The sequence below is a fragment of the Rhinolophus sinicus genome, chromosome 17, assembly GCF_057876585.1.
Source record: "Rhinolophus sinicus isolate RSI-liver-muscle chromosome 17, RSI-T2T, whole genome shotgun sequence".
Classification (NCBI taxonomy): domain Eukaryota; kingdom Metazoa; phylum Chordata; class Mammalia; order Chiroptera; family Rhinolophidae; genus Rhinolophus; species Rhinolophus sinicus.
The window spans coordinates 131,608,758-131,680,846 of NC_142517.1; positions in this window are offsets into that span (position 1 = coordinate 131,608,758).

A 72,089-nucleotide genomic window follows, 5' to 3' on the forward strand; every position below is an offset into this window, starting at 1 on the left:
AAAAGAAAAACAAACAAACAAAAAAAACAACAACCCTAAAAGAATGGAAATCATACAGAGTATGTTCTCTGACCATAATAGAATCAAACTAGAATAAATCAGTAACAGGCAATGGGAAATCTCCAAACACTTAGAAATTAAACAATATTTTAAATAATCCATGGGTCAAAGAGAAAGTCCCAAAGGAAATAAAAGAACACGGAATGGAAGGAAAATGAAAATACAACATGCCAAAATATGTTGGACACAGTTACAGTGGTGCAAAGAGGGAAATTTGTAGCACTGACGCCTTATATTTGAAAAGAGAAAAGGACTTAAATCAATAATTTAAGTTCTTATCCTAAAAAAACTAGACTAAGAAGAAAAAGTAGAAGAAAGGAAGTAAATATAAGAGCAGGCATTAATGAAATCAAAAGGTGAAAACAGGAGAGAAAATCAATAGAACAAAGTTTTTCTTTAAAAGAAATCAATAAAATTGATTAACTCTGAGATGACTGACAAAGATAAAAATAGAAAACATACAAATCACCAATATTATGAATGAAAAAGAGAACATCACTGCAGATTCTACATCCATTAAAAGGATAATAATGGAGCACTATAAACAACTTCATTCTCATAAATTTGACAATTTAGAAGACATGAATCCCCCAAAAAACATGAACTATCAAAATTCAACCAAGATAAAATAGGCAATGTGAATAGTCCTATAACTATTTAAAATTTAATGTGAAAGCCCTTGAAAAAGAAATCTTCAGGTTTATATTGTTTCACTGGAGAATTCTATCAAACATTTAAAGAAGTAACATCAATTTTATACAATCTATTCCAGAAAATAGAAAAAGAAGGAGTACTTCACAGTTCATTTCATGAGGCCAGTATTACCCTGATTAACAAAACAAGACAAAGGCAAAAAAGAAAAAAGTAAACAGACCAATATCAATCATAAACTTAGACACAAAAATCCTCAACAAAATATTAGCAAATGGAATCCATCAATATATAAAAAGAATTATACACCGTGACCAAGTGGCGGGTTCAACATTCAAAATCAATCAATGGAATCTACAGTATTAACTGACTAAAGAAGAAAAATCAATTGATGTAATCATTGGTTGGCACAGAAAAGGCACTGTACAAAATCAAATACCCATTAATGATAAAAACTCAAAAAAAGTAGTAATAGAGGGAAATTTTGTCAACTATATAAAAAGTTATCTATTAAAATCTGCTAACGTCATACTTAATATTGAAAAATTGAAGGATTTCTCTCTAAGGTTGGGAACAAGGTAATATATATCCATTCTCACCACTCTTATTTAACATAGGACTGGAAACATAATTCATGCAAGGAAAATAGATAAATTGGACCTCATCAAAATTTAAAAACCTTTGTGCTATGAAACACCCAGTTCAGAAGATGAAAAGATAATCCACAAACTGGAAGGGAAATATTTGCAAATAACATAGTCAATAAAGGTCTAATCACTGCAGTTTTGCAAAATGTTACCATCAGGGGAAACTGGGTAAAGAGAACACAAGATTTCTCTGTATTATTTCTTACAACTGCATGTGAACCTATAACTGTCTCAGAATTAAAATTAAAAGAAAAACATCCAAGAAGCTTTAAAAAAATATTGGTGCTCGGATTCCCCAAACACGTTACCCCCTTCGAGATTCTGATACAGTTGATTTGGGGTAGGACCTATCCAACTCAATTTTTTTAAGGTTTCCCATGAAATTTTAATGTGTAGTGAGGTTGAGATCTTGTGGCCTCATTATGAATTGGTTCAGTCAACAAGATTGGAGATGCAGACTCCTCTAGCCACAAGTTTATGTCCTTTCTTCCTCCAGTTGTGTCACTTGACCTTGAGAAGCTTTCCAAATACAAGGACTGTATCTGTGAATAATTGGTACAGCACCTAACTCTGTCAGAGAGACTTAAAATTCTGCTACTGAGGATGACGGTGATGCTGCTGGAGGTGGTGTTGAGTAAGGTGGTAACTCATCGATCTAGTTGTACTTCTGTCACCCATTCAGGTAAACCTGAAGAATGAAATTGTACAGTTTTCACATTGGATCCACAGGGAATCTGACAACAGGAAAAAAGATAAATACGCATGCTGCCGTCTCCTCTTGCATAAATTATAGCTACTGGCTTATGCATTCTGAACATATGTTTGGTAACAGTTATGAGTTGAGCATATGTTGTTTTAGGAGATTATTTAAATCTTCCTCTAAATCCAAAGAAATCATTTCTGAATGTAAAAAGGCCGACGAAGCACTCTGAGCAACCAAAGGTGATGTCATGAATTTTAGCCCGAGTTTTCCCCAATTGCACTGAACTGTGTGCAGGTTTTCTGAATGTAATCTTGGCCATCTTTGTTGGTCCAGGGCTCTTATGAGAATTGATTTTGATGAAATGATTGGCTCTTACTTTTAGTAGTTAGTAATTTTTAAAATTAGCATACTATTTTCATTATAAATAAAAATTTATAGCTGTTATTTGCTGACTGGGCCCAGTACTCACACAGCAGTCATTTGTTGAGTACCTATCATGGGCCAGGCTCCTGGGGTGTTATGGAGTTCTAACAATTTGGGAACAAATACATCTTTATAAAAACTAATATTACCTCTAGGCATCATGCATATTTTGGGGGGCATGTTGGGTTGATTGGTTTTAGCTTCTTAAAAGTTATAGCTCTATAGTTTTCTTTTCCTTCTTTTCATTTAAACCCAAAAAAGTACTACATGCTCTTTCCATCATCAAAATCCCTAACAGTGCTAGCCATGCATGCATCAGGCACTTTCCTTTCCCCATCCCTCCCTCCTATCTCCAGATGGAATCTCCATCTGTGCACTTCCTTCCCACTATGAGTACTGGAAGAGGTCTTTCACCTCCTGTCTACAGCTCATTCTGTCAGGTGAACTTATTCCATCCTATTCTGTCTTCTCTGTGATTTTGCTTCATCAATTTTTGCCTCTCTCCTATAACTCCAACCTTTCCCTACCTTATGCAAGAAAACATGTTCAACTCTCTTTTTCTAAATGGAATGTTTGGGCCTCTTTAGTGCTCCCTTTAGATATTGACCTACTTCTCTATTTTCTTTTTCATCAGAATTTCTTAGAAGAGTTGTCCTAAACTAGTTCTTTGTACCTCTTCATCTCCCATTCACTTCTCAACCCACTGCAATCCAGCTTTTCTCTGAATCTGCTGCACCTGATTCCTGCCCTAACTGCTGCTTCTCCTTGTGGTGTGTTTCCCTGGAGGCCTTCACTGTGACGCTTTCTCTCAGCTTCTCAGTTGGGTTGGATGCCTCTCTGCTGGCTTCCCTGGCCATGCCTCTTCTAGGGAGCTTACTACTCTACTCTAGTCCTTCATGAAATTCTAAGACTCTTGAAGACATCTTTGTATATCTAACCCCTAGCCTATCATCTATAAGACAGACACTCAGTAAGTGTTTGTTTAATGAATAAATCAATAAGTGAATGAATGCTAACTTTCAAATCTATAGTTTTGTTCTTTTTCATATGTTCCTGAAACATACAGCCAACCATGAACAGAAGAGCTAGCTGGATGTTTTATCAGAATTTCAAACTCAGTGTATCCAATAGTAAAACTACTTATCGTGTTCTGAAAACTGACTTAAGTTCTGGATCTTTGTGAATAACAGCATTATGTGTCTTATTAGACACACACACACACACACACACACACACACACACACACACACAAACACAGTCTTATTAGACCCTTTTCCCCTACCCACTTACTTGAGTCAATCATTAAGACATACCAATATATCCCTCTAAATATATTTAAAAATTATACCCTTGCCTCTATTCTCACTGCTGCTGCTTTAGTTAAAAATACATCATCTCACACCTCAACAAGTTTAATAACCTCTTCACAGGACACTCAACAGCCATTATCATCTACTCCAATTCATTATCTGTACTTTGGGGCAATGCTCATCTTAGAACTCAAATCTGATTCATTTATTCTTTTTTTTTTTTTTTGGCTTGGGAAAATGGGTTATTCTAATAAAACTTTATTTTTTCAAACACAGCCACAGACGCAGGATCTCATGTTTAACACACATAGACTTATGAATTTTTAATATAAAACAAAGTTTACGACTACTTTTTGGGGGTGAACAAAACAAATTCTTTGCCCTCATGGAGTTTATACCCTACTGAGATGTGACCATGTTGCTTCTGTAATTACAGCCTTTCACCAGTTCCCAATTGTCTGTGTGGCAAAATAAAATTTAGAAATCTTATAATGATATCCAAGTTTGCCTCACCATGCAGATGAATAGCTCTCAGACTTTTGTGTGCATTTGACTCAACTGAGTTCTTATTTAAAATATGTCTTTGTGGACCTCTTCTTAAGAGATTCTGTTCCTGTAGGTCTGAGGTGGAACCCTCCCAACTGAAGCATCTGTAGACTCCTGAGTGATTTGACTATAGGCGTTTCATGGGCCACACTTTGAGAAACATTTATCTACTCTTTGCCTACCTATCAAGCCTGACCTCTTGCCCCTTCTGCCTAGTCATCTTATGTTTTAACAGTAAACTGTTTTATATCCTTAACTGCAATGTGATATTTCTTACCTCTGTGCACTCACTTATGTATTAGTCAGGCTAATTAACACCAGCTGCTGTAACAACAAAAAAACCAGTGACTTAATACGATGACATTTATTTCTCTTTTACTCCACGTCCATTGTAGATATTCCTGAATAGATGCCTTTTCTAGGTGGCTCCCTTTCAAGTGGTTATTCAGGCTCCTTCAAATGGATCTATGCTTCTTCTGTCCTGAGGTGCTGCCAATATGTGGCCTCCAAGGTGTCCATATAAAAGGAAAAAAATATGGGGAAGGAACGCACATTGAATAATTGAGCACTATACACTGGAAGGGACTTATATCATTTCTGCTCACATGCCATTTGTCAGATGTATCCACATGGTCCCACCTAGATGCAGAGGGACCTGGGAAATGTAGTCCTGGCTGGAAAGCTTTTCCCTAGCCGAGACTCCACTCATAAACTTTTGGTCATCAGAAAGATGTCCTGCTACCCTCTGCTCCTCCAGTCACTAAATATCCGTGTGCCCCCTTATTCCCACACAGCGCAAATTCAATGCCCTGCCCCACAAGGCCTGATCCAAAGTCCCATCCCCTCAAGAGGATCCAACTCACAGTCCATGATTTCTGAGTGATGTGCAGTTTCCCCACTCGGTTTGGACGTGGCTATTAAAACATCTTGGCTCAGCGACTTGTGAACTAAAAGGGCAAGTTGTCCTCCCTGCTCTGACCCCCACATCCAGTATGCTGTGGAGGAGCAGGGCCAGGGTAACCTCAGGACAGAATCTTATTTGGGAAAAAGACGTGTACGACACACAGCACAGCTCTGCTCCTTAGCAGTTATGGAACCACATGCATTTGAAGGCCTTCTGCCTTGATGGTGGGGGAATTTTCTTGCTTAGGCCCTGATACCACTCTCTGGGGACAGCTGTCTTGTCCATTGTTCTTCACCCTGTTTTTCTCCTTTCATTTGTGTGTCTTGCTTGGCCACCTCTGAAGGAGGTGTTTGGGGCATGCCTTCCTTGGGGACTGCATAGCTGTCACTCCCTTCTTCCTGCTCATGCAAACTAGAGTACCCAAAGGTTATCGCACCACTGGAATAGTCAAAGACTTTTGTTTGGCAATAACATTTCTTCAAAACTTGGTCACCTTCTGATCGCTTTGCTTCTAGTCCATTCCAGGTGTCTGTAAGCATGCTCAAGAATCACTAGCTATAACACTTGATACCGATTAATGTCATTGCTTCCTCTCCTCCATGCCCCTTTATATTTTAACCTAATGATGAATATCTGAAATGATGTGTGGGACACGTATAATCTTAATATGATCTTTTACACTGACCCACTTTAATCAATCAAAAGAGATTTTAAATATTTGTGATTCAGGACTGTCTTTATTTTTTAAATTCCCATTTCTTAGTGCTGGAGGTCTTGAAGCAGTCAGCTTTTCAACCATGCAAAGCCTTACATATTTGCTCTCTATGCGTGCAAGTCAGCCAATTCTTTACAAATCAACACATATTACTAACACTGTCTTTCAGCCTTTTCTTTTAGAGCTGTAGACTGAGTCTGCCTCCCTACTCACCATATAAAAAAGTCTGACAGGTGTTTTGCTCCTACATAACACAAACTGCCATCTTTCCAATCTCTGATATCAGTTTTCTTGCCACCTGAGAGCCAAGCCAATGTCACATTGCTCTATTTCACTCTTCAATAAATTCATAACTCCAATTGCTGCAGATCTAACCAGCCTGCAGGTACCAATGGCATCCCATTAATAATATTAACTCTAATGCCACTGGAACATATTCATACTTCTGCATAAAGGGTCTGCAGAGCCCTGAAAGGTCTTCCCCATATTTATGGGAACCATAATGGATTCCCAAACAGGTTGGCTTGCACTGGACAGCTTTTGCTCTTCGGCCAGTATCCACTGGGCACTGCATGTTGGTCCAGCTTCCATTATTTCCTGCCAGGCACCTGCTGGGCATCTCCACGTCCACTGGGCATCTGCTATCTCCTGCTGAGCATCTCAGTTTCTGCTGATGCTCTTCTGACTTGTCCTTTCATAATGAACTAAATTGCTTCGTGCCAAAGGAGTGCTATAATTGGCACTGATTGGTCCCCCATATGGGTGTCACTCTTCGGTGTCATTCATGGTGCCAGTGCACCATGTTTCAAAATTCCCTCAGGTGGTTTTGTTCCTACAGCCTGTTTTTGCAGCCCTCTGTTCATGGAGCTCAGACCACACCATCCAGCCTGTCCTTGGTTCAGATGCATCTCCTATGCATACTGGCATTTTCATCTCAGTCTCCAGGCACAGTCATAAAACTTACTCCTGGCTGGTCTTTTTTTCCTGGGTGGATCAACTTATTCAACTGATCCCTGAGGATCCCTGGGCTCATAACTTTAGGCATTTTAAAATCTAAGACTAGACTCTCCCATGACCTCTCCTACAAATACATTGTCATGTGAGTGGATACATGTTGTCTCTTCCCTAGGTGATCTTTCTTACTTTGTTTAGTCAGAGAACTTCTGTTCCGTCTTCAAAACCCTAGTTCAAGGATGATCTTCGTGGTGAGCCATCCCAACTCTCTCCACCAGAGAATCTCACTTCCTGATCTGTTCTCACGCAGCTTATAGCTTATTAGATTGATTGGTGCATACCAGCTTGCTTGTCTGTCTCCTCTATGTAATAGTGAAAGCCTTAAGTGTATTCTGTGTCTGCCATGTAGAAAATATTTGATCAATGTTAATTTGTTTAATTTCATTAAATTCCCTTTCCTAAAGCTCATCTCATCTTCACAGGTGGTGAAGCCTTTTTCAATCCAGTCTCCATCTGTCATAGACCTATGGATTAATTGGCTGCCTCACAAAGGGTTGGGAAGTGAGTGAGATTCTGAAAGCCACACAGTGTGGAAAGATGTGTCCCCAAACCCACCCCTTGCTACCTGAGTGGTTGACTGACTCCTCTTGATGTGTCAAGGTTTCATCTGCTCCTGCTGTTTCAAATGTTCTGAGATGATCAGGTTACAGAGCTGCATGTGGCAAGGAACAACATTTTGTCTTACAACGAGTTGTGACACAAGGCTCCTTGACCTAATTCATGAGAAAGCATGATACCATTTTGATCTGAAAAGTGCTGAGAAGTAATTGTCTTCTGAAATACATCTCAGACCATGTGGATACCAACTTAATTTTTCTCCTTCACTACTGTTATTTATGAGGCAGAGGCTAGGAGAGGAGAGATGTTTTTAGATGAAAGGTGAAATATTCTATTGTAGAAGTATGTTTTATGAGGAAGAGAAAGAGATATATAATTTCTGACTCTGGGTTTGCATAGGCTCCAGATATCTTTTAAGTTACCATCTCAACACATTATTTAAGGCTCTGTTCCCTGGGATCTTGAAGTCCTAGTTTACTTTTTAATATAAAGTCCTGTCATTCACCGGTAAACTCTCCCCTAACAATCACGAAGCCAAGGGCATTTTTTTTTTCCATGCCCCTTCAAGGTTAAAGGGCTCCATTTAACTCAGAATATGTTTAATGAATAAATATGTCTTACCATAAACTATGCTTTTAATGACATTTGGCTTATACTGTATTATTTTCCACTAATTCCTTCAATGACGGTGCCCTTTTGTCCTCTGGTTTGGACTTACGAATGAGTACCATGAGTAGAATGGGGCATTAAGAACAAGTATGAGGCCTTACAAGAGGGCAGCATTTTCAGGGAATTCTCCCCATGAACCTGGTTCTAACACTGAATGGTCATAAAGCACTGGCCCCAGACCCCAACATTGCACAGGTGAGGCGATGGCTGTAGAGATGGTGGCATCAGCAGGGTTTTCCAGGCATTTGAGAAGTGTTGTGCTGAAGAAGGTCTCTTTTTTGCTATCTCTTCCTAAAGTGAGGTGAGTCCTAAGCTGACCTTGAAAGTAGCTGAGGCTGTGGGCTGGCACATGCTGAGAAGACAAAGGCAGGGGATGGGCCAGAAAGGGTTTTAAACAGGCTGGTGAGCACAGATTGAAGAAAAGAAGCAGGACATGGAGGAAGAGGAAAGGGGCATTGGGGGCTTTAACTTACAAGGCCACATGTTCGTATGGAACCCTTCTGGGAGATAGCAGAAGTCAGACGTGGTGCCAGGATCCCAGGTGCGGCCCTGTCAGAGGTGCTGCCGGAGTCCATGCCCCAGGCTGCATAGGTGGCAGGCATGGCCTTAAAGTTTCCTCTTGCCTCCTATACTCAGACCCCAAACCAAAAGTTGACATTACCTGAACCTGGAAGAAGCTAGTGACCTCTGCAAGAGTGCCAACTGTGGGGGTAGTTGGGGCTCCCTGTCAAAGCTTTCTTCCCTCTAGACCAGAGTTTTTCAATTTGGCACGACTGACATTTTAGCCTAGAAAATTCTTTGATAGAAAGGGGGTTGCCCTGTGCTTTGTAGGGCGTTTCGCAGGACTCCCGGCTTCGACCTATTAGAGGCCACTAAGCAATGCTCTCCTCTTCAGTTGTAGGAACTGAAAATGTCTCCAGATATTTCCAAATGTCTCCTGAGGGGCAAAAGTGGCCCCATTTGAGAACCACTGCTCTAACTACAAGCCCTTGTTTCACTCAATACATTCTAGAATATGACTTTAGAATCTTGAATTTTTCTCCTACATCTCAATCTCTTGATCTCTCTGAACAACATACCTTAAACCTGAACCTCAGAGAATACAAGGCTAGTATTGCTTGCTGAACACACCAGTTGGGCTCCCACTTATAGCATTATATATATATATATATATATATATATATATATATATATATATATATATATATATAATTTTTTTTTTTCTGTCGATGGAAAACTCTTCGAAAAATTTGCATGGAGCAGGAAAGTGTGGGCAATTGAAAAGAGTTGATATAGTTGATATAGGGAGTTCCAACAGACCTGATTTTGAATTCTCTCTGTTGTGTGAATGAATCTAAACAAGTTACTTAATCTCTTTGGGCTTGTTTTCTTACTGGTAAATCATGATTCAAAAACAAATACTCTCATTGCATTTCAATGAGGCATTTTGAGCAGAGTTAATGTATGTACAGTGATTTACACATAGCAGGTTCTCAGTGAATAAACAACAATTACTGTGGTCACATCCCTGAGCAAGAATATTTGGGGCAGTGCTTAAGGCTGATAAGCGCACAGACAGCTTTCTGACATGAGCCAGAGACGAGGGAATTGTGGCCGTATCACTAGTCCAGTTTATTAGAAAACATATTATTGTAGACCTAACTTCTTATCGGCACTATGTGCAAAGGACAGGATACAAAGAAATGCAAGCCCAGGCCAGGCTCTCCAGGGGGATTTGAGAACTGAGTGTCCAGGCCAAGTGAACAGGGCAGGTTTCATGTACCTTTAGTCTCAGAGAAAGTGGGATTTGAGTTATGACCTTTGAATCCTTTGGTTAAGAATGGAAGAGTGGAGAAAGGCATTCTAGGAGTCCAGAAGGGAAATCTCAAATGTGCTTGGGGGGAAAGCAAGAGAGGCGAGTACCTGTTTGGCAGAGACTGAGGAAAAGCAATGAATTGAGGACGGGGCTGCGCTGCTGTGGGGCTGGCTCATGACAGACTATAATCCTGATCCACAGTGAGCAAGTCTGCCTGGGGGAGTGAGAGGCAGGGAGGGCCAGCTAAAGAATAAAAGCTCAGGTCCAGAGGAGACCCAGAAACTGAGGAGTGAAACAGGCATGGCAGCCGTGAAATGTCTGCATATACAATCACTGTTCAAAATACAGAGGTTTAAAAACTCACTTTTATCTGAGACTAAATATTAATAAGGTACTAGTAGTTTGCATTGCTAAAACATTATTGAATTTTTAAACTGCCTCCTCATTTCACCATAGCCAATATTTTCTTCTGTGATATTCATTTTCTTTTTAATCGCAGTGTAAGCGTATTGAGAATATACCATCTTTAGAACTTTTCCTTTTATAGCACAGGAAATGCAACCTCATTTCTTTCATGATATATTTTTTAAGAGCCATAATGAATCTCTTGAAATTTTTAACTGGCTATTTAATGGTAGACTTACCATGAGCTCTAAACTCTTCTAGACAATCAGTAATTGTTCTATAAAAATGCAGGAATATTCATTATTGCTGATACGAACTCTCTCATGCTCCCAGTTGCATGATTCAATTTATTTAAAGTGTTACTTGTCTTACACATGAGACTGGGAATAAATAGGACAAGAAAGTGCTAAATTAATGATCAGCCCATTTCAAGCCAGTCAGACTCTTCTATTTTCCTGAACGTGTTTTTAAGATTGGATAAGAGCCCCTGATGCTATGTGACTGCCAAAAGATGACAGGGGAAGAGATACTTAGGAAGCTCACAGGAAAGCTTGCCCTGCAGGGTCAGGAGAGGCTGTGTGTGTGTGTGTGTGTGTGTGTGTGTGTGTGTGTGTGTGTGTGTGAGGGAGAAAGAGAGGGAGAAGCAGAGGGAGAGGGAGAGGGAGACAGATATGGACCAGCAACTCGAGGCCAGATTTGGATCTGAAGGCAAACCAAGGAACAGTCACTGCTGCTGATAAAGGAAAAGGTCCCTTGTCAGGTCCAGTAAAGATCAAGGTAATATCTTGATCAACTGGAGTCAACCTCAGGGAGTCAGATTTTCTGGTACTCATGCAAGAAGTATTTTGAGTATTAATTATGTGCCAGGCACTGTTGGAGGGATGGAGGATATGGAGGTGAACAAAACAGACAGGGTTCTGTCCTCCTGAAGCTTATATTCAAATGGAGGATAGATTGTGTACACCTACAGATACACAACAGGATGATTCTGGAGGGTGGTAAGTGCTGTGAAGAAAATGAAATAGGATAAGGTGATAAAGAGTGGATGGGCCTCAGGTTCTCAGGGTGACGATTAGAGAACAATCCTCACATGGTTCCGGAAGGGAGCAGGGAAAAGTAATCCTTTTGAAACATCCAGAAGGTTCTGTTCTCCTTAACAACAGTCTTCCCTCAAGGAAAACTATTTTACCAGCGTCTAACCAAATTGGGTTTTATTACAACCTAACCAACAGGGTGGGTAAGGGGCATCCAGCACCAGCCTCCTCTAGCCTTCCTGTGTTACCTCAGGGAGAAAAAAGCTGAGAGCACGTCTGAAGGTCTCAGCCCAGGGGCACAGCCCCACTGAAAGACTGAGTCTGAATCACACAATTGCAGAATGCTTCCCCTCCCCCACAGCTGGCAGCCACACCCGCAGGGCTGCTGTATTATAAGGGGATTAGAAGGCAAAGAGCTGCAAGCCTCAGCCTCTGGGTGACAAGGCCTCTCCAGGGAAACACAAAGACAACCAAGGAGACAAATACAAGGACACCTGTGATCCCTACAGGAAACAGGAAACTGCCCCCACCCCTAGCCAGATGGACAGAAAACCTCACGCGAACGGCCTATTTACTGAAGTTCCTTTTACCCACTAATCATGTCTGGCTTTCACAAAAAATTACAAGGCATGTGTGATATTGTGATATGATAAGAAATATATATTATAATATTTGGTCTCTCTCTCTCTCTCCCCCCCCCCCTTTTCAGTTTCTGTCTCAGAACTCCTAAAACCCTTGGAATTTCAGGAGTGCGCTTTCAATGCTAATAGAACAGCTCGTGGCTGGAGACCCCTAGATAGCTTTGGGATGGGTGTTAATCACCAGAAAAACCAAGACAATAATTAGAGTTGTAACTATCAGCCTCACTCCCTAACCTCTGGGGAAGGGAGAGAGGCTGGAGATAGAATGAATCGCCAATGCCAGTGATTTAATTAATCATGTGTATGTACCTAATGCAGCCTTTATAAACATCTTAAAAACAGGGTCAGAGAGCTTCTGGTTGGTGAACAGAATGAGGTGTTGCCAGGGTGGCGTGCTTGGCGAGGGCAGGGGAGCTCCAGCCCTGTCACTCACATCTTGCCCTATGCATCTCCTGCCTTTGGTTATTCCTTTATAGTGAATCAGTAAATACAAGAGAAAAGCTTTCTTTAATTCTGTGAACGATTCTAGCAAATGTGAGCAGGGGGTTATGGGAACCCCTCATTTATAACTGATCTGTCAAAAGCTCAGGAAGCTTGGGACTTGCACTTAGCCTCTGGAGTCAGGGAGCAGTCTTGTGAGACTGAGCCCTTAGCCTGTGGGGTCTACACTAATGCTGGGTAGTTAGTGTCAGAATTGAATTAAATTATCAGGTACCCACTTGTTGTCTGGAGAGTTGGAAAATTGGTTGATGTGGGAAAAACCAAAACCAAAAATCCCTCACATTTGGTGTCAGAAGTGCTATGAGAGAAAAGGGCTCAAAGCATATTAAAAGGCAATGCGGCTCCAGTAGGTGGTAGCCCTGGAGGGTTTTCTCTAAGAATGTGACCTTGAGCCAGGGCCTGAAAGATGAGAGCCATTCACAAGCAGAGGAAGAGTGAACCAGATACCAACAAGCAAAGGCTAGTTGGGACCGAGCATGACTGAACAGGAAACAAAAAGGGCGGCTGGTGGGGAGACAGCAAAGTAGGAATTGGCATGAGATGACCTCAGAGAGGAGGGCAGGAGCATGCCATGGAGGATCTGGTAGGCTGTGGTTAGAAGTGGGGATTTTATTTGACTTTAATCTGGGTGTCATCAAATCTTCCTTTCCCGAGTGAATCAACATGGCTGCTCAGGAAAGACATGGTATAGGCACCCAAGGTGAGGTGGCCACTGTCCCAGCAGGACCAGACTCTGTCCTCTTTTCCTCTCCCATTCCACAACAGACCAGGCTCCTTTAGGACAATCACATCTCCCTGTGGAAAGGGCTGCCAAGTAAAACTCTGATCAGTTAGTCCCCATAGAGATAGCCACTGGCAGCAAACTCCACTGAACTACCCTCCCTGTCTGCCTGCTGTACGGTCAGCCTCCTACGTACCTGCCCATGGCCTGGTGACCAAGCTCTGGCCCGTTTTGCCCTGGACATAAGCTTGGTTCTCTGGCCAGGTCTTCCTCTTGCCAACTGATGGGAGCCCCAGCCTAGCTCCTTAATCCTCATTTTTGTTTTGACCCATTTTGACCCATTGATAATATAAGGAAGATCTGGATGTACAGTGGAGAGCCTGGTCCTGTTCTGGGCTTTCTCCTTTGCCCAAAACTGGCTTCTGTGGCCACCTGGGGCAGGGAGAAAGAAGCGTGTCTCCAGTCCTGCACCATCCAGACTGACCTTCAATCAGCCGCACGTCCCACCCCATCAGTGCCCAAGGCTGGCCTGACTCTTCCTGCCACCCCCAAATCCTGACTCTCCTGCAGCCAAGGAAAACCCCTGGAGCCTACCCTCATGTGTGGCTGTAACAGATGGCAGAGAGACAAATAGAAAAACAAATCAAATAATCGTCAGTCTGCTGTCATTTCTGGATTCTTTATTTTATGGATTGATTTCCATAGAATAGGTTTGCTCTTTAATACAGTGCATTTATATGAGTATCCCGGCTGACAGAGAGAATCATGGGCCCTATAAACCAAGAGAAGGCACATTTATGCTCATAAGTAAGCAGATATTTACCTATTTGTTCTGGTTTACATTTATTCTTTATGAGCTGTCTTTCCCTTTGTGGTAAGTTAAAGATCATTCTCAAATATTTATCAGGGTCTTCCCCATCCTTCATAGCTATTATTATTAATAATAACCAGGATCATAAGCATCCCCATTCATTGAGCTCCATCTACACGCCAGCATAGCAACGTGACACCTGTCACACCCACCCCACCCTGCTCTCTCTCTCTCTTTCTCTCTCTCTCTCTCTCTCTCTCCCTCCCTCTCCCTCCCTCCTTCTCTTCTCCTTCTCCTGCTCCCTCTCCCTGTATCCCTCTTTCTTCCCACCACCCCCTTACAGCAAGGCTGCGATGCAGAGACTTTCATTCCCATTTTTCAGATTAGGAAACTGATGCTCCTAGATGTTAGGCAATTTGCTTAAAGTTGCCCATCAAGAAAGTAGCAGAATTTAAACCTTGGCCTTTCAGAGTAAAAAACTCATGCTCTCTCATGTGTTCTCAGGCTAAAGACCATCCACAGAGGTCCATGCAGCTGTGGAAGTTGTCAGTGTTTTGTCATGTCAATGACTGCAAGGGGTCAAAAATATCTCTGCTGGCCACAGTGTAGAAAAATGAAATTTATTTTGCAGAAAATAAATTAACTATGTGCTAATATATCAACCACACTCCTGCTCCTTATACCACCTATCATGTATTTCATTTGCTATATTAGAGTCTCTGAATCTTTTGCTAGTCTGGGAACTTTTCAACTGCTCCATTCCCTGTTGAGTAAGGTGCTTGATGCAGGGTCAGCATTCTGTTGAACGAATGATTCATCTGCCATCTTATTCAGTGGCATTCCCTCCACTGCAGGTCTGCTCTGGATCTACCCCCGGCTTTGTCCCCACCCACCCCAGGACAAGCTCCCTCCTCATCTTTACAGTTAGAGACTTTTACAAGATCGCTATACTTTTAAGTCAGCTGGTATAACTTGATTTTAAAATAAATTATGTTAAATAGTATTGATTTATTTTTTAATGAGTAATCACATATACATCGTATAAGTTTCAAAAGCTTCCAAAGGGTATATGGTTACAAGTAAATCTAACTTCTGATGTTTCTCATGTATCCTCATGTTTCTCATTTGTCCTTGCAGAGGTAGTCTGTGTATAGGTATATAAGCAAACGTGTGTGTGAGATAAATTTAAACATACAGTTTAAATTACCCCTTCTGAGAATTGTATGTGCAGTATGCTATCCTATATGTTAAAAACGTTTCATTTAAACTGTTTTTAAAGCCAAGATACCTGATGCATTTGCTAAATGTATCATTTAGACTGTTTCTAATGACAAAGTACCAGATATAGTTATTGAAAATTACTTTGTATCATTTGATACCAGGGCATCATAAAAGTAACCATCAGATCTCTAGTTTGGCAGGCATGGATACAAAGTCTTCTGCAATAGAATTGCTGTCTGGCCTCCTGGTGAGCCCCAAGGACTGGGGCAGCTTCCAGTCGCGCCTTCAAAAGACTATTTCATGATGCTGCCCATACAAAGAAGTTTCACTGGCCTCAGGCAGCTCCTGATTCGTGGTTAATAATTCTGGTTTTCCTAATACCCTGTTATTGGAAGAGCTACTGAACCAATTTGCAAGACACAGACAAGCAATGGCAGAATGGTCAACTGCTTTAGCGAGTAGCAGGTTTGTTGAAAGCTTTAACTTTCTTGAATGAAAAAAATACAAAGAAAAATATGAAGAGAGAAGTTTCATTTTCAAAGTCCAATTGGAAGCTTTTACATTTTTTTTGGTTTCTTTTTTAAAAATAAACTCATGTTTCTCATGTTTTATCCTGGCTTAAGGTGATGTGCTAAAGTATGAAAATGTTTCTAACGTAGTTTGTTCTTATAGGATGGTGGGTGTAAAACATTTTGTTATTGTAACCCTGGGGACCAGATTCATTAAGAGAATCAAATAAAAGGAAACTCAGCCTAGAGAAAGAAGGGAAAAAGTTCATTTTTTTAAATTTTCTTTTTGTCAGGCTTGCTGATGTCATAAGGGATTTCTCCAGCCTTCTCAAACTGTCCTTGTGAGTCTGCTTTTGGCGAAAGGGAAATATCAAGCTCAGCCTCTGACCTAGGCTCTGACAGGCTGTGCCTCCGCATAGCCTGCATGGAAGAGCCCAAGGGTCTCTCCGTGGAGTGATGAAGGGCTGCACCTTGTATATATTGTAGCTGAACTACCTGAGTTCCCCACCCCCACCTTGTGTACTGTAGTAAAAAATGGTGGAACCATTTTTATTTGTAGTCTCCCATTCTATTACAGGAGAACTAATGTTTCAGTATTATCAAAAAGAAAAGCACTTTAATTCATTAGCCCTTTGATCTGCATTGTAGCCGTGGGCAATTGCCAAGTACCGCGCTGTCTGCATGGCTGTTTCAATTCCGCGATTCTTCCCTCAGAGGCAGATGGAGATTTCCACTGAAGCCATCTCCCTGAGTCTGAGAGTACTTACTTTTCCCTTTCTCCACATTGGGAAAGGGAGTTTGGTATGTAATGCTTGGTGGGGCCTGGGGAAGGGAAGTTGACCTTTGGTCAGAGGGAAAGGAAGGCAGTAAGTAATCCAATATAACAGGAGCTTGGTTGAGTTCAGTCCAGCTAGGACTATGGCTATGAATGTCCTGCCTGAGGACCTGCAGGGGTTGTTCACAACAGGGTTATTTATTTGTTTGTCTGGCTAGACTGAAATTTTCTTTCTGGATACTCTCTCTGGGGAGGGAGGACTAGAGATGGAGAAGAAGCTAGATAAATATTAGTTTTCTTCCTTGTCCTTTCTGTGTGTGTGTGTGTGTGTGTGTGTGTGTGTGTGTGTGTGTGTGTGTGTGTTCAACTTTCTTCTCACTACTTCCATTTCTCTTGGCAATAGCTGCAAACAAATTTAGATGTGTAGCTATTTCCCCCTAAGCTAGATAGCAGTTTAGTTCTGCGAGAGAGAGTGGGTATGGGGAGCTCTGTCTGCTGAAGGGAATTGACTGCCCTCTGAGAGAGAGGATGCAGAAGGAAACTGAAGATGCTGCTTCCACAGGCAAGGGTTCTAACCTTGGTGCCCACACAGAGTGACATGGAAACACAGAGGGAGGCTCCGGCTCACTTCTGAACAGAGTGTGGAGTGGCCCTGGCCCAGTGATCACTCCAAGGGTTGATTCCTTTGGCACCTTGCAACTCACACCTTGGTGAACATGGAAAGGTAGTGCTCCTGGCACAGTGTTGCCCGTCCTTTGGTGGACACCAGCCATTGTAAAGCTCTGAGCTTTGTATACCAATAAGGGGGAGTCAGAGTACTTTTCAAGAACCCATGTGGAACTCCTCTGGGGACGTTAGATGTACAGAGATGAGTATTTTGCAAGTAGTTATATTAAACAGGTGGGAGAAAAAAGTAGAGAAATTAGAAATTTTGCCTTTAATCTGACTCTATGTGCACGTCTTGCTGTGTGAGTTGTGGAGAACTGATACAAGCTATACAAAGCAAATTCTTCAGCTCTTAATGAACCTGGCCCCCATGATTACAATAACAAAATGTTTTATACCCACCATATCTAGCCACTACTGAATAATGACATGAAATTAAATATCAGTGGGCTATTATGTTTACAGAGAGCTTGCCCAAATGAAAGGAAGCAGGAAATAAACATGAAAACTCGACTCTAAGATCTAACATTATGTACATCCCTGTTCTAAGCATTTTATGAAAATTATTTCCTTAGACCCTCCCAACAACCCCGTGAGGTCACACTGCTATCCTGAGTTACGGATGAGGAAATGGAGGTTCCGAGATGTTAGGTAATTTTCCCAAAGCAACATAATCAATATTTGTGTATCTTAGGTAGGAAGACAATTCTCTCTGATTTCAAAGTGTATACTTTTAATCACCAGGCTAGGTTGCTTCCCCTGCAATTTGCCTAAAATCACTTACTTCCTGAAACTGGATTAGAAAAGAAGGAATAGTTGCACATTTCCAGGCAGGGGAGCTGTTGGAGAATTTAGCTTTCTTGCCTCATTGCACTTAACGGGTGTATGGTTTAAGGTGAAAATAACTATTGATCCTGTGATTTTTGCTGCCCAAGAGAAGGGGAGGCTGTGGGAGAACGCTCTTAAGGAAGGAGAGGGATGAGGCACTATTATTAATTAAATAGATGGTAGGCAGGCATTGGATTGGGCACTACATATACTGAGTTATTTCTGTCTTTCTGGTCAATAGGGATAATACGTGAGGCCACGTCTACAGTTTTTTGGATTTCCAAGTTCTCCACCAATGACTATAAAACAGCGTACATGCTAGATCCCTACTCTTACAGAATGTAGAAGTGTGTTGAAATATCAGTTTATAATTCTTCAATTTTATAGGTTATATAATTGTAATCATGATATTATTATGTGTATATTATATATTGCATATGTATTTATTTTGTTGTGTATTATTACAGTAATTTAATTCTGTAACTATCAACTAGTGGGAGAAAGTAAAAGAGAATGAAATTATGTACAAAAATGCATGAAGCAAAATTAAAAATGCGGTTACAGTTCACCGAGAAGAGAAAGGAACACAGTAGATGGAGGAGGCGGCTCTTAGAAGGAGGTTCAGCTTGAGTTTGACTTTTGCTGGGTAGAACTAGCGGATTGTGTACCACAGGCAGGAAGAAAACAGGGCCACGAGGGAGGTGGGGAGCAAGGAAGGAGGAGGTGAGACCAGCTGGTAAGGAGAAAGCACCACTACAATCCAGCCAGAATTGGATTTCGGCCAGAGAGGATCCAGGATGATGCCATCTTACCACTTCAGGTGAACTTTAGCTGATTATTATAGATTATAATACTAAGAGCATGGCAGCCAAGAAAAATCTCCACTCCCTGTGCCGCCATGACAGTTCTGAGATTGCCAAACAAGGACAAAAATACCCCCTCCCGATGGGAAGGAGTGCTCAGCAAGGACCTGCCTATGAACACCTAGGTCACCACCCTTAAGTCCTGAATATTGCACCCTTTCATTTTTAGTGTAATAAGTTCCCAAAGCCCACTTCTCTTTCGGACAGCTGCTCTTGTCTGAGCTTACTGGGTCTTGCCATTTTGAGAGCAGCATATTATCCTTTTCTAATCCAGACTTGCTTGGCTTACTCGGTGTATCCTTGAGCTCTTCCCTGCAATGAACACCAAGAACTCGTTATTTGGCAGCAGCTGGGCTCTGGCAGACTGGCTTGCATCAGACCAACCATCCCACCATCACCACAGGAAAGGCTGGGTTTAGAAACTATTGTTTAAGAGCATTGAAAAGCTTCGAAGGCAGCAAAGACTTGAGGGTCCTGGAGGGAAACAAAACAAAACAAAACAAAGGAAACAAAAAAACCCTCAAATGTTGGTATAACATTTGGCACTGCTGTATCCCCAATATTTGCAAACTCTAAAGTAGCAGCTAAGAAGGGGTTGGGTATTCTCAAGGGGCTGAGGGAATAATGAAATCAAGAATCTGCCAAGGGAGAAATGCCCTCATAAGCACTTGTTGCTTTCAGTTGGCACCCTTAAGGGGCTGCATTCTAGAAGTAAAGACAAACTGGAAATAGACCAACCCTCACAGAGACTGCAACTCATCAACCCTACAGAGACTGAAACTCCATCTAAATCACCTCGGTTACAGATTAGATGCAGATCTCCTTCAACTCTAATTGCCTGCCCCAAGCAACAGTAAAAACTCTCTGGAGATATAACATCAGTCAGAGCCTCAAGGTGATAATCGATCTTAAAAACAAAACGATACCAAAAACCAAACCAAAAGAAAACCCCCCCAAAACTAGGCATGGAAAAATACAAAAATTAACCAAAAAAATCAAGAGGCTCAAATTCTGTAGAAAGTCACACACAGAAAACGCACCTATCTCAGTTTGCAAATTCAAATAACTGTTATTACTGTGTTCAAGAAATTGACAAAATGGAGGATTTCGGTAGAGAAGTAAAAATAAAATAGTGTCAAGAGTAAATTCTAAAGTTGAAAATGTAGTCACTGAATTTAAGAACTTAATATATGGGTTTAACAACAGAGTAGGCACAACTTAAAAGTAAAAACAAAAAAATCAGACTGAAGCACAGGAAGAAAAACTAATACACAAAAGAATATAAAATGGATATGGAATGTGGTGAAAAGGCCTAATATTTTTATCACGGAGTCCAGAACATTCGGAGACAGAGAATGGATGACAAGCAATATTTGAAGAACCATTGCTAAGATTTTCCCCCAACTTACAAGACTTTAAGCCAAAAGATCTAAAAACTGCTTCAAATCCCAAGTGGGATAAATACAAAACACTCATGCCTAAGGACGTCATAATAAAACTGTTGGAAACTAAATGTAAAGAGGAGATCTTAAAAGCAGCCAATAATAATAATAAAAAGAAATATAACCTTCAAAGAAATAATATCATACAGAAACCGTAGAAACCAGAGATTATGATCGACACCTTCAACATTGGGGGTTGGGGGTGGGTGGGGAGTATTCCTGCTGACTTAGAATTCTATACTCAGGGAAAATATTCTCAAAAACAAGATAAAGATAATTTCAGACTAACAAAAACAGAGAAATTATTATTACCAGAAAACCCACACTGAAAAAAAAATAAAAGCTCTTCTGATAGCACGTGGGGTTAAAACGGTCTCTCTTGAAATCCTGTTAATAGCAGAACAGCTATGCCGAAGAATGTTATGTGGTATTTCCTGCCAAAATTTCCCTGTCAGCCCCAAGGAAAGGAGGAAGTGAAGTTCCTCTCTGGTTAGATTGCAACTCACCTGCGGAAATTAACTTCCTCACTGTTAAGGTGACATAATGAATTGCCCCCAGCAATGCACACTTGTCTGTGAGGCATTGTCTACCAACTGAAGCTCTGAAGGCAGCCTTCTTTCTTTAGATAGAAGGCAGCGAAGACCGTGAAATTTATGTACACATTCTGGAACTGGGGAAAGAAATGAGAGATTTCCCCAGTTTCCAAAGGATGTGGAGAAGGTAGTACAGTGGAGGATTTATTAATTTTTTCATAACAGTAGAAATTCATATGAAGTTAATGGTGATTTCTTATTTATTGACTGTTCTTGCAAGAACAGCTCACCTGCTCATGAACAAAATATTGCTTTCAAATTCTGATTACTTCAACTAACACTGTCAGCAGAAAGGACTGAACTTCAATTGACTGTCACAACTAGCTCCATGTTTTAGAGTATTGCTGCGAAACCCAAGGCCAGATCCGCACAGTGTTTGTTTTTGTAAAAGCCAGTGTCCACAGGTGGTCACAGTTAACAGCTGGAGGCGAGAGGCCCATGGACTCCCACTGCCTGGCTCCCTGGGCGACCTTGCCCCCCTGCTTGGATCCCACATTCATCCCTCAGGGATTCTGACAATGTCTGTGCCAACATCAGACAAGAGAGCCCGAGACAAACACATGGTAGCACGGGGAAGCTGCCTGCTAAGAGTGACAAAGGAGCCCTCAAAACAGGACTGGCATATGGAACGCAGGCATGAAATTATCCGATACTCAGGCTTACGGACTGTGCGGGCTCTTTCTATTGCGTTTCACGTGTTGGGTGGTTACAGGCGCCTCTTAGCTCCAGCTGTGAAAAGGCTGAATAGGTTGTCTTTGTCTGACAAAACATGACAAAATTTTCCATCTTCCTTCTCACTCTATTTTGCTTTGGCACCTAAGTCATAGCTTAATTTCTGGGTTTCTAGGTAAAATGTATATGGTGTGTGTGTAGGTGTGTGTGTGTGTGTGTGTGTGTGTGTGTGTGTGTATGAATTAATAAATTCAGAAAGCTCCTCCACAAACTGAATTGGTGAATCTCTTAGCTCTCCTTAAGAGAGAGATCTCGTCCTGTGTGGCCTTGCCTTGTAATGCCATTATTCCATGAAAAAAACATAATCCAAGGAAATCTTCAGAGAACCTTGAGTATCTTCTGTGTTTTAAAGAAATTCAGAAGAGTACCCTCTTCTAGATGCCAACTAACACATAACCTCATATGCAGGAGTAAGGACTACAAACCAACTCATGCTTCCTCTCATTGGTAGTATGTCTTCCAAGTGCAGAAGCTTGATGGCCAATGAGTACTTGGTGAAGGATAATAGCTTGTCCTTTGAAAACTTTTTCACTTGAATCATCTTATTAGTTCTGGAGGGCGAAATGCGTAGTGTCATGGAAAACTTGGTGATAACTTTGCAGGAGTAGGACTTGTGGGCACTTTAAATACAGTGAGTAGGAGCTGGTACTTTGGGTGATGCTCAGAGCCAGTGGCAGCTGCTGGGGCGTCCTCTCCTGTGGCTTCACTTTCTGCTTTGAAATAGAAAAGACAAGGTAAAAGGAAATTAATCCTTCTTTCTCAGCCTCACTTGAGCCTTCATTGTACGGTAGTTATAGAACATAGAGTGAGCCAATGAAAACCAGGTCAGCACTTCTAGAGTTTTGGTTTTCAGATGTTTATAACTCCACTACAAATACTCATAGGTAGAAATGAAACACACATCTAGCAAGAGATGTTTTATTGTTTTGTCTTTGTAAAGAAAAGAGAGAGTCGTCTTGGTTCCTAGTGTCCTTTTTCCATAATAATGACAATGATGATATGATGAACCCTTCCCTACCTAAAAGTTTTAGGTAAAACATTCTTGCTTTCTTGAGAAATATAACTTCTTAATATAAATAATGTCAAATTTAAGTCTTTGGGTATTTTTTTTTTTCTCTTCCAATTTGTGGCTCAGATGAGATGAAAACCCAAGTAACACTGGATGTATTGAAATTAAAAATTCTGCACTGATTTATCTTGTCCAGACATTAACCTACCAACTATTTGTTCAGCATCTTTTTACTTCACTACACACTGAGGACCAGCATGGATAAGCTGAAGTCCTTGCCCTTGATGATAACAATTAATCACAATACACTGTGATTCCAACGATCATAGAGGTAGTCACTGAGGGCCATGGCATTATGCAGGACAGAGGCTTAGACTAGAGTGACAGAGAAGAGCCTTTGTAGGAAATGACCAATGAACTACATTTTAAAAACGAGAACGTAGCCATGAAGAGTGGTGTTAGGCATTCTAGAGAGAGATAACTATATGATCAAGGGTATGGAAGAATTGTAAACAGGAATTGCTGGGAGGCAGTTAGAGGAAAGAGATGATGCTGGAAAGGTTGACAGGAGTTAGATTCTGGGGGACCTTGTACGCTAGACAAGAGTCCTGACTACTGTTGGGAAGCTCTTACCGACACCCATGTTGAAGCTGATAAAAGTCTCAGCTGGAGCAGTCTTAGTAAGATTCACAAATCAGGAAAATAGAAATTTGAAACAAGTTCAGGAGATAAGCCCAGAGAATTTGGTAGGAGATGAATAGATGAGAAAAGGCTATGATGCTTTCTAGGTTTCTCACCTAGATATTTGTCTGACTGTTGTTTTGCATGGAGGGGGTAAGATGACAATGTAGGCAGTTTGGACTTGAGGTACCTATACACACGAATATCCAGGTCAGCACATCCCACGGAGCTGGATTAAGAAGTCTGAGGCTTAGAACAGAAGGTCTGGCCTAGAGACAAAAGGTGGTGGTTAAAACCATGCATCAGCAGTTTGGATTATCCAGGGGAGAGAGACAACAGTGAGGAGAACAGAACCTTGGATACAGAAGCATGAGGAAGACCATCTTTTAAGGGCAGGATCAAGAAAAAAGGATGCATGAAGAAGACAGAGCAGGAGTCATCAAAGAAGTTTGAAGAAAACCATGTAAGCATATTGTCATGGAAGCTGAAGAGCAGGTTACAAATAATGAGGGAACAACCAATAAATACTACGGATAATAAAACCTGAAACATGTCCAATGGATTTAACCCATCTTAGCATCCTAAGTCTCAACATCCCCTTCTCCTGAAGCCATTCTGTCTTTGTCAAACATGTTAGTTAGAGAGAAACAGTGGAAACCAGATGCATGCAGCTGTGTTAACTGTTGTTTTGTCTGTGTCATGCTCGGTGGCTTGCCTGGAAGACCAGCCTCCCCACAAGGCTGCAGTCCTGGGTGTGTGTGCCTGTGTCTCTGCACAGTTCCCCACGACACCAGGGTCTGCTGTGCTCTGAGAAGGTGGAGTAACAATTCCAGATACCCAAATGAAAAATGTACCATCATTAGAGGTTCCAAGTAGGTTTGTTTTATGGATACTTAACGATCACGCACATCTAGCCCTCATGGTTCAGGGTCATTGCCATCACGCACACAGAGCTGCTAGGGTATGTAGGGATGTCTACACCTACCCCAGCATGCTCCAGACTACTGCCATTTTAAAACAGTCAAACTCATTTTCTTGTTTTAAACTGTAGCTTTAAGATTTCTTGTCACTAGTATGGTGGGAGCTGTTCAAGATCTGTCTCTTCCAATGTGTACCTGACTTAAGGCTCCGCATATGTGGTGGGCATGAAGGAGACATGGCAGAAATATGCCTTTTAAGTAGCTGTTGCCTCAGTTCTGGAAGGTTCTGGCAAACTGATTTGGGATTTTTTTGTTTGTTTTTTTCCAGTTTTATTGAGATTAATTGCCATATAATATTGTATAAGTTTGTGTACAACATAATGACTTGATATATGTATATATTATGAAGTGATCACAGTAAGTTTAGTTAACATACGTCACCTCATATAGTTACATTATTTTCTTGTGATGAGATCTGCTCTTTAGCAACTTTCAAATATTCAATTCAGTATTGTTAACTATAGTCATCATGCTGTACATTACACCCCCAGAATTTATTTATCTTATAATTGGAAATTTGTATATTTTTACCATATTCACCCAATTCCCCCCACTTCCCACCTCTGACAACACCAATATGTTCTCTGTTTCTGTGAGTTTTGTTTTTTTAAATTCCACATATAAGTGAGATTATACATTATTTGTGTTCCTCTGACTGCTTTCACTTAGCATACTTTCCTCAAGGTTTATTCATGTTGTCATAAATGGCAAGATTTTCTTTTTGTGGCTAAATAATATTCCATTGTATATGTATACCATATTTTCTTTATCCGTTCATCTGTTGGCAGACATTTAGGTTGTTTTCATGTCTTGGCTATTGTAAATAATGCTGCAGTGAACATGGGGGTACAGATAACTCTTTGGGATAGTGATTTCATTTCCTTCAGGCATTACCCAGAATCAGAATTGCTGGATAATATAGTAGTTCTATTTTTAATTTTCTGAGGAACCTCCATACTGTTTTCCAAGTTGCTGCACCAATTTACATTCCCACCAACAGTATACAAGGGTTCCTTTTTGTCCACATACATGCTGGCACCTGTTACCTCTTGTCTTTTCGATAAATTCATCCTAAAGGATGTGAGGTGATATCTCATTGTAGTTTTGATTTGTATTTGCCTGATGATTCATGATGTTAAACACTATTTCATGTACCTGTTGGCCGTTCATATGTCTTCTATGCAAAAATGTCTATTTAGGTGCTTTGCCCATTTTTAAATTGGATTGTTTGGGGTTTTTTTGTTTGTTTGTTTGTTTATTTGTTTTGTTTTTGCTATTGAGTTGCACGAGTTCCTTATATATTGGCTGCCTTATTTTGGAAATGACCTTCCCAGACAGGGATGACTTGAAAAAGCATGCATTTCCTTACGTGGGAGATGATTTGCTCATATATACAATGTTTGGGATTTCTTCCTCCATTCATACATTCTGAGAATATTTTATTAAGATGGTTCATTTGTGTCACCACATGCCCATCCTAACTTGCTACTTCTCCACATAGTTCCCATGGCAGACATTGATAATGCATTAGAGATTGATTACTATGTCCCAATTTCCTCTCAGAACCCTGGTCCACAGAGCACTCTTTGTAGCAGCTTGCAATTAGTCAGACATCACATGAGAAGAAAGCTATTCGCTGGCTGTGGCCTACTGTAGTCTAATATTGAATTAGGAACTACAGAAATTATGAAACATCAAGCACATTTATTTCCCAGGTTGTTATAATTAAACTGAAGAAACAAAATGCATCTGAGTAATTGAAAGGCAGAATTCAACTGTGTCCTCTCTGTAGGGGAAGGAGAATCAGAATCACTGTATCTGGCTCTTTACTCTGATATTCAAGTAGGAGCTGAGTAGTGACGTAGACGCCATTGAAGGGCTCCTGTCACCCGGGAGCTATTGTGTATCAGGGACTGAGCAGCCTCTAAAGCAGAGGCTATCAATATTGTATGAATAAGGATCATGTGAAGAACTCATTTAAAAGGCAGATTTCCTGAATCCTCCCCCAAGATCCCCATTCATTAACTATGAGCTTAAGCCCAGGAATCCATACTTTTATATGAACCCTGCTGATTCTGATTTAGATCGTCTGAGGACTCCGCTTTGAGAAATACTGCGTTAGAAGAGTAGCCCCCAAAGTAGAGTATGCACGTCCCTGCTACAGGGGACAATCTTTAATGGTGCAGAAATAGAACTTTAGAACTTTTACTAATGTTTATCTTAACAGAGGACAGCCCTTAAGCTTTATTGCTGATTGCACTGGTGCCCTCACTGAACCTGTATGACAGTCAGCTGGTCATGTCCTGGACACAATGTGCAGAATCCTGATGAGCTGAGTGGGGCTGTGAGTTGCCTTGAATTTTACTTCCTCTGATATGGTGATATTTGTGTTGCCTGGAAAAGCGAAGTTAAAGGTCAATGATCTTGTTTACTTCAACTACCCCTCACGACATGGGAAGTGGCTTAAACAGATATTCTGCAAAAAACCCATGAATTGATGATAATGCCAAAGGAACACCCACAAAGGAGAAAAAGGAAATGGGCATGCCTGCAATTGTTCTGCTCATGCAAAGCTCCTGGTCAACTACATCAAGGGGTGAAAGAAAACAATAACAATCTAATCAGATATGATTGTTAGAAGACTATTTGAAATATGGATTTATAGCCACATCATCAGTGATGAACCTCTCCCAAAGTGCACATAATGTCTTGAGAGGTTAATGCCAACCTGATCATCAGGGCAGAAGAGCAATTAGAGAAGCATTAGAAGAATTAAGAATATAGTGCAGAGGTTAGGACCCAGATGCTAGAACCAGACTAGTGGTTTTGAATTCAAGTTCTGTTGCTTATCAGCTGTGTGACCTTGGATGAGTTACTTATATAGCTCATGACTCAGTTTTCACATCTGTAAAATGGACATTAATAATAACACATACCTTGGAGGACTACTATGAGGATTAAATGAGTTAATATGTGTAACGTGTTTAGACAAGTAACTGACATACGCGTATAGTGGATGCAATACCAATGTTACTTTAAAAATATAGTTTATCCCATTTTATGTCATATTTTATAAATTTCTGTTTTAGTATTTGATGTGTGTATGTATGTTATATTACAATTTGTGAATTCTAATAATGCCAGTAAATAAACATACTGACATTGAGGGTACATGTTACAACTTTGTGGCTGATGGCAGTGAGTGAGGAAAACATCCATAGTCCACATTTTAGCAGATACTGGTGACCCTGAATGTTTCCAAGGTCTCTCATGTCAGTTTCTGACATTACCCTTTGCTGGGCTTGGGGGTAGGGTGGGACTGAGTATGAAGCAAAACACACCACCTTTTCAGAATCTTCTCTACACATATTAAACATCCTGTCACTTTATTTTGCTTCCTTTCGTACCTTTTTTTTTTCTAGTCCTCACGTCTGTCATGCCAAGATATTACATGAAAAAGTGTTGGGAAATATGCTCGTTAGGCATAACCAACTTTGGAGGTGCTCTTCTGCTCCCCTGTTCCTTTTGTCTCCCCCTGCCCAGCACCCAAGCCCCCTGCCCCAGGGCCCATGTTCATGAGTGTGAATGCTTTGCTGAAGCAGGTATGCCCAGGCCACACGGACAAACACAGTTCCTCCCTTTCCACTCAGTACGGCTAGGTGAGACTGAGTTTTCTCAAAAGCAGCATTACTGAGAACATACATAGGAATTAAAAAATGAAACATGAAACCACTGATGTAAATGGGAATGCCCAAATTTCTTTCCAGTCACCATTTACTGAACACACAGAACTTGAGATGGGGAGATTATCTCAGATTATCCAGATGGGCCCAATCTAATTGCACAAGTGTTTAAAATGGCGAGCCTTTCCCAGCTGTGGTCAGAGTGCAATGTTACTATGAAATAAGAGCCAGAGAGAGAATTCGACTGCTGGTTTTGAAGATGGAGAAAGCGGTCCACGAGCCAAGGAAGTTGAATGACCTCTAGAAGTTGGAAAAGGCAAGGAAGCATAATTTCCCCCAGAACTTCCAAAAAGGAGTGAAGCCTTGCTGACACCTTGATTACAGCCTGGTGAGACGTGTCTTGGACTTAGGACCTACTGTAAAATAATGACTTTGTGTGGTTAAGCCACTAACTCCGTTGTAATTTGTTACAGCAACCATAGAAAGTGAATATACTGTATTTCAAAGAATACAGTAAATCTATTTCCACAAATACAGTAAAAGTAAATCTATTTGTGGAAATAAATATATTGTTCATCTTTATTGGGAAAGTGGTCACTATGGTCTGTATGTAGAAGAACTTGCAGCAAAGCCAAATACAACTAATTTATGTAAAGCTAAGAGACTTTGGGAGGTGTGGATGTCTGAATGCTCTGACTGCTATTTGTTTTGGAATCATCCAGAGTTGGAGTGACTGACACCTCTTCTATGAAGTTGTAGATCTCTTTTGAAATCCAGTAATTGAATTTTTTTTTTTGCATCTACAAATGACCTTTCTAAAATGCTGATTGGATGTGACACCCCTCATCATAAGTCCTTTACTTGCTTTCTTTTCCTTCAGTAAAATCCAAGCTTCTTAGCATGCTCTACAAGGCTTTCCAAGAAATAGCCCCTGGCCACTCCCCCAGCCTTCCCTTTTACCGCTTCCTCTGTTCCAGCCATATCATTGCTTGCACTTCTGGTGGGTTCTTTCTCACCTGCATGCCATTGCACATGCCACTGCCGCTTCCGTCCCCCTCCACTCCCCCTCCACACACACACCATGACTTGGTCTTTTTCATTCATGACCCAGCCCTGGTATTATCTTCTCTATAGAGACTTCCTTTAACATCCATATTAATCTTTACCAGATTGTATTGTAATGCATTCCTTGTCTGTTGTTTTTACCAGCTCCTTATAGGCCAGCCGGGTACCTTCCATGTCTCACCTTATGGACTGTGCCTGCACCTGGCTGGCATCTGAGAGCAGCTCAGTGAGAACTTGCTGAAAGAAAGAAAGCACCAAACGTTGTCCGTGGATGTCCTGCAGACTTGCATCAAGAATTTGGTTCAGGTATGTGGAAGGCACACCACTTCCTTTTAACATCTTACAGGGCCCAGAGTTTCCTGAGTCTTCTTCTTTCCTTTTTTCACGGTATGTTTCCCCTAGTTTGAGTAATGCAAGGAGGTACAGGGAATAAAAACAAAGTTTGGAGTAAGCATTTTTAACCTGGACCACAAGGATCCCCTAGAAATTCCATGAATGGGCTTCATGGAGCCTTGCAGACCACCTGAAACGTATACATGACTTGTGTAGCTTTGTATGTTTCTGGGAGAAATTTAAAGGTTTTCTTGTATTCTAACCAAAAATGATCCAGGGATTCTGTTATAATAAGGAATGGTACAGCCGAGAAGAAATACACTCGCATAAGCCTTCTTCTTCTGACTTCAGGCTGCTCCTGGGCAATTTCAGTCTTCTCCCTTTTGGAAGCTTTTTGCACCCCCAAAAATAAATTATTTCTGTTCTTGCTTAATAGACCATTTGAGAAAGAAGCCTCTCTGTCCTGGTGGTCCAGATGGACATTTCTCCCCCAATGGGAGTTGACTTTGATACTCTTTTAGTAAACAAGTGGAGTGTCTGGATCAGAGTGGCTTAAATATAATCATTTACATGGGATTTCACATTCTCCTGGGAATGACAGGGGATTCTGAGTGGCACTCATCTTCACCGCCTGCTTTGAAGAAAATTTTTAGATAACTCATATGAATTGGACTAAATTGCATCCCATTTGTACGTTGGCTTCCCCCGCCCCTCAGAAGGTGGTTGCCTAATCCTACCCAGGGCAATCCACCCTTAAAGGGCCAATTGGAGAAAACCACAGATCAGTTGCTTGTAAAATATTTTGTATTTTTCCTTTCCCATCAAGCATAAAAATGTGAAGAGAGATAAAATGTAACCATGGCTTTAGATACTTTGGTTCAATGGTGTGCAGTCTTCCAGAGCTAGGCACAGACGCAGGCAGCACACACCTGCGCATGGAAGCTCTTCTGCAAATAAATCACAGAGTCACAAACTAGGGCACAGCATTTAAATAAGAGCAAGTAGAGACAAACTATCCCTCCCTCAAGGTCGACATCTATGTCTCTTTAAATTCATTTGGAGAACTTGAAGAAAGTATCTTTATAATTGGGGAATTTTTCCTTCGAGAAGGACAGTTTTCTGACTGCTACATCCAAAGCTCATTTAACATTGTCAACACTGGACCAGGGCTAAAAGAAGCTGGCCATTCTGCCTGGGATAATGGTTGGTATGCACTGAATGCTGCGTTAATGTTTTGGGGGTGTATATGAATCACAAAGACTCAATCCAGCCATTTGAATCCATTCATTCATTCATTCATTCATTCATTCATTCATTCATTCAAATGTCAGTTATTTAGAATGTCTATTGTGAGGCAAACGTTATACTAGGCCCTGAGATTCTTCTAGATAAATTTGGCTCCAAGGGGTGCAGTTATTTTAGTAGAACAAGCCAGTGATTGCCTCTTAGCTTTGTTTATTCTGATGAATATTAATTAATCCATCTGCATTCATTGGCTTCATGTTAATCCTCTTCTGCCACATGCAGAACTATGAGAGAGGTGTTGGCAGAAATACAGACATGGAGATGACAGAGTGCCCATCGTTAAGGAGTTTGCTGTCTACTGTGTAGTTTCCTTTAAGCCCTCTTTTAGAAATAGGCCAGTTATACTATAAATAGAAGTGGTTTTTGTTTTGTTTTGTTTTGTTTTTTATCTTTCTCTGCTTTTCCCTTCCTTCTAAAGGAAGAGCTTTAGTATTAGAGTTTGTTTAATTGGCAAGGCAAGTTCACTTTGACTAGAAGGGGTTGATGCTCTCTTGCACCATCCAGGGCCAGCTTTGCTTAAATTCAGGCCCACCAAGTCTTCAGTCTTCATACAAATCATGGAATTAGCGAACAGAAAATAATCTTAGGAGGTTAGTTTTCCTCTTCTTTACATACAAGTCTATCTGAACTGATACATGGAACAGAATTTAATTTATTCCATTATTTTTATTTAGATTATACACACTGTGATTTACCCGTGTATTTCAGAAGCTCACATTCCTCTACCTCCCAGCATCCTTTACTGTGTGATCTGTGGCTTCATACTGACTTTCCTGTATTTTCTTGGAGGTACTATGTTTCCTTTGCTTTGAATTATGATGAAACCTACCAAATCTTGGTGTTCCTTCCCTTTGACGGTCCTATACAAAGTTGCTTTTTTCCTGCCCTTGGCTAATGTTGATTCTAACTTGAAGTCAAGCTAAATAACACACTGGTGACTTACTTTCTATCCATTACTGTAGTTAATGGTTACCTACCTAGAGTTAGCTCCTTTCCGGTTCTTCCTTTTTTCTCATTTTGTGTTACCTCTGTCCTTAAGTGTACTCCCTGGAGGCTAAAGACACATCAGAAGAATTTTTTTGTGAATATTTATCTCACAAAAGGTATCTGAACCTGAAAATGATCATTGAGTTGGACATTTTCTACTTAACTAGAGACTAAAGTATTTTTAAGATAATGTAAATATCTTTTTGAGTTTGTTAGTGAATTTGAGGGTGTTGCCCTAGTGAAGAAAGTTCTTCTTTAAAAATTCCCTGTAAATTATAACTTCATTAGTAAGTCAAGAAAATGAAGGAAGGTATGTGCAAATCTTGGTGGTTCCTGTGCCATGTTTTATACTTACATGCTATGTATTTAGGAGAAATGTTTCATTGATTGTTTTGAATGGTCATTTCCATTTATAATAGAGAAAAAAGTTGACTTAGAGAGGGTAACGGCTAAGAAATCCATGCTTACACCTTTCAATGGCAGAAGTGTGATGCTTCGAACTCTAGATAAGGAATAAGGTGGCCCTTTTCAGTGCTAGCATAGCCCTCAGTACTTGCAGGTATTATAATATTGATCGCACTACATGATAATTAGTAGCATTCTTGTTTAACTGTCTAACTATAAGCTTCTTGATAGCAGTGGATATTTTTCACTCTGTATCACTGCTTTACTAGTTGGAATATCTTTAGGCTGCACAAGAAAAAGAAAAGAAATTGACTCAGATAAGGTTAAGCATAAAAGGAAATTCATTGGCTCAAGTATTGAAAAGGTCCAGGATCCGGGCAGACCTGAGTTCAGGTTATCACATGATTTTTATTAGTACTCCTTCTTTTGCTCATGCTTCTCATGCAGCTTGTATATTAACTGCATTTTCTTTCATAGAAGAAGCCTCCCCATTCCCCCCTCCCCCACACACATATAGCTAGAGAAGAAGGCTACATGCAACTGCTGCATACCTGGAATTTATAGATTGTGATGGTAAAGTAGGTATTTTTAAATTTATTTGACAGAATGCTTCCAGAAAAGACTGATCGGTGCATCTTGGGTTCCATGCTTATTCCATTGTGGTCAAGGGAAGGGAGGACTTAATTGCCCATGTCTGAGTCATGTGTTTACTTTTGAGGTAGGTGGATGTGGTCAGAGTCACTGAAAGTACAGGAAATGGGAGATGGAAGTTTCCCAAAAGGATGGAATATTGAGAAAACGTTAATTAACATAGTTTTGGCATATAAAAGATAATCTAGTAAATGTTGAATAAGCAGTGAAAAGGATATCATGTTCACTCCATTTGAACTAGTAAATCTTGTCTCCCTCCAAAGTCCAGTTTTCAATCCCTTTTCCCAGATACCCTCTCAGTTTAGTGCAACTGTGGTCTGCTTTTTCCACCACTGGATTCATAGTTGATAATTTTTGGCCATTAATTTGATAATGGGGCATTGCCTTGAAGCTTTCTGTCTTGTTTTTTTGCCTTGATTTCTCACTCCAGTATTACTATTTAACTTTTAAGGTACATAAGAGACTGTTACTAAATACTTACTGATTTGATTTGCTAAAAGAAAAAAACAAAACATAACAAAACAAACAAACAAACCAAAGCAACAAAAAACTAGATGGCACGCCAACTTTGCAAATTGTCCTCCTTTAATTTTAACATTTAAGATTTGGGGATGAATGCACTCTCTCTGTTTAAGCTCTTTTACCATTGTGGTAGAAGCACTGTGGACTGGTGATATGAATTAACCTAATGGATCTCCTTTCTGGGTGATGAGGAAATGATTCATCTTCTTGACCTTATATTTCTCCATAGATAAAATATGGATAACAGAACCTCTATTCCAGGCTTTTGTGGCAATACATTAAATCATATTTTGTTTAATTAAATCAAATTTTGTTTAACAGCAATCTGTTTTGACTATATTTTGTCAATAATGAAAGGTGTCTGCTGTCCAGAGTGCTGAAAAAACTCGGTTCTTGTAGGAATAGAGAGTGTAGGTCTGTAGAGGGGCTAGGGAATCTTAATTTCTAACAGACACCTCAGGCAGGTCTGATACAAAATTAAATTAATCATAAAATGTAAATATATATATATATATATATATATATATATATATATATATATATATATACACACATACACACATTATTAAATATATAAGCTAGAAAAGTGCTCTTCGGCACTTATTCACGTCATACTTCAGATAATTCTATTATTTAATAATTCACTTGTTTACTCAATAAATATTTATTTGTTACTGAGAACAAGTGAGACAAGATCTCTGGTTTATTTCTCTCCAAGAGTGTCTTGAAGATTTAGACAATGGTCTTTAAACATCTGTGCATAAGATTCACATGGTATGTTTGTTACAGTTCAAATTATAGGATACCATCTCCAGAGAGTCTGACTTAGTAGGTCTGGTGGGGGAACCCCTAAACCTCCATTTTTTCTCATACCCCAGGTGGCCTTCAGAGCACACTTGCAAGGCAATGACCTAATAAGTGTGAAAATTATCTGAAGTGTAATCATATTCTAAGGAGGTAATGAGGATATTCTATTTGATTTCACTAAAAGCATGGATTAGCAGACTTAGGGAAGAGACTTGCCACCCAACAAGACCTAAGCCACCACATGATGGGTTAGAAAAATGCCCAAATATATCGTGGAGGAACCTAATGCCCTTGAATAAAAGTTCACAGGCCAAAGGTATAAGACTGGGTTAATATCAGCAGTTTTATTGCCAAGAGGAATTGATAGCAAGGGAATCCCTAAATCATTTCTATTGAGTTTCCTAACATAGAATCTAGCTTTAGAAACTTGCAGGTGAGTTGAACCTTTATCCCTCCAGTTGCTGGGAGATCAAAGGTTTAACAAGAGATTTTTCTGACTGTAGGTATCGATTCTGCCAAAACCTTTATTGGTTACCAGCGGCGGTGTGAGGGGCCTGTATTAATGTGTTGCTCTTGTATTCCTACAAGTTATCCCCAAGATCCAGGAGTCTTACAAGCTATATTTTTTGAAAGGAGTGGCTTGTAAATGTATCCTACTTTTTAGATACTCATTTCGTATATGACTGGCATACCTAAATATAGATCGTACGAACCGTTTTCCCACACCAGCACGCCTCTCCCTGCAGTCTCTGTTGGGGGAGTGTTCATGTTGGTGCATGCCTGACTTGTGAGCCCGGAATGACTGCAGAGGATTCCTCCTCCTGCTCACCAGGAGACAGACGAGTTCTCAGAATTGTTCCAGGGTTTCTTCCATTCTAGATCAATGTGTCTAAAACAAAAATAAATAAATAAACATTAGGATTGCATTTTTCTTTTAGTAAGGCAAATATCATCAAGTTACAATTCAATTATAGGAATATTTGAATAATGGATATTTTTGAAAAAAAATCCAAAACACTATATATAAGCACATCTCCCCCAAACAGTACTTTCTTTTAAAAAACCTGCGTATCTGATTGCTTATATCTGCCAAACTCAGTAGTTAAGTAGATTCTCCTAAGAGAAGCCTTCCATTTTTAACAATTTGTATGGTCTGTTTAGCTGTCTAAATCATCCTCTTTTAGCATGCCAACAGGTAATATAAAACCACATAAGCTGTAAATTAGACTCCAGTCCCAAATGAAATATGATTTATCACCTTTATAGACAATAAAAATACAATTTTCAGGTAATCTCAGCCTCCAATGTCATAATAGCCACCAATTAAACAAACCAGTATTTTCATTGGGATGTTGCCTGTAGAGGTACCTTTTCATAATTTGTATATTCCTGAAGAAAACTAGATAATGGACTTTTTTTAAAATTAAAACAGATAGCATTATGGAGTAGGTTTTTCTTTTGAAGAACCTGAACACAGGCACGTTAGAATGCATGAATTTGTTTTGAGTGATTTGAGCTCCAGGGACAAAGCTTGATTTCTCATAACCTTAATCATATCATAGCTTCTTTCTCAGGTGTCAGTCAAGGTCTATCCCTGGCCTCTCTTTCCTGTGTGCAAATAAAGACCACCCAAATGACAACACACAAAGGCTGTTTATGCACAGCTTGCTGCAGCAAAGGAGTCAGCCACCATCACATTGTTTGGCAGACTGAAAGCCAGGGAGAATGCTGGGAAAGCTTAATGGTGCAAAAGGAGATGATGTCAGTTATGCTCTGATTGGAAGTTGTTGGCGTGGGAAAGCGGGCGGCAGGCTAACTAGAAGTGGGCATCTTATGTGATTGATTTGAGGAAAATATTTGGTTTCCTTTGGTTGGTCTTGTGTCTGAAGAGGGGACAAAAAATAGAGAAGCTAGTAGTCATTGACCAAGCCCTGACTGTTCCAGGCCAATTGCTGCAGAGGGTTTAGTTTGACCTCCTGGGCTGGTTATTGCAAATATTATGAGTCAGAGTTCCATTGTCATATATGGTCTGGCCATTGTATGTTCGTATATTCAGTCTGTTTATCCCCCCTTTTGGTCATTTGTTTGATTGTGAGAGGTTGAGTAATTCATGGAAGTCTAGAGATTCAGATCTTCCCCTCTTGGGGATTGTCTGGTTGTTTCCACAGTCAATAGTATCATGAGATTTTCTTGACTTTTTGGTGTTATATCATCGTGGTGATCATCTGAAGAGACAGCAGCTGTGCAGAAGAACTTAAGGTCTAGAAGGCAGTGGTACAACATCAGGATCACTATGACAAAAACAACAGCAATTAATAATCCTTGTAAGATGCTTTGGAACCAGGAACCCCAACTGCCCAAACTAGGCCAAGAGAACAAATCCCATAGGCCATAAGGTGTATGGCCTGTTTTGTCTTGTCTGTTTCATTGATCCAAATACAGCTAGAAGTATTAGCAATTATAATGCTAATTATACCATAGCGAGTCAACAAGAAATCTAGAGCAGAGCAATTGCCCATTAATATTTGTGCCAGCGAGTTTAGACTGCTGTGTATGCCAGCTAGGGCAGAGGTGGTATCGTTAATGTCTTCTGCCCCGACCAGCGGGGCATTCAACAGGGACCGAAGGGAGACACCCTGAAAAGAGAAAATAGGAGGCGCGAAGAAATGGAGGCAAGACAAAGTTCTGATCAAGCCTCAAATTTTTTATTGCAGCTACAAGATTATATGGGTTAGGGTAAACTGGGCGGGGAGTGAATGAGGAAGGAGAGAGCGGAATGAGGAAGGGGCTTTACTTATCAGAGACGTGACCTTCTAAGGGCAAACTGACTGTTCCAGGAATTAGGTCATGTGCTGCCGGATAGCATAGTTTCTCTGAGTCAGGCTCCTACATCTCCTCTCTCTTTATCTTTTTAAGAGAGTGAGCCTTAACCAAGACGGGAACTCAGGGGTCTCAGACGGCCCGAATAACGCGCAAGGCGTAGCCTCTGGTGTCTTTTTTGGACCAGGGGTGAGGCAATTGTTTTGACTTAGGCACCAACCCCTATGTAGTCTGGACATGAGTTCAGGGAGAGCTGAAATTGGGTCAATCGGGACCCTCCCTTGCAGTACCCAGTTGCTGCAGCCGTCTGGTGCTCAAGCCCTTTAGATCGGGCCGACACGTTTTCAGCCACCGTGTCTGCTATATGTTTATATAGCTGGAGCCTGTTTGTAACTGGTTGTAATTACCTTCCGGATGGTCCATCGTGGCCAGGCGTTGATAATGAATATGGATAGGTTTGGCCAGAATGTTATCTATTTGTTGTTTGATGAATCCTGTCAGTTTATTAAATGCCCAAGGTCCGAGGGAGACAAGTAGGAGTAATCCTAGAATGGGGCCAAGGATGGGGAGGAGGACAGGCAAGAGACCATGAAAACTGGTTAGAAAGGGGTTGTCAAGAAGTTGTTTTTTGCGTTGAAGAAGATCTTCTTGGAGTCTCTTGACCTTGTCTCGCACTATGCCGGATTTGTTGGCATAGAAGCAGCATCGCTCCTGTAAAGCTAAACAGATCCCCCCTTGTTCCGCTGTTAGAAGATCAAGCCCTCGTCTGTTTTGGAGTACTACATCTGCTAAGGAATCGACCTGGTCTTGAAGGTCATTAATAGTATCTGATAGTGTGGTAATATCATCAATAAGTTGGAGAGAGAGCCGTTGATAAGTGTCTACGGACACACCTACCCAGGCAGCACCTGTGGCCATAGCGGCGGTTATACCTAGTCCTGCCATAAGGGGAATAAATGCGAGGGCCCGTTTCTGTCGTCCAGGGAAAAGATCAAGGGCTGGTATAGGAAGTGACTGATCTCCGGGTAGAATATCTATATCTGGTAAGAGAAAAGCCAGTGCACAGAGGCCAGTCCAATTGGTGGGGAGGGCCGTGAAGGCCAGGCCGTTGCCGCAGATGAAAACATGATTAGGAGCGGGGCAGGCAGGAGCAGTGGAATTAACAATAGCGGTGCAGTTTTAAGGGAAAGAAGCCTACATCAAGGGCATTCCTGGACAAAATGACCAGGCTGTTTACAATTGTAACAGGATTTTTGATTGTCCTGTGTGAAGCTTTTTAGTGCGGCTCCAATGGCTAGACCGATGGCGTGAGACGCCCCGACACCAGAACAAAGTTTAATATAGTCTGAGAGGGAGCCATTGCGATGGGGGCGGATGGCGTTTTGGCATGTGGCATTGGCATTTTCAAATGCAAGATGTTTAATAAAGGCGCTATCTGACTCTTCTTTTCCAATTAAACGCTCGGCAGCCTCAGTTAGGCGGCTGATGAAATCGCAATAGGATTCGTCAGGCCCTTGATGGATTTTGGCCAAGGAGGTGCTGGCGGGCCCTTTGGGTGGGAGTTTACGCCAGGCCTTGAGGCCGGCATTTTGGACCTGAGCTAACAAGCCTGGGGGGAAGGCGGCCTGAGTCTCATTGGTGTTATAGGGCGGTCGGCCGAGAAGGCGATCTCTAGTCCAGGAGCGGGAGGACTGGCTCTGAGTATTTCGTTCAGCCATTTTTCGTGGGTTTTCCGCATACTCTGTGCGCCATAAAACAAAATCACCGCCAGACAGGGCGGCGTGAGCTAAAGTGAACCAATCATTTGGCGTTAGCCAACGGTCGGTGAGGCTTTCCAGCAAGGCTACCGTGAAGGGAGCCACAGGGCCATAAGTGTGGACCGCAGCCTTTAAGTCTTTTAAATATTTAATGTTTAAAGGGCGGTAGCGCTGTCTGTCTCTTGGGGGTTCCATTTCTTCCTCTGAGGGGGGGTTATCTTGTTCCTCAGCCTCATTATCGGACCCCTCTGCGGTATCCTCCTCTTGGGGGTCCTCAGGGGTCTGAGTATCGGGGCCTACCTCTGCAGCCTGTCTGCGAGTGACCGGAAAGGCGAGGACAGGTTTTTGTTTAGGAGCTCGTTTTAGGGGTAGACGGGGGGAAAAGGGCAGCCCAGAGAGTGCAGCGAGTTCAGCCTCAAGGGCACGGAGTTCTTTGAGAAGACTAATGTGTTGGCGTTTTTCCTGGAGGGCCTCTCGAAGAGAGGCAATCTGTTGTGTTAGGGAAGCGGCTGTTTGAGTAGGGGGATTGGAGTGAGGAATAGTAGAAGGGGGACCGTGGACGATGGGAGCGAGGAATGGAGGGTGTTGAGGGATGATATAAGGAGGTGGCCGGAAGGGTGGAGGAGACGATACAGAGGGGTCCTTCTGATGGTAATGAGCGGCCGCATCCTCAAGGGTAGCCTGGTCCTCGGGAGGGAGGGTTGTGTCTGAATCTTGGGGAAGGTTTTTAAGGCAGGGATAAAGTCTTAATGAGGGATGACTAGGGGGTTCAGCCGAATTTTGGGTAGGGCCTTCCTCGAGACAGGGCTTGGGCTTAGGGTCAGTAATAGGGATATCTATAGACACGGAGTCATTTTCTGACGGGGGACGGGACGATTCCTTTAAGAGGCTCTCCCCCTTTTTTATAACTTCTCTAACATCCGGGTCATGGGAGTGAACCCTGAGGACGTCATTTATGAGATTCCAGTAAGTAAAAGTAGAAACGGGGACCTTTTGAGGCCCAAAGGCTTTATAAAAATCTTGGAACGCATCGCCGACGCGCTTCCAAATCCTAATATCAATCGTTCCTTCTTGGGGGAACCAGGGACAAATATCTGTCAGAAACTCGAAAAATTCACGGAGATCCTTTTTTCTAGCCTTAATTCCACGCACCTTGAGGGAACTCTTTAACCCAGAAATGAACAGTTCATGAGAACTTAATGTCTGACCCATGGTCCCCTTCTCGGCCCTTCAATCAACAAGCGAAACAATCAGATGCCCATCTGGCCGTGACCCTCGCGGGACTAAATCTGTCTTAGCTAAGGCGCTTGTCGCCGTTATGCCGTATGACAGAACCGGAACCACAGATTAGGGCCCAAGCAAGCTCCGTGACGAGAAGTCGTGGAACTATCACTCATTCACACATTCATTCGACCGAGGGGTAATATTAAATCTAAAATCATCCCAAAACATCTATTTTCGTCTGTCTGCTTACCTCTATCAGATCAGGCTCACGGATCGGCTTTTATCCGCGGAGATCAGGAAACGAGTCAGGCTCGCGCGGTAAAATCGCGCGGAGACTCAGCGACGCGTCCGGCCGGACTTAAGGCAGACAGTTTTTCAAGGGGTCTGGGATCCTCGGGCCCCACGTTGGGCGCCAGAAATGCCCCGACCAGCGGGGCATTCAACAGGGACCGAAGGGAGACACCCTGAAAAGAGAAAATAGGAGGCGCGAAGAAATGGAGGCAAGACAAAGTTCTGATCAAGCCTCAAATTTTTTATTGCAGCTACAAGATTATATGGGTTAGGGTAAACTGGGCGGGGAGTGAATGAGGAAGGAGAGAGCGGAATGAGGAAGGGGCTTTACTTATCAGAGACGTGACCTTCTAAGGGCAAACTGACTGTTCCAGGAATTAGGTCATGTGCTGCCGGATAGCATAGTTTCTCTGAGTCAGGCTCCTACAGTCTTCTGCCAGAATTAGTGATAAGTTTGTTATAATCCTTTCTATTTGTATAATTCCCATCATTGGAAACACTATTTGCATAAGGATTGAGTTAGTATTTCCCCCAGGTAGAGTGCCTGGATAATTCAGGATGGGCCTTATTTTGGAGATCTTGTCTGAGTTGGAATTTCTAGCCTTGGTGATTTATAGAATTGGGATCGTTATGTACAGCCAAGAGTCAGAATGCTATTCCTAAAGTATATGAGGTGTCACATTTGAATCTGTATTAGTCTCTTAGAGTTGGCAGTGATTTGGCCCATCACCCAGTGCATTGTTGAGCTCACATTTATAATTCTCTACAGTCTCAACATTAGATTGTAATAATTGGTTATTTTTCTCTGGGAGAGAGGGACTCTATCAAAGTCACAGATTGATTTGTTTAAGGTCATTTGTTCATGTACGGGCACGTGCAAATGCCATCAGCTATAATTCCCTATTCTCATTTGATAAGACTGGAATTTCCCAGAGGTTTTTATCATGGGGGTCTGGTGATTGATGACACATCCAACAGTAAGTAAGATTGAAGGCAGAGGCTAATCTAAAAATGGCTTTAGAATGAGTATGTTCTGATCTAACAATTATAAAAAGGAGGGAAGAAAAGAGAAAAAGAGCATTGTAAGGATGACAAATAGATGTTTATAGAAAATGAGAAGAAAAATTATTATAAGCAAGCAAAAACCAAAACAAAAATTAGACAGGGATCGTGGTCTAATGGACTTGGCGGAAGATGTCCACTATTTGAGGTCATCAGCTGGTTTTGAGTGTGTTGGGTTAGCTGTATACTTCCAAAGATTGGTTGCTTCTAGAGCATCTCTGAGGATCTTCCACATGAAAGGCCCTATTGGAACAGCCTTCCACTTAGGTCAAATTTGGAATTTCTTCTTTTGTTGTGAAACATGGACCCAAGGATGAACTACCTGGAGTCTCACTGCTTCATTTGTTGTTAATGGTACTTCATAAGGTCCAATGAGGTGCAAGAGCAGTTTTTCTGTGTTGTCTCTTCTAATAGCTAGACAATGTTTAAGAAAAGATGTGGGAAGGTGACCTTAAACTGCTGGTGATAGGACTGGGTATAATACATGCGTCCTTTGCGATGTTTTGCCATATCTGCATGTAGCAGGGAAGAGTCTAGTATTAGAGGTGAAATCCTAACGGTCATGGGCCTTCCAAATACCAGTTCATAGGTGATAACTGATGTGTCCTTCAGGGAGTGAACTATGTGCCAAGTGCTCCTTGGAGTACCTTTGGCCAAAGGAGTTCAAGGGTTCCTGAAAGTTTTTGCTAATTGTAATTTAAAGATGATATTCGTTCTTTCAAATTTTCTACAAGATTGTGGGTGCTAAGAACTGTAATTTTTGAGTAAGGGGTTAATGCCTTACAGAGTTCTTATTTATAATAATTTCCATAAAATGTGTTCCTCAGTCACTTAGTATGAAAGTTAGTCTGCTTTGGGTTAGAAACACAAAATGAAACAGTGTTTTAGCAACTGTATGGGCTGTAACATTTTGGCAAGGAAAATGTTTCAATCCATCCTGAAAGGAGACATACAATAAGTAAAATATATTCAGATCTCATAGAGAGTAGAAGTTGAGTAAAATCCATCTAAAGGTGTTCAAAAGGTTCACAGCTTTGTCCACCTTTATAGTTTTCCCGGGATCAGTTGACAGGTAACACACGACCTGCAAATAGCTTCAACTGTCCTTCTAATGTTTTCCCATCAATACTGATTTAAGACAGTAACTCATTTATCGACACCAGAAAAAGTGATTTCTTGGAGAAATTTAGGTAATGTTCACTTGAAATCAATTGATGCTATCAAATGGCTTTCCGTTGAGAACCAGAGATTATCAGAGTGAAAGATGCAACCAGATTTTCCCCACTGTTTCTTTTTGAATTCAAGGGCTAAACATTGATATTTTAGAATGATTTCTTCAAACCATTCCTGAGATTTATCCTTGGAGGATTTGCGTAGACTTACAGCCCTGCTTGTCATAATGATCTGTGAAAACATTTTATTTAGCTGCCATGTGATCTCTTTTTTCATGGGCTGCAGCCATTATGATTGTCACCTCTATACAAAGTGGAGTGCATCTAGAAGTTCTTTAATTTGCCTTTCTTTTTTTTTAAATGGAGGTTCTAACAGAAGTGAGAAATACCATTTGTTTTCAAGGTATCCCCCTATCATGTACTAGTCCATTCCTGCTCTATGTATTTGTTACTTTCTGGTCTTCAGCTAGTTGGTAAGCTCTAGTCAGTGCAATAAGTTCTGCCATCTGGGCTGATTTTATCTCAGGTAGAGTACTTATTCTAAAGTAGGGCTTAAATTAGTGATGTCATGTCCTGCTTGATAATCACCCATTTGGGTTTCGATTTTCCATCAACAAATAATAGCTCAAGATTTTCAATGGGAGTCTGTACCAGATCTGAGTGAGATACAGAAACGTTCTTCAGAAGGTTTCCCTTCTTCAGGTGGGGGCAAGTGAGTGGCAGGATTCAGGATATGGCTGCAGTGCATAGTAATGGGAGGGAGAGAATAACGATCTCCTAAGAGGTTGATTGGCTGGCTGAAAGTGTTGTGTGTTCTCAGTCAGTAGTAATATCTGTGCTGCATGAGGAACTATGAGGTTCCATTAGCCTAAGACAAGGGTGATAAGCCTTTGTTACAGGATCGAGGGTGAGGTTATAGTAAGTGAGGGGGTTTTGATAGCTCCCATGAAGTTGAATTGAAATCCCAAGGGCTTGTTGAGCTCTCTCTTGCACAAACAGACAAAAGGGCTTTTTGCAGTTAGGGATGCTTGGGAAGGAGGCTGTGGAAGAGCCTTCTCCAAGTTACAAAAGGCCTGTTCGTGCCTCAGCTTCCATAGGAGACGGTCTCTTACTGAAGACTTAGTCAATTCATACAGAGGTGTCACAATCAGAAAAATTCACTTGTTATCTGAAAAATTCAGTCAAACCTAGAAATCCTCTCAGTTGTCATTTTGAAAGCGATCTGGAATAAGTTAAGATGCTTTTTAACATATCATGGGAGAGTGCTTTTCCCTACTTAGATAGGCCATGCCCTAAATAACAGATTGTGTTTGGCAAAGTCTTTGTCCCCTTTTTTGCTCAGGCTGTGAGCAATAAAATGGAATCTTCTTTACAGCCTTCCTTGCTTATTGAACAAAGATTTAAAAAGGTCATCTGCATATTGTGTTAGAACTGAATCACTGGGAGATTTAGGTCATTTAAGTCTGATTGAGGAACTGGGAAAAAGGAGGGGATATGAGTGAACCCCTGAGCATGCCCGTTCAGGTGTATTGTTGTCCTCCCCAGAAGATGGCAAAAAAACAGTCATTGTCCTGGTCTAGAAGCACCCTTACAAAGTGTGCCACAGTGAAGCCAGAGGCTCTCCTTCAACTGCAGAGGTGGTATCATAGGGCGGAAAGAGATCCTTTTCAGTTAAGGCCCCAGTTAAGACCTGGGACAGAGGGAAATCTGTGGGTTATTAGAAATACCTACCACCTGTGTGATGTGTTTACTCCAAGGAGGAAGCTGACAAAAGGTGTCAGAGTTTCATGTAGAAATAGTAAGCCTCATCTCTACCAGGAATTGATGACGTTGACCATCAATATTTAGAGTTAGTTCATCTTCAGCTTATAGATAAGACAAGATATTGGGCACTTTTTTCTTCCTTTGAGCACCCTCATTGATGTGAACTTTCTGATTTCTCTTTGTCTTGGTTTCTATTTTGAAAGATGGGACAATTTTTTTTTTTTTTTTTAAGTATCCCTTCTGTTTACAGTGTCTGCATGTGTTCTTGTTAATGGGGGATCAGTTGGGAAGTGGGACACCAGCTGTTTGATCTGCAGGGCCATAAATTTGTTTGGGGTTCTGTCTGTATTTTTGTTCTTAAGCCCTTTCAAAATACTCCACTGGGAGCTGTAGTTCAGGAAGGGACTCTTTCCTATTCTAGTTTCTGTTCTTAGTTAGGTCTCTAATATCAGCTTTAACTTCAATGACAAAATGAGATAAAAGAGCTGCTGTTACCTCAGCACCTTCTTTAGCTCCTGAATGTAGTTTGAAAATATTGTCTAGTGTACCTTGAAAATATCCTATAGTTTCAAGTTACATCTTTTATCTGTTTATGTGATTGAATTATGGTCCAACCAAATTTTGTTGGAAATGTTCAGGTGTGGTTTATAGGAAACTTTGGTCTACATTTTGACCATTTTGGGGTGGTGGGGGGGGGATCCTTAGGTTTATTGTGGAAAGACAGATCCTTTAGGTCTCTTTCTGTGTCAGTCCATTCAACTTTTGCAATTCAAGATTTAGCCTCTAAGGTTCTATCCAACATGTGTACAATTTTGTATAAATCAGCTAACTCTGTGTCTTATTCATCTAAAAAAATTTCTGAGTTCTTGTTTGAATAGTTGCTGGTCTTCTCTGAGTCTAGGGAAATCTTTAAGTATAGCTCTTATTTCAGCTTGGGTCCAAGGTTTAAATTCTCCAATTTCCGCACACTTGGCTCATAGGAAGATGGATTTTTAGAAGTAACTGGCATTTTGGAGTCTTCGGAGAATCACTGGGCAAAAGTCGGGAGTCTGGACAAGGTAAAAGAGAGAGGAGTTGACAGAAGTGTGGGAAGGAGGCTGTGGAAGAGCCTTTCCCCCGAGGAGGAAGCAGAATAGGGAGACGGAGGATGGCAACTGGGAGACAAAGATGGGAGGATTTACTAGGGACGTGAGTCTAGTTCATCACTGCTTAAGTTCGTCAAGGTGCTCATTAGCTTTGGGCAAAGAATCTTTTCGTAAAGCAAATTTTGATTCAGAATTTATTTGGTATCCTCTGCCTACCAAACAAAAAATGCTGCCAGTTGAGACTAAGTGATTGTATTCACTTTTGTTTTTCTAAGATGTCTCTCCAGTAAACAAGTTTGTCCATCTCAAATCTTTCCCAGAGTGACTACTGAAAGCCCAAATCATCCTTGAAGAACTTACGCCACTTAGAAAGATAGATGTAAGCATCAGGTTACAATGAGAGTACATTTAGGAAGCAAGAGTTTTTCCTGGAAGAGGAGAAGATTTTTGTCTTAGACAACCCCGTAAGAGGTGGCAAAGTTGGTAGAAGAGCGATTCTCTTATAAGTCATGTCTGCACCCTAGTGTTTGTCCTCCTCATGCAGATCCAATGATCTGCAGACAGATGACCCCCAGGAGGCAGAAAACCAGAAAGAACACTCTCTTTCTATCCAAACTAGGCTCTCAGGATCAGAGAGAGAGAGAGAGAGAGAGAGAGAGAGAGAGAGAGAGAGAGAGAGAGAGGAGGAAAACCTCATATGGTTTTATTGGTGACCCAAAGCAAAGTGTGTTAAAGTTGACAACAGCCTGGTTTGAACCTCACCAGTGTGAGAACATCTCAAACAACAGATTTATAGAGCCTATGCCTGTGTTTTACCCTGTGATTCTTTTGCTTATGAAAAGCAACACGTTAGACAGCATGATGCAAAAGGGTTGAAAAGGAAGGTCCTGGTTCCATCAAGGACACCAAACAAATGGGAATCAATCACAGACCCAGGTAGCAAAATGAGAACAAGTAGCTGAGGGAAGATATTTAAGCACAATAGTAGGTCCTCTGCCCTGTTTGCATGAAGAACGGAATACTGCACATTCCCTGTCCAGTTGGTATTTGTAAGGTCTATAATTTTTTTTTTTCTGGGTCATCAGTTTTTCCTGCTCCACTGGATTATTCCCACCAGTAAGTAAACATTGATAGTATTTCCCATATTTTAAAAAGTCCTCCTTGACTGCACATTACACACACACACACACACACACACACACACACACACACACCACCATCCCATTTCTCTCCAGAAAAAAAATCATTGAAAGTCACAGTCTATATCCAGCAACCTCTTCCCCTCAACTTCAACCACAGTCTTCCCATTATCTCTTGAGCACATTCAAACCAGGATTCCTTTCCCGTCACTCCAGCAAATATGCTTTTGTCAAGGTCACCAGGGACCTCCGTGTTGCTAGATCCAATCTTTGGTCCTCATCTTGCTCCAACTCTCAGCAGGATTTGACCCAGCTGATCACTTCTTCCTTCTTGAAACATTAAGTTGATGCAAAAGTGATTGCGGTTTAAAAGGTTATAAATAATTGCAAAAACCACAATTACTTTTACACCCGCCTAATACATCCTTTGATAAACTTTTAACAAACCAGTCTTTCTTAGTTCTCCTACCTTCTTGTCCTTCTTAGTCTTGTTTGTTTCTCAGACATCGAAATAAACATGGCTTCAAGGCTCAGTCTCTTCACTTCTCTTCTTTAGCTGTACTTATTCCCTAAATGACCTCCTCCAGTCTTCATGGCTTAAAATAACATTACACATTGTTGGCTCTTATGTTTATAGTTATAGTTTGGGCCTCTCTACTGAACACTTGGTGCTTAATAACTTTTGTGTTTAAGAGGCCCCTAAAATGAAACATGAACAAAAGTTCGCCAGTGGTTTTCTTCCTTGAACCTATTCCTTCCACAGTATTCCCCAGATTAACCTTTTCCTAACCAGTCACTCAGGCCGAAAACCTCAGCATTCTCCTTGCCTCCTTTCCTGCTCTCCATTTCACATCTGATTCAGAAGTAAATCCTATTGGCTCTACGTTCAAAATCTATCGAAAATCCAGAGGCTTCTCACTACCTCCTGGACAACTGCGGTAGCTCCCTAACTGATCTCTCTCCTCCCATTATTGCTTCCTTCCATTCTAATCTTTATCCAACAGCCAGAATGATTGTGTGACATCTAAATCAGATTATGTCAGTCTCCTTCACAAAGCTCATTAATGGCTCACTCAGAGTAAGTGCCAAAGGCTTTGCAGGTCCCCACAGTATTGCTAGCACTTTACTTTTTCTTAGTTACTCCATCCAGCTACTCTACATGCCTTGATGCTCTTTAAATATTTTAAACATGACCCAGCCTGAGGGCCTTGGCACTTGCTTCCTTAACCTACAATATTCTTCTCTCAGATATCTACAGGTTTTACATCCATGCTTCCTTCGGATCTCTACACAAATATTACCAGGTCAGTGAGGCCTTCCCCATCTTATCTACCTAAATAGTCATCCCTCCCATTCCCTCTGCTCTGGATCACTCTTCTATATTATATAAGGATGTACACTTCTCCCCATAGCACTTCTCACTATTTGTCGTACTAGTTATTTGGTTATTTGTCTGTGTCTGTCTCCACAACTAGAATGTACTCTCCATGAAGGAAAAGCCTGTGTTTTGTTTTCTGCTATATCTCTATGCTCATAACAGTCCCTAGTACAGTGTAGGTATTCAACAGTACTTGTTGAATGTGTGTATGAATAAAACCATATCTAAATAAGAACATTTAATAGATGCCCATTACGTGACTCTGCTACTATGTTAAATATTCTGCAGATTCAAAAGGAATGGAAGACAGTTTGAAATTAAAACACAAGATTGAAAAACAAAAAACAAACTAGGGAATGATTGAGTGCTGGCTTGACTACAAAAGCTGTAGAAATTCAGAGGAAGGAAAGATCTTAAGGCTTAAGCAAGGGGGACTCTCTGGAGGGTGGGAAAAGTGGTCTAATAGGTATCTTGAAATTGAGGGAGAGAAGCCCAACAGAGTAATAAATATCAGCCGTGCTCCATCCCTATCTCACATTATGAAAGTGATCAAGGCCAGAAATGAAATGGGCAGGGATTCAGCCTAGACAAGGAGCCACATTTCTTAATATCTGAAATCTCTGGCTTTAAGGTTCTTAGGATAAATTGTAACAGCTTCTTCCCTAATCAGTCATTCTTCATTCATGCATTCATTCACTTTTACTTTCATTCTCTCAAGTATTTATTAAACTTTTATTTTTTACTCAATATTGTACTAGAGCTGAAGGTTATAAAAAGTATATGATATGACCTTTGAAGATTTTACAAGCCAAATGGAGAGAAAAAGACATGTATACACACAAAGCAGCCAAGTAAAAGCACAAGGCATATAATTACATGCCTAATGACTGGTAGAGTTAAGGATAGTTTGTTTCTGGTATGGCTTACAGTTTACTGTTGGACAGAGATAGCACTGTCTGCATCACAGCACTCTGTGCCTTCTGCGAGCTGTCACACAACAAAGTACTTGGTATACTTAAAGTGCTACTCGAACATTTATTATCACAAACTGGAAGCAAGGGAACGATAGGGGACTTTGCAGAATTGATCTGTGCTTCCAATGAGAAATTATAAAACGTGACAATCATTAATATGAAGATCTTTAGAGCTGACCAACTTAAAATTGTGGTGGCAAATACGGAATTTGTAAGTCTCAGAGAGGGCAATGAACTTAACTTCCCCAAGTTTCCAACACAAATAAGAACATTTCAAACTCAGAAGCCAATGAAAGTCCACCTTTTCTTGGATTATTTTGGAGAAAATTCATTCTTTAAAGACCTCTCATGAAATCGTAGTCCGTGGGGTCCATCATTTAACAAAGCCTATTAAGCAAAACTTCCACTGGTATAGCACTTCTAATTTACTTTCTCCCTTCCAACATAGAAGGGAGTTTAGTTGCTAATGTGTCCTCCTGGCCAAACTCAGGGCTCCCCTGTTACCTTTCTGATGGCACTTTCTTCCAAAATGCAAATATTTTCAAGAATTATGCCTCTGGAAATTGTCATTACCAGAGAGAACAAGCTATGGGAATCTGTTTTATTTCTTTTATCAACAAAGTTCGATTGAATCGTTCTATTTTCTTTTTTCATTTTCAAGAATTGATGAAATGGGGGAAAAACAGACTTTAGAAGCAAGAAATTGAAGGCAACTTTTTAATGTTTGAGAAAGTTCAAAGTGGGAAAGGGGTAGGGACATACTCTTGACATATACTCTTTAAAAATATTGATTTCTAAAAAAAGAAAAAAATTGATCTGAAAGCATGACAAATGTTTATTCTGACACCCAATACAGTATTAAAAAAAAAAAAAAACCACCCAAATGTCAGGGTGAAAATCTGATGGTCTGCAACCTTAGTGGAAGGAAGGATAAAATATCTTATGTGACTCATGGGTCCTGAAAATACCTTATTTTTCTCTTTTTGCTACTTTTGTCTTTCTAATTTTTATTTATTCACCTCAGCAGCACTTATCTAGAAAAGAGGAGGAGAAACCATGTCTACTACTAATGTTGCTGGCAAACCTTTGTTACTCTCAAATAGAAGGGATTTTTTTTTTCTTTTTGTGTAAGTAGGAATGAATAAACCTGTTAATATTGTACCTTACTCTTTCAGTAATAGAAGTTCAATCACTAGGCTTCTACTTAGAGGTGATGAATCAGCACTCTGTGGAAACAAAGGGCAGCCTTGCTATGCTAAATAGTTTTCCTTGCAGACCTCACAAATGGTCTTTGCACCCCACAATGTATTGATTTCATTAGAAGTGCTAATTTAGCAATTCTCTGGTTTGAAGACCATAATTACAACACAAGATACAACCTATGAATGCAGACTTATTGAAAGGAGAAAAACTTTTGCTCTCAATTTATTAACAGCAAAGGTACACATCTTCCCCCCCCCCCTGCAAATGCTAGTTATAAATCTACCTTATGTACCCACAAGGTTCTGTTATTACAGAGTCTTTTATTAATAAGCTGAACAATTTCATACAGCGTTAATGAATTAGTGCTTATCTCTTGCTCTCTTTTATGGTTAAAATGTGCTGGAGAACTGGACAATTTAAGCATGTGGGTAACTAAGGTACATGACAGTTTTAATAATTAGGTTCCATCTATCTCTATTTTCACTGATGAAAAAATGTTACACTTGATTTTCTCATTTTCATAGCTGTATCAGAGTTCACAGGAAACAAATCAAACATGGTAATATGATAATAGAACTGAATTATAGAGCATTTTCACCATAAGTGGATTTTTACTGCATCCTATGTACACTGTGTTTTTGAAACAATTACTAAGACATGAGGAATAAATTAGGTTGTTCTTGTTATCTTTTAGAATACTAATTTTATTTAAAGCACAGCTGCCTGTTTGTAAATGCTTTTTCCCTTGCCACTCCATGTCAATTTTTTCTAAGAATCTGTTGCATACCTACCGTGTGCTGGGTACTGTGCAAAAAATTTCCTCTTGTTCAATTTACTTAGATTTATTGGGGGTGCAGGGGGTGCTAGTGAAGGTATGTGTGTGTGTGCTGCCCTCTGCTGGGCTTGATTCCTAAATAAGTATTTGGGAGGTTTTTAGATTTTTTTTTCTTTCAGGGAAAAGAGAAAGGAGAAAGGAAATTTAGGGAGGACTGTATTTCTTTATATTACTTATAAATTTGGGGGGAGTATGAACTGTGTTTTACATAGCCCCGGAGGCCCACAGTCTAGCACAGCACCTTGTATATAGTAGGTGCTCAATAAATGTTTAAACAGTGAGCTTACCTGAATTTCTTTTTTCCCTGATAGGTGGAGTCTGTAGGTATTTAACCACAGAACATTGCCTCAGCCTTGGAATCTGCAATAGATTCAGGAAACGAAAAACTGCCACAAAGTTTAGAGACAGGATAGGTCTCCATAAGACCCCATATGGGAGTAAACAACTTTCTTTGCATATTTCAATATTAATAATTTTATATCATATAGTTAAGGATCTGGAAGTAGGAAGAAGAATACGTGCTTAGCTGTCTGCTAAAACAATTTACTCAAGTGGACAAGAATTTGAGACAATGAATTTGGATATGAGTGAAGCATGTATGTTAAGGAGAGAGATTACCATTTCATCAAATATCTTGTATTTTCAGCCACATAGCAAATTTCACCTCTCTGAAACCCAACCAACAAACAAGTCTTTTAAGTATGTGCTTTAGATAGGGTTTCCAGGTGGGAACTCCTGCCCATTGTCAGGAATTTTTTTCGCTTTTCAGTTCCTGAATCCCGATAAAAGTTGGTTGGGAAATCGGGAAAATTGGCTCTTTGAACCCAGGTGGCTGGTAGTATCAGCTGTCACTTTGTGGAAACGATTCATTGTGGAGAACAGAAAATAGTTTATATCTCGGGATTCGGGAATGGAAAGCAAAAAAAATTCCTGAGAATGGGCAGGAATTCCCTCCTGGAAACCCTAGTTCTAGAACAGTGTGGGAGAGAGCTAAATGCCTAGCGAAATCTGTTTGTATCATCAACATGATGAAATTTTAGCTGGAAAATGGCTGTCCAGCCAGAGACTAAGTTTTTTGTTTGTTTGTTTGTTTTTGCATCTGGATATGGCCCTCCAGCTATACCAGTCACAAACTAGCTCTCACTCATGGGATGAGAATGCAACTGACGAGTGGCACTTCCACTCAAGACTGTGAAGAGGCTGGTGCACCCCTTCTACCTTCTCTTTCCCTTTCCTCTGACTGGAGGACAACAGCATGGTACAAGATGAAAGAGACTGGGAACCTACCTGCTATACTCACAAATTAGATGGCGTACTAGAGAAAAAGAAACAGTTTTTGTATTAAGTCTTTAGGGTTTGTCCGTTCCTGTAGTTAACATTACTTACCTCACTATACAGAGATATATATTTAGTATATTCTTCTAGGCTATACTAACATGCTATACTATACTAATGCTAATAATATACTATAATATTGTACTGGATTATACTATACTATGATACTAATATAGTACTCTAATACTATAATAGCAATGCTATACTAATATATTAAGACAGAAACATGTATCTTTTGGGAAGATGACCAAATAAAATTCTCAAAATTAAAACAACAAGAGCAATAACTTTGGTTAGTTTTCCAGAGGACACATACCCTAGGGTTTCCAATTGCAGGATAGCCCTGTACCCTGTACTGGTCATTAGTTTGGTTGTGACTCAAGGAGGAAGGGCTGTGATAGAGAGAGCAGACTCTAAAGACACATGAATATCACCTCACCCCAGTCAGAATGGCTATCAGCAACAAGACAAATAATAACAAGTGTTGGAGAGGCTGTGGAGAAAAAGGAACCCTCATACACTGTGGGTGGGAATGCAGACTGATGCAGCCGTTATGGAAGGCAGTGTGGAGGTTCCTCAAAAAATTACGAATAGAATTACCATATGACCCAGCAATCCCTCTCCTGGGTATCTACCCAAAAAATCTGAAAACATTTATACATAAAGACACGTGTGCTCCAATGTTCATTGCAGCTTTGTTTACAGTGGCCAAGACATGGAAACAACCAAAATGTCCTTCAATAGATGAATGGATGAAGAAGTTGTGGTATATATACACAATGGAATACTATTCGGCGGTAAGAAAAGATGATATAGGAACACTTGTGACAACATGGATGGGTCTTGAGAGTGTAATGCTGAGCGAAATAAGTCAGACAGAAAAAGCAGAGAACCATGTGATTTCACTGATATGTGGTATATAAACCAAAAACAACAAAAGAACAAGACAAACAAATGAGAAACAGAAACTCATAGACACAGACAATAGGTTAGTGGTTACCAGAGGGTAAGGGGGGGTGGGGGGTGGGAGATGAGGGTAAGGGGGATCAAATATATGGTGATGGAAGGAGAACTGACTCTGGGTGGTGAACACACAATGGGATTTATAGATGATGTAATACAGAATTGTACACCTGAAATCTATGTAATTTTACTAACAATTATCACCCCAATAAATTAAAAAAAAAAGACACATGAAATACATGAGACTGGATACACCAATGCTTTGGTCTAAGTAACTATGAGATATCATTGAAAGTGCTAGTGGTGCTCAGGCATGAAAGGAAATGGGGAAATGAATGCTCTATTTTTGTGTTAATTCATCATGGAAATGCCAATTTCTACCACCACTAGACAGCTGAATCTCCACAAAATTAGCATCTTTATCCTCAACGGACAACATAGCAGTAGTTTTAGGATATCTTTAATTAATAATAAATTTGCTCATTTATTAATCAAGTTCATTTGTTACATTCATTCGTTTTGTGGTGAATGAAGATACTAGACTCTGTGTTTTAATAAACCTGATGCTGGGAGAGAACCTGATCGCGTGCTTTGCTGAATGTAGTTGAGCTGTCTCAGGGGAGATGTTTTGACCTGTGCCGCATGCAGAAAACACCCTATAATGAGCTAGATGGTAATGGAGTTCTGATGTACGCACTTTAGGCCCCGCTGTTAGCATCCTATTTTCATAAATGATCTTTGCATTTCTTAATGGAAAAAGTATATGTAAAAACTCACTTGTTGGGTTAGAAGGTGCTCAAAGACATTATGCTTTTCTTCCTCTTGTTGTACACATTTTATTGTGCATTTTCCCAGGGGCTCTCAAACAAGACCGTGTTTATTAATCCAGTAAAGAAGTGCATATAATGATGATCATTTACCTCTGACCTATATGAAGTAGGTATATATTTTATTGGTATAATGAAGTTTGATCATTTCAGAATTTCTTTGCTCTTTAATCTCTCTTGGAGTCCAGGGTTTGCAGTTTCAAAAATAAGAAGAACATGTTGACGCGAATCCACGCTTCCGGAGTCTTGGGCCTTTACATAGCTTTTTGAAATTCTCCTCCTGTTTGAGTTTTCATTTTCTGTCCTGCTAAAATGCATTTTGTTGGAATTTTGCTTTATCAAGCACTGCTTGAAACAAACTGGCCAATTGTTGGCTCAGAGGGATCTTTTTATCATTTAGAGATGGGAATTATGATGAGTTATAATAAGATTTGACCTGTAGACACAAACAGAAATGTGTTATGATAGCTTTGTTGTAGTTTTGCCTGGAGCCAAGTCTATAAACTAGATAACCTCCTGAGGTTCCCTATAACTCCGTAATTCCACAGTACTAATCTTCCTGAGTGAATCCAACATTTTTATTCCTCCTCGGAGGATACTACTACACTGTGTTTGAAAATATGCTTCTCTTTGTTCTTGAGATATCAGAATATATGATCAAAGAACAAACTAGAAATTCTAAGGAAATTTGTGAGCATGAAGTTCACTTCATTTTTTTCTGAAATGAAGTGGGAAGATAGAACAAATATGTGGTTTCCAAACTTTATTAATTCAATCAACAAGTACCGACTGTCTATTTATTTGGTAGGTACTGTGGTATGTAAATGAGAAAATAGGGTCTGGCTTGTTTCACATTTTGGTTGTGCAAATGCAATGAGATCACCAGTGTGCATAGAACCTGGTCCATAGAAAGCCCTCGATAAATAGTAGGAATTATTGTCCATATTAGGAAGTGCCTAGACAATTTGAAAGCACTTTGAACCGCAATGTTTTATTCCTGTCAACTTCTCAATGTCTGAAGAGTGTTGTTCTGAACAGTACTACCTAGAAGGTAATGTTGAGAGTCTCCAGCAGATCTGTGTTTGAATCCTACTTGCATCCTCACTACATCACTCAGCGTCAATTGTCTTAGGATTGTCAGCTTTCTGAATGAAGTAACGAGCTCATGGCAGGCTCACATTCAAAGGAAATGATGGTTATGATTATGATGTTCCAGATGTCTTAGGCTGGGTCCTCCTCCCAGCAAAGTCTGAGTCAGAGCCTTGGGTGTAGGTAGATGACTTGGGAAGTGAGTCTAGGTAATAGGAGTGAGGAGCTGGGAAAATGGAATAGGAAAGGAGGGAATCTAATATAGTAACTGAGTCAGCCATTGCTCTTATCAGGACCTTCTGGTGAGCCCTATGAAATGTGTCTCAAAATTGTTTAAAGAAGAAAGTGTATTATTAGTTAAGGTTCTCCAGAGAAACAGAACCGATAGGCTATAAAAGGAGATTAAATATGAGGGTTTGGCTCATAAGATTACAGAGGCTGAGAAATCCCATGATATGCTGTCTGCAGGCTGGAGACCCAGTGTGGGGACAGAGTCCCAGAGAGCAGTTTCCAGGCTCTCAGCCTCACGTGGAAAGGTGCTGGCTTGGTAGTAGATGGCCGTCAGCTGTGGCTAATTGACCATCAGCTGTAACTAGTTAGCCAATTAGCCGCTGATATAACTGCCGTGGCTGCGTTGGTTGGCAGGCAGAGGAGCGGACAGCAAGTTGCAGGTCGTGTGGATCCAGCCTCAAGTGACACTATAGTACTATAGTGCTTCCAGTGAGAATATAGTGGTATGACTCCCCTACCTATGGCTCCATGGGTGTTCCTGTTTGGCCTCACCATGTCCTGCGTTCTTATGTGGGGAGCGGGACTAGGGGCGCTGCAGGCCGCCCCGCCCGACAAATGGCGCAGGGAGCAGGGTCTCCCGCATGACACCCAGGAAAGCCAGTGGTGTAATTCCAGTCTGAGTGTGAAGGCCTGACAACTAAGGGAGCTGATGATGTAAATCCCAGTCTGACAGCAGGACTAGATGACATGAGACGATACATCTCAACAGTGACGCAAGAAAAAGGTGAATTCCTCCTTCTTCGGCCTTTTGTTCTGTTCAGGCCAAGAACTGTTGGGTGATGCCCACCCACCTTACAGAAGGCAACCTTCTTTACTGAGTCCACCAATTCAAATGCTAATCATGTCCGGAAACACCCTCACAGACATACCCAGAAACAATGTCTAATCTGGATACGCCTTGGTCAGTCATGTTGGCATAGAAAATTAACCATCACAAGAAATATCCAATGACACCCAGGCAGTAGTGGGCAGAAAAGGAGGGTTGTGAGGCTCGGGCTTAGGCTTGGGGTGTGGCACTCTCAGGTTGCACCGGAGTGAAGCTGATTTCTCAAAAAAACTAGTTATCACAGTGGTTCAAGCAAGGAGTGGGGTTGAAAGAATAGGGAATGGTGACTAGAGAGATTCCTAGGCTGGAGGACGTCCAAGAAGAGGAAATGAGGTGGTCACCCTGCGTGCTAAGTTGAGAAGTGGCACACACCAGCAAAGTATAAAATGCAATGAAAGGAATTAAGAAACTGAATTTTAAGTGACAGTTTAAAGATCTGCTGGTCGCAGTAGGAATGTTTCATTTGTTCCTTCTGCACATCTTTTGAACCCTGTTCTCATATCACATCCGCTGTTGGGGTTTGGGGAAATCAAAAGAACACAGAAGGTTCTCAACCTTGAAATGTAATAAAAAACTGCTGGAGTAGATCATTTTTGCTGTCTCTTCCTACTTTCTAATATTGTGTAAACTGTTCTCCTAAAATAGAATTCCAAGAAGAGAACTTCTCAGATTTAGGTTGGTCCACAAATCTTTAACTGGAGGAGGAAAATGAAACGTGGACGTCTCAAATTGTAACTATTCAGAAAATGGTCCTCTTTACAAATTCTTTGAACCAAAAGATTGTTAAATCTTTACAAATTGTTGGAAAATGAGTTTAAAAAGAGAAAGAGAGAGAGAGAGAAGATGCCTTCTATTCTCCTTCCTCCATAGCTATTAGAATTCACATTTATAGGAAATTTTCACCCTCTCCAGAGGAAAGCCTAATTTACCTGTAAAGAATAGTCAGTGTAATTCTAGCCTTCGCAGGTTTCCCAGTAAGTTATAAAGGACTTCCACGTGAATAATTCTACAGTCTGCAAGTGTGAGGACAGAATCTCTGGCCATCAGAAGCAACACTCACAATAAGGGAAAATTTGAGACCATCATCCAAATGCCATTCTGCTTTACTCTGAGCATTGTATAGAAGGAATAAAGATTCACTAATAAGATATGCTTACCATTTAAAAATAAGCTACTTGATCGTATAATTATACACCTCTTAGCAGACAGCACATGTAACCTAAACAATGAAAAAGCCATGGTCTTATATTACTTAGTGAAACATTTAAAACTGATAGGCCTTTATTATTTACTGAGAATTTAAGAGCTAAAAATTGGCTGAAAATAGTGAGATTCTAACTCCCCCTAAATGTCTATAATTTAAGAAAATCTGACATGATAGGATTACGTAATATTTTGGAGATTCCCAAAAATATATAAAAAATCATCAAACACATTATAGGTCGACTTTGACTAATGGAGGGATTGAGCTATCAAAAAAAGATGAGTTTAAATTAATTCTTATTTAGGAAGAAACAATTAAAAAGCCATAGTTGTATTATGACAAACTGGTCGAACATGCTTAACTTTAGCAGTTGGGATGGTTCATTTCCTCTTTCCAGACATCTTTTGTCTTCCTCCAAATTGCTCGAAGTCCTATGGAAAATTCAGATATTCGATCAGAAGATGAAATACTGAGATGTCTCTTTTTATTGTTGTTCTGTTGACTTGAGAAAGAGAAACAGTTTTCTGATTCTCACCATAATGAGTCAGAGTGAATTAATGCCATTTCTAGAGTTAATCAGCAATGCCTGTGTCTGCACAGAATTATCAGTTCATCTTCTTTAATTGAAATAATTGGTCACTTCCAAAGAAAGACTTGAAAGATTTTTAAGGTTGAAATGAGAAAAGACAAGCATTGCTTATGTGCATTACATAACCATTGGGACTGAATTTTCCACTGTATTGACTACATGGCCTAATTAAGAGTTAGGTTTAGCGTCTGTCTCAGAGGGTGACCTTCTAAGCATAGCCTGCACATGGACAGTGAAAAGCCAATGTCCCAAGACATCCATTTTGTGTGCGGACAGGGCCTGATTTTGATGGACAGCCAGCTTCTTTCCTTTAATGTTGCTAATTGTGTCTAAGCTTGTGTTCTCCTTTTATTTCAGAAACATTGCTGCTTGTTATGTATCCATATACGCCTGGGAAATGACATTTCTAAGACTACGAATGATATTTCTTTGGAAACTAAAGATTGGTCAAAGAGCCTTTCATCTCCCATAATTTCGGAGTCCAGTCTGTGTAAACTGTTGGCCTCATTTCAAGGGCTATGTCTCTCTACCAGTCCATTATGTGGGAATGGCAAATGAAACACTTAGGTGGTGTTTTCGGAGAATTCCACCTATTTGGATATTTCTTATCTCCTCTTTCAGACAAAACATCTGAACAAATGAATGCAGATGTCCTCTTAAATTGGGCAAATTTGAAAGCTGAGCCATATACTTTCAAAGTGAACTGGTAGATTAAAAGAAGTACAGTATTATGTTTTCCTCTGGCACTACTTGTAAAGGTTTCATCTCCCTTCAGACCCATGTGTACGTGCCAGGAATTGGTTATCAGTTCATTGTTATCAACCTCTTGGAAGGATTCATTAATTTTATAACACAACATCTCTTTACACTGAATGGTTCGGCAAACTGGGAGCTTCGTTATTCATCCTGAGCCTTCTTGGCATGCTGCAGGATTCTTTGGGGACAGAGCTTTGTGGGATGAGACTATTCCCATTTTAAATAACCCACACATCTGTTCATCAGTAAAGCAAATAATAAAACACTCAACAAAACCTATAAAAGGCTCTCCTCCCCATGCCGAGCTGGAGCATAATCCTTTCCCAAATCAACTCTTGTTAAGGCCCAGGAAAATAGCGTAAGGAAATTATTATGGCTATTAACCAGTCAGACTATGGAAAAAGAATGAAAAAATATGCCTGTGCTAAGAGATGTGGCAGATCTGGGTTCAAATCCTAAATCTTGGAAACGTTATTCACTCTCTGTAAACATTAGTTTCCACATCAGTAAAATGGGCAACAGTGCCTTCCTCATAGACCTGGCATAATAATTGCATGAGATAATATATGTAAAGGATGAAGGGATATCCTCAATTATTGGTCGTTATTTTAGCCAACAGTTTTTATCAGTTAGAATACTTTGTATTTCAGGTAATAAAAACCCAACTCTTATGGCTTAATAAGATGATTTATATGTCACATTACAAGAAATATGGAGGTAAAGTGATCCAGGGTTGGTGAATTCAGTGACTTGGTGATGTGTGCAGAGATCCAGATTCTTCCAACTTTCCACTCAACCATTTTGAATATTCTCCTTGGGCTAACTCTCTTCACAAGATGGCTTCTCTAGTTTTAGGGATCATATCTTCATTAAGAAATGTCCAGGGCTGGCCCAGTGGCTCAGGCGGTTAGAGCTCCATGCTGCTAACTCCGAAGGCTGCCGGCTCGATTCCCACATGGACCAGTAGGCTCTCAACCACAAGGTTGCCGGTTCGACTCCCTCAAGGGATGGTGGGCTGCACCCCCTGCAACTAACAACGGCAACTGGACCTGGAGCTGAGCTGCGCCCTCCACAACTAAGACGGAAAGGACAACAATTTAATTTGACTTGGAAAAAAGTCCTGGAAGTACAGTGTTCCCCAATTAAAAAAAAAAAAAAAAATTGTCCAGAGTCAGAAAATGGGCCTTTTTGGTCCTTGTGTATGTTGTAATTGTTCAGGAACCTTTCCCAGGAGCCCTCTGGCTCTCTCCTCAGTAACTTAGCTACAGTTATGTCCCAGGCCCACACTCTCTGCTCTGTTGTCACTGGGAAGAGAAACGAGACCGTCTTTGTCCCCTGAGCCTGGGGCTGGAGATGGCTGGGGCTCATTTCCTTTGGGGCAGCTGGGCATGCGTTCCTGATTGAAGTCTAGGTACTGTTAGCAAGATTTAAAGTGAGGAATAGCTGTTGGACAGGCAACCAATAGTGTCTGCTACACAAGTATTAAACTCCACCATAGACTTCTCATGGCACCAAACGCCAAGAGAATAAAAAAGTTTCTCTCATAAAATACAAGCTTTGAGTTAGAGGAGACAAGAGAGTCAAAGCAAACTCTAATGAAATTTTATCCAGCACAGAGCAGGGCTTCTCAACCTTGAATGGGCATACAGATCACTTGGGGATCTTACTAAAATGTATTAGGTCGGTGCAAAAGTAAACGTGGTCTTTGCAATTGTTTTTAACCTTTTAAACCACAATTACTTTTGCACCAACCTAATAGATTCTCATACAGTAGGTCTAGCGTTTGGCCAAAGTCGGCATTTCTGAAGAGCTGACAAATACTTCTGCTGCTGATGGTGTGAAGACCACACTCGGAGCAGCAAGTCCATAGACCAGTAGCAGTGCTCAATGTGTAGGAAGCATGGAAGCTGGATCATTTTGGAGTGCTTTCCACAGGTGGTAGGATATTGTGTGTGCCCTAAAACCTGTAGGATTTCGATCGATGGAGGAGACAAAATACATTATGCGTTGGGATCTTTTATGAAAACATATTTGTTAACTTGATAATACCAAGGAACATAACGTGGCTATTAAGACACCGAAAAACAGTATACATTTTCTGGACTAAACAGCAGGCATACTGTACAGGAAAATCATAGCTCATCGGATTACCTGCTCTTCTTTTCTTTGAATCTTAATGCCTGAAAAAGAAATAGACATACTGACAGTACACCTGTATCCCAGAGTAGAATTAATTGCAAGCTAAATGAACTCAACCAGAATTTGGATATGTTTTCACAAAGAGGAATGGGCTTTCACCTAAAAATAAGTAATTAAGCTCTTTGATTTTTTTGGTATTCCTTACACCTAGAAAAACAAAATGAAACAATACCGTGTTTCCCCCCAAAATAAAACCTACCCTGAAAATAAGCCCCAGGTAGAATCGTCAGCCAGACGGACGCATGGAGTACATTATGACGATGTTCGAGAAGATGACATGACTGTATTTGAATAAATGTAGATTGTTGTACATGAAAAAAAAATAAGACATCCCCTGAAAATATGCCCTAATGTGTCTTTTGGAGCAAAAATTAATATAAGACCCGGTCTTATTTTTGGGGAAATACGGTATAAGACCCGATCTTATTTTTTGGGGCACACAGTAACACAATCTTAATGGTTGCACTTTTTCCTTCTCATGCTATTTGTTTTGTGAATAAGTTAGATGAGTCACTTCTTAGAAAATCAAGAATGGAATGAGGAAAATGAAAGACACTGGACATGCTCTTAAAATTAATTTCCTTTTAAAAAGTGTGTGTGTGTGTGTGTCTGTATACAGAGGGTGCCAAAAATGTATACACATTTTAAGAAAGGAAAATTGCATTAAAATTGTAATACTCAATGTTAGGGATAACAAAAGATGAATACGAGTCATGTTTGACTTCTGCAATTAGAAGAGGTGTTCAAAGTGGTTACCATCAGCATCCAGACACTTCTGATTACGGCGAACTACAGCTTGAGCAATGTTGGCCAAAGTGTTAACATCGCTTAAAATGTGTGTACATTTTTTTTTGGCACTTCCGATGTACGTTGGTAAAAGAGCAATTACAATAGTTGATGCGGACTAGTCAGCAGGGCCTCTGAGCTTGACACATTGGTGTTCCTGAGTTGTAGTAATGCAGTTTTTCTTTGGTGGGTGTAACCGGAGATTCCCTGCAATCCCCAGAACAATAAAGCTGCAAGAGATTAAAAGGGAGAAAATACAGTTATGGAATGTCACTGATTACACAGCTAATTTGCAGACTGCTGCTTGAAAAGCATTTCTAGCCTTCCTTATGAAGGCCAGAAGGCTGGTGTTTAGGAGGGAGGCTGTTTCCTTTGTTCATGGATTAAAATGAGCAGGAATGGGAAGTGGGAAAAAAGAAAAGAGATTTTAGCTCTAAATTCTGGGTTCTCCTGCATTTGGTGGCTCATACTTGGAGCACTATACTTTACCATTATGCAGTGGTGTTGATCAAATGAAAAAAAAATCAGAGTAGGTCATTAAAATAAATTGAGTTTGGAGATAAGGCTGCTCATTCTGACATGACAATGAGTTCACTATCTGGGTCTCAGTTTCCTGACTTGTAAAATGGGAGAGTGGAAGTTGACAGTGTTTCCCAAACCTGTTGACCATCTCAGTAATCTGAATTTGCTAAAAGCACAGATTCCTTGGGTCCACTTGACCCCTGCTGCATTAGCATTCCTGAGGTAGGACCCAGGGAACATACATTTTTAAAAGGCTCTGGGCTGATGACTGGATTAAGAAACTGTGGTGCATTTATACAATGGAGTATTACGCAGCCATAAAGAAGAAAGAAATCTTACCGTTTGCAACAACATGGATGGACCTAGAGAACATTATGCTAAGTGAAATAAGTCAGACAGAGAAAGACAAATACCATATGATCTCACTTATATGCGGAATCTGAAGAAAAGAATAAGTGAATGAACTAATCAGAAACAGTTTTGGAGACATAGAGGAAAAACTGAGAGTTGCTAGATGGGCGGGGGGGTGGGGATAAAGGGGAAGGTGGGGGGATTAGAAAACAGTCGGTAACCACAAGATGGCCACGGGGTTTTGAAAATTAATTTGGGGAATGCAATCAATAATGTTGTAAAGATTCTGTAGGGTATCCGATGGACATGTGTCCCATTTGGGAGACAACCTCAGGGATGATGTAGATGCCTGATCTCTGCACTGTACACCTGAAAATAATGAATGCCAACTATAATTTTATATATATATATATATATATATATATATGTATGTATGTATGTATGTATATGTATATGTATATGTATGTATGTATGTATATATATGTATGTATATGGTTACAGGAAGCGGAATACAGCATTAGGAATAGAGACAGTGGAAATGTAATGGCACTGTGTGATGTCAGAGGGATAGTGGATGGGGGCAGGGGGGTTCACACAATGTGAGGGATATAAATGATAAACATCTAAGTATTACTTTGTCTTGTGCACCTGAAACTAATAAAAATATATATTAAAAAAAAAAAAAAAAAGGCTCTGGGCTGATTCTCACATAGCCCTCTGTGGGGACAGAGTCCCAGAGAGCAGTTTCCAGGCTCTCGGCCTCACGTGGAAAGGTGCTGGCTCAGGTAATAGATGGCCATCAGATGTGACTAGTTAGCCATCAGCTGTTACCGGTTAGATATTAGCCACTAATATAACTGCCGTGGCTATGGTAGCAACGGCGGATTGCAGTTGGAACAGTGGATTGCAGTTAACAAGTGAGATTGGTTGGCAGAGCAGCAGCCGGCAGGTTGCGGATCGTGTGGCTCCTGCTTCCTGTGTCTCCAGCGAGAATAAAGCGGTATGACTCCCCTATCTATGGCTCCACTGGTGCTCCTTTTTGGCCTAATCATATCCCGTGTTCTTATGTGGGGAGCGGGACCAGAGACCTCGCATGACACCCCACATGACACCCTCTCTCCTTAAGTCGGAGGACCCTGCTTTTGGAAACTGCTGTGTTAGAAAACCTTTTAAAAACTGATTCATCCCCATCCAGATCCTATGATTTTAATGCAACAGTGAGGGAGGTGATGTAGGAATAGAGACTGATGGAAAGGGAAACTATGCATCTGGCTAGCCACGACAGTATTCTTACATGAAACGGTTTCACAGTGATGGGGCTCTAGAATTTTGCCTCAGTCTTGCCGGCACCCCACTTTTGCCTTTGGGGATGCCCACCCATCTGTGCACAGCTGACTCGGAGGCCAAGATGGGGAGAGACACCACTTTATTTGCACTCACAGGTCCTGGTCTGCATTTATTCAAACACAATTAAAAACAGTAGGGTTTCCCAGTTAACATTTGGTAAAGCTCACAAGAGATGGTTGTTTCGCTTATTGCTTTGAGAAGCCTGTGGGGGAGCAAATGTGTTCTCACGAAAAGTCATTCCTTAAATCTCCAAATCTGAAATTGTGTAATAGTTTATGCATCAGGGTTGGCCCTAAAGCACTTTGTGGTCAACTCTGCGGGCCACTGGGAAGAGGAGCTCTCCCTGCTTCTCCTCTTCATTAGCCACTGGACCTATATTTCTTAAGAGGACAGCCTTTTCTCAAAAGGATGATGCGTTATTGTTGGAGCTTTGTATTTTGGTGGTGCTTTCTGCATTTTTGTGGACAAATTTCATCAGGTGGATGGGGTTTCTCTGGACTTGTGCCTTTAAACCAGGCCAATCCCAAGCCCACCCAACTGGGACCCAGATGCAAGGAGCTTTGCTGTCCTGGCTGACTTGCGGATTTGTGACAGTCATCCCGCCCCCACAGCCATGTCCCAGTTGTGTGAGCGCCTTTCCCTTCTGCTGCATGCCTGCCTTTACCTGGCTCCTGGCCATCTGCCTGTGTCTGCCATTCTTAGTCCTGAGGACAGAGTGGGATTTTGAATGTTATTTTTGTCCCTCTTTCATAGACCTAGATTGTACTTGCCTCATTATTGTATAGGCTACTTCAGGTAACCATCTGCCGATGAATATTCCGGCCACTAATATTACTTCCCTGATGTGTTTGTCCATCCTCCTCTCCACCCCACTAACAGTTCCTCTCTGTGAAGACTAGACTGTTGCATGGGATAAAAGAGCGTTTGTCTTACTTGAGATCTCTCCCAGCACAATGGAGCTAACAGTATATATGTCACTGCCTCTCAAACGCCAACATGCCAAGGAATCACCTGAGCATCTTATTAAAATGCAGATTCTAATTCAATCGATTTGGGGTGGGCTTTTCTAACAAGCTCCTAGGTGATGCAATGCTGGTGGTTTGTGCACCACATTTTTCATAGCAAGAGTATAACTGCTCCCAGAGGCAGTATAATACAGAGCAGAGCTTTACAGCCTCTACTCGATTGACGGTTGGAGCCAGATAATTCTTTGTTTTGGGGAGTTGCTCTGTGCATTATAGAATGTTTAGCAATATCCCTGGTTTCTACCCAGTAGATGCCAGTAGTGTTCTCTCTTCCCAGTCATGACCATCAAAATTGTATTATATCTTCAGACATTGCTAAATACCCCTAGGGGGTAAAAATCGCAGCTATGTTTGTGGAACAAGAAAGTACAGAATGTCAAAGGAAATATTCACTTTGGGGATTTCTACATGGGGACAGAATGGCTAGCTTGGTATAGAGGTTATTATTAAGGCTCTGGATTAGAATGCTTGCATTCAAGTTGTGGTTCACCAATTTACTGGATGAATGGCCACAGACAAGTTACTTAACTTTTCTGTGCCTCAGTTTTCTCCTCTCTAAAATGGGGATGATAATAGTATCTACATTAGATATTCATGGAGTTGCTGGGAGGATTAAGTGATTAAATATCCATGAACTGCTTAGAACTATATGTATGTGCATTTCAGGAAATTAATAAAGGTTAGCAAATATTGTTAACATTTTGCTCTGTCCTAGTCTTTTCATTAAGGATGCTAATTTACTGTCTATGAACATACTTTGCTCAATCAAAAGAATATAAATTTTGCATATACCTGAATTAAGACCATGTAGTTTATTTGCTTACCCAGATTAATACTGGAAAAACAGCTCATTAAACATACATCTTGGCATTTTGTATTGACTTAGTTAATCATGATTCTGTATTCACCACCTAATTAACGCCAGTTGAATCCCATGTAGCAAGGGGGGTGGAGAGCATCCCTCTGCACCTGACTCCTAACAGAGATAATCAATCACCCCAATCCAACGAAGTCGGAGACTTGGGGTAATTGTCCTGTAGTCCCCAAACCTTCTCCCAGCTTACTGCATACATCTTTTCTGGTTGGAATAAATATAATGACATTTTCCAGGTTAACAGAGATGTGACTTGATTTAGTTATTTATGTTTCTGTATTTAACATTTAATTAAAGTCACCTGTTTGCCTGGTAGGGCTCTTAGGAAGTCTTTCCTTTCATTATCAACACTTGCCAGGATGGCAAATAGTTTACTTTAGACAACACTCTCAAGCATAATATTTGATTTGTTTTTTTCTGATCCTTCGCTGCTCCCTGACCTTACACAGAACTTTAGGAATAAGATTTCTTGAGAGTTTACAGTTCTCTGTGAATCAGCTAAGTTTATGGGACAAGAAAGCACAGAGTGTCAAAGGAAATATTCACGTTGAGGATTTCTACATGGGGACAGAATGACTAGCTGGTCATTTCAGTGGGAAAAAGCCCCTTGGTATTTTATTTTATGTAGATGGAAATCAAATGGATGAGGAGGTAAAACTTTCCATTGTTGCCTGAATTTTTCACTTGGTATCACTGCATTGGATCTCTAAGCAAAGATGAAGTGAGAGTCATAGAAGTTTTATTTGCCATCTGGCCATAGTCCTGTGTGGCCAGCAGTTGTTGCGTACTTACTGTGTGCTAGGCAATGTGTTAGGCACATGATGTGAATTAGCTTGACTTGACCCTCATTCCAAAACAATATATCCTTATTTCCCCTTCTCCATTTGATTTTTCAGTAAATGGAAGTGTAGAGAGATTAAGTTATCTTGCTCAAGGTCACAGGGCTAATAAGTGATGGACCAATGTTAGGACTGAGATATTTCGACTTAAGAGCTCTTTCTCATGATGCTACTTCTGTCAAGGTTAGGCAGTAATTTGTTTAAAAACGATCCCAGCATTCACACTCTAGATCAGGGGTGTCCAAACTGCGGCCCGCGGGCGAACTGCGGCCCATGATCCATTGTTAATTGGCCCATAGAAAATTCCAAAAATATATTTAGTTTACTTAAATAAACCAGGTGAGACAATATGTACTTCACCTCGAGTGAGTGGCCCGGCTGTTTGTGTATTTTACCGCATATGGCCGTTGGTGAAAACGTTGAAAAAAGTTTGGATACCCCTGCTCTAGATAATAGTAACTACACTCTGAATGTGTGAAAAGGAAATTTCCTGTTACTGTTGGTTGAAGAATCGCTTAATTCACATAAGAAACAAATACATGTATTCTGCTTGGATATCATTGGCTCACTGCCCAATTTTATTATATGTTCACATTTTGAAGACCTGTGTAACAGTATGTTGACTTGTTGGGAGTACTTATCTTCCTTTAATAGAATGCCTTGTTTGCTATCTGTTTTCATTTTCATAGCAAGAGAAGACAAATTTGCTGCTCTACCAACTACCTTCTCTTACTTATTAAAATGACTGTAAATCCAGCACTGGTGAAACACATTAGATTGATAGCATTCTCTAGGAAGCCACAGAAAGGAAGACTAAACCTTTCTCTCACTTCCTGTCAATAATCTCTGACTGAAACCTGGAAGGTGCATTTTTAGAAAGAAGAGACTAATTCATGGTCTGAGACAGTCACTTTAAAATTTCCTTGAAAGCCCCAATTAAGAAGTGAAAGTATACAACCAAAGTAAAGAGGAGTTTAATTCTTTAGAATTGAGATGATTAAAAGGGAAAATACCTCTGGAAAAGAGACTTTGTATTTATTAATCAATCATCTTTAAACTATTAGGGAGGATGAGTTCCTTTTTCTCTTCAAGTCTTATGGTAAAGTCATGGTTAGTTTCTTAATTTTTCCAGAGGAGATACACAGAATGGGGAGCCATCCTCAAAACAATGTGATTTTGAAATTGATTGTAAGAAGTGGGACTGTGTGGACAGAAGAGGGGAATAATGAGTGGCCCATCATACTCACTCTAAAATATTTGAAGAACCATTAATAATAATGATGTTAATTATAATATCCCCCTTTATTGACACCTCTAGGCATTAGGCACATTGTACACATCTCACGTAATTCCCACAACAACCCAAAGCTTTATGTGCTATTGTCGTCCCGTTTTATACATAAGGAAATAGATTACAAAGGTGGTTCATGGTGGAGTCAGGACTTATCTACTCCCATCTGCTTTTAGTGCCTTTTCTCTCGACCACAATCATAGTCCTCTTTGTGAATGAGGGCTTAGCCGTGTTCAGCTCTTAAGAACAGATCCATTACTAATGAATAAAAGTGTCTGGGTGGCGTATGTAGGCTCAATATATCTAAATTGAAATTAAGTAAATTTGTAGTCATCTGTTTTTCTGTGTTAAAGAATCTGGAATTTTTCTTTAGGCAATCGGAAGCCATGGAACTGGTTTTTAGCAAGAGTGTATTGGATTTGGAGAAGGGAAAGTAAGTTTATTATCTCATTAGAAGATTGCTATAATCTAGGCAAAAGATAACGGACTGAACTTGGGCAGATGATGATGGAGGTGATTGAATGTAGGGGACCGATTCCAGAGCTACCTAAAAGGTAGACAGGAGAGGCTAGTGATCAGCTGGATGTGACAGGTGAGGCAGAAGAGAGTCAGGGATGCTTCTGAGGGTTCAGCTTAGGTGACTGAGTGCCTGGTGACACTATTAACCTGGATAGGTTAGATAGGTCATAAAAAAGAGACTGATTGGGGTCATGGGGAGGGAAGTAATGGATTTTGTTTTAGACTTGCTGAGTTTGAAGTGCCTGTGCCACATCAAGGTAGAGATACACCTTGGGCAGTGCAAAATGAGTTTAAAGTTCGAAGGATAGGTCAGGGCTGGAGCATGAGTTTGGACCCCTTGCGTGAGAGCTGTGGGAGTGGATGGAAGCATCTAGGGAAAGCATGAAGAGTCAGAAGACCAGAGAGCCAAGCACCATTAACAGAGTAGTCGTGTCTGTTCCAGCCATTTAGCAGGTGGTTGCTGGTAGAGAAGCACCACAAAGAGAAAATTAGATAATCAAGCCTCAGATCACAAGAGAACATGTTGTTTTTTGAGATTGTCTGCTAAATAAAGCAATCTGTGTGCAGCTGAACATTTTCAGTTTTCTCTTACAAAAGGCTCCCAATAGGGTAGAAGCAGGAGAAACTGGTTCCAGGGACTGTGATTTAGGCTGGCGTTCCCGAGGCCCCTCTTCCCACTCCCTGCCATGCCCCATCACAGTAAGGACCTGGGGATTAACCCTCTTTTCAAAATGATGGTTTGCCAACATTCTTACTTGCTGAAGAATTTCTCCGTGTTAATGACATACCATCCTTGAAGAGCGGTAAAATACATCAGGGAGGCGTCAAGTTGGTGTTTCTTTGTTTGTTTTTATGAGAGCCTAAAACCATTTCTCTTTTTACCTTTTTAGACACTTTACTTCAACTGCAGGTAGAATAGTAGGAAGGCCATCTCTCATGTTTTCTTCCCTTCTGTTTCTTGACAAGCTGTGTGACCTTGTACATGACACCTCAGCTATCTAGAGCTCAACTTTCCTTATCTTGAAAATACAGGAATTGGACTATATTTTCTCTGAAGTATCTTGCAGCTCAAAAGTTTTGTGATTTCATAATTCAAGCCCTGCACATAAATGCCATTTAAATGTCGTTGGTTAGATCACCAAAAGGCTAATAATTGTATAATCAGGGATAGATCAAATACCATTGAAATAAGGTTCCTTAAAGATTGAAAATGTTCTCTTTACAGAAATGAAGTAAGACACATATTTTTTTTTTCATGAGGTCAAAATCTCCATTTTGGTATTAGCTCTAATTAAATTAAATGCTCAGAAATTTAGACAACATGTATAGAAATCCCCCTCCCTCTCTGACTGACTCTAAAGGTTATGAGATAATGGAACATGTTTTTTGGGAAATGTATAGACTTTTAAGAAAGGTGAATAACTATTGTCTTAGCTCAGGCTACTGTAACAAAATACCATCATCAGTGTGGCTTAAACAGCAGACATTTATTTCTTACAGTTGTGGATGCTGAAAGTCTAGAATCTGGGTGTCAGCATGGTCAGGTTTTGGTGAGATCCTTCTTCCTGGCTTGGAGATATGGCCACCTACTTGCTGTATCCTCACATGGCAGAGACATAAAAAGAACAAGCTCTTTGATCTCTTCTTATAAGGGCAGTAATCCCATCATGGGGCTGATGGGATCCCACCCTCATTACCTCATCTAAACTTAATTACCTCCTAAGGGATCCACCTCCAAATATCACATTGGTATTTAGGGCTTCAATGTATGGGTTTTGGGGGGGGGGGGACACATATATCCCATCCATAGCAATTATCTTGCTGAGGAAGTTGTAGCTCTGCGCTCCTAGTCAAAGTGGGGTGAACCTAGCTTAGGGAATCTGCTTTGACAAATCAGGATGTGGAGGTCATGCTAGACTGTTGTAGGTATTGTCCTAAAACACCTGAAGCAGTGTCACTTGAGAGATGGACCAAATCATGGTTGACACAGAAGGCAGACTGTCCAGGGGGAGAAGCATGCCAAGAGGCACTGAGGTCATGGGATGAAAGGGAGGCCGTAAACAGGAAGCCAAGTCAAGGAGTCAGTGATGGGGAGGATCAGAGCAAGATGAGAAGAAAGGTGTGAGAATATGTTACGGGAAATCCATGCTGGAGAAAGGTCGATACACTCTGATACACAAGTTGCCCCAGCTACCTGTCCTGTCAGTTGAGAAACCAGGTGGAACCAGACACTAGAAGACAAACTTTCTTTCGTCTCTGGACATCCTTGGTCTAGGGAGAGGAGACTGCTAGGGAACAGGGAGGTCTTTCCTCTTTGAGGGCATTAGAAATTGGACCAAAGTTATATATAATGTTGTGGCATCAAGATGTGCCTGTGTATTATGGCATCTTTTTATTTATGTCCGTGGACTTGGAAATGGACCGTCAGATCAGTCCTGTCTCCTATTCCATCACTGCCCCTAGTCCCCCCACTCCTCCCTTCTTGGGTGAGTCATCCTTCCAGAACAGTGACAGACATCACCAAAATTGAGAACTCAGTGTGACAAAAGGGCTATTTTCACAGCTCTCTGGCAACGTAATATAAAAGTTCACCACATCAGGCACATCATCTTAATCACAGGGGTCAAAAGAACCTGTAGATGTGACAAGTGGCTGCCTCCTTAGTTAACTTCCTCCTTCTGATTGGCAAGGAAAAGACTGCAAATCACCAGCCCATGGATACTCACTTCACTATTTCCTTTCTTTAGATTTGTCTCCATCAGTTGAAAATAAAGATTTCTGCCTGCGTCTTTTGTTTAAAAAGGACATATGGAAAAGCAGCCAGGGCTCACTCTTAAGACAAAGGTGGGAATCAGCCATGGCATCAGAGTTTCCAAGGGAACTGATGGATGCATTTCTTTAGTCTGTGTCAATTGAGCACGTGCTCTGTGTGCCTGGCACCATTCCCCTAGGCGCTGAGGGGTCTGGGAGTGAACAGGCAGAGCAAGTTTGGCTCTATTAAAGCCACAGTTCAGTGGACAAACAAATACAGAAATAGCAAAATATCAAATAGTGACAAGTACTGTGTAAAGAACCGAGTAGGGTGGTGTGATAGAGAGTGACTGGTGGCTACTTTACTTATGTGTCCAGAAAGGCCTCCCTGAGAAAATGACATTAACACTGAGATCTGAAGGACGAGAGAGAGACAGCCACGTACATGTCTGGGGCTGAGCATTTTGGGTACAGCACAGAGTTGGCTAAGGCCGTAAGGCAGCACGAAAACTGGTGAATAAGCCTATAACTTAGTGACAACAGAGTAGAGGGGTAAGTAGCCAATGACTTCTCAGAGAAGCACAGGAGACATAAGGCATTTGAAATGTATTCTAAGTATACTGGGAAATCATTGGAAAGCTTTAAGCAGGGAAAATATTTTATCAATGTACTGTTTAAAAAGATTAGTCTACCTGCTCTGTAGAAAATGGACTGTATAAGAGTGCAAGAAAGGAGGTCATGGTGTCACCCACCATGAAACACTTGTGGCTTAGGTCGGAGTGGTAGTAGCAGAGATGGAGAGAAGTGGATGCATG